At 33.2% G+C, this 72,089-nt stretch overlaps 1 protein-coding gene and 1 long non-coding RNA gene across 3 annotated transcripts; both read right to left on the minus strand.

Annotated features, from left to right (window-relative positions):
- Positions 1–23,872: 23,872 nt before the first annotated feature.
- On the minus strand, positions 23,873–32,265 carry LOC128553290 (uncharacterized). 2 transcript variants are annotated; one of them, XM_053534423.1, is made up of 6 exons: positions 32,135–32,265; positions 31,092–31,757; positions 29,519–29,659; positions 29,034–29,114; positions 28,684–28,859; positions 23,873–27,760 (listed from the first exon to the last, which is right to left on the minus strand). In XM_053534423.1, exons 2-6 carry the CDS (start codon positions 31,726–31,728, stop codon positions 26,807–26,809), a joined length of 1,989 nt encoding a protein of 662 aa, XP_053390398.1. In that variant the 5' UTR covers positions 31,729–31,757; positions 32,135–32,265; the 3' UTR covers positions 23,873–26,806. The 2 variants fall into 2 exon arrangements, with proteins under 2 accessions (XP_053390398.1, XP_053390397.1); XM_053534422.1 differs by having other exon boundaries at positions 28,672–28,859.
- Positions 32,266–53,317: 21,052 nt separating this feature from the next.
- LOC128553291 (uncharacterized) lies at positions 53,318–60,133 on the minus strand. Its single transcript, XR_008369310.1, has 3 exons — positions 58,830–60,133; positions 57,401–57,776; positions 53,318–54,195 (listed from the first exon to the last, which is right to left on the minus strand). It is a non-coding gene; the product is annotated as an uncharacterized LOC128553291 (long non-coding RNA).
- Positions 60,134–72,089: the final 11,956 nt, after the last annotated feature.

Here is a 72,089-nt window from a genome sequence, read left to right on the forward strand (position 1 = left end):
GTCTTTGAGACTACGGTAGAGCTAAACCTTTGGGCAAACATTATCTGTGTATAGACTTGGCACATTACACAAGAAAATGTGCTATGTACTAGTCGTCAGTATTAATGTCATATACATACTGGATTGAAACAAACGAGCAGTTAGGACTAGTGCTCAGTTGCAAATACCTGTCACGTATTTCATTTCCATGGTAATATTAATTCAATTCACGATATTGCAATTTTCTACTGAAATAGAGATATTAACAAAATATGCATTTAAAGCTGTGGCTTCATATATAATCTGTAAGGAGATACACTAGACATACTGCCTGACCTTTTTTTTTTGAAACTCATTTTAGTTCGATAACGCTGCCTACATTTTGGCAGTAAATCTTTCAGAATCGTTGATGTATTATTAGTAAATTCTACCGCAAAGATAGCCTCGATGTGATTGGCATAGGACTATATTAATGTCTATACGGCTAGATGAGATATAGGTTCCTTACTCTCAAATCTAAACTAATTATAATATTTTGGAACATAAAGCTCACATTTAAAGCGATCGCTCAAAATGTTATTAACTTGAGTTTGCCCCATTTCCTTTTTTCCGCTTATGATGTACAGCAAAAGTTTGCCAAAGTTAGCAAGCAATGTAATTAGTTCTAATTAGGCCAAAAAAACAACACGTGTCACCCAAGATTTTCATGCCGTTTTCTTAAAAGCAGGTATTCGATCAAATTTCTTAACTGATGTAAACCTTAATCGACAGAAACTTTGCATGTGAATATAAGATTTCCTCAATACATTGCTTGTATCTGAAGAATTTCCAGCGTAAGGAACCCTTCTGGTAAATAGGATCTTTTGTTTGAAATTATATACCCAAAGCGGATGGTTCCTAGAAAAATCGGAATGTATTAATTATTAGAATACTATTGTCGATAAGTGTATAATTATTCGGATAACATTCTAGTCATACTGTCTGATATTTCTCAGAAAATAATGTGAATTTCGTTATGATCCATATTAATTCTTTATTGCTTAAAAGTCTGACTCCAATGGAATACCAATTTAAGGTTATTTTCTCAAACTGAATATAAATGCTCTAATAAAGGTATGTTGTGTTTGAACAACATTCATGAATATTAGTAGCATTACCACATGTTGTAACTTTCATTTACCAATGATAAAATTTTCACAAAGTTCTCAGATGTGGCACCTTGTATTTTTATTTCAGTACTGTGTTCTCATTCTGTTTCTTGCTTTTTCGAAAAAGTCTATTACATGTCGTCATGTTTGTAAACTTCACAAATAAACACAGATATTACAAAACCATGTATAAAATAATTCTTCAAATGGTATGTAAGTACAAATAATAAAGACATTATATAAAAGATTATATAGATATCAATAAATTCATCAATAAATCGTTTATTTATAACTACAAAACAGTCCTAGTAAATTAATTTATTAGAAATATTAATGAATATTTATTGATATTAATGGTACAATTTATATATATATTTAAAATTTAATACCACAACTAATGTAATTTTCTCGGGCAATTTGTAAAATTGTTCCAGGACATTAAGAATTAAATTTATTTTTCCTCTAGGATTTATGACACTGAAAGCGTTCTTGACTTTCTTAAAAACGTTGATTAGTGCCTAATAAAGATTGACGAGAACGGTAAATAAGATTAACTTTACTGAGAGACATTTTACTGTAAAGTTAATTAATATAACAGTGAAAATGCTTCAGCTGTTCAGTTTTCAATAAATTATTCATCCATCCGAACTCATAAAATTCTAACTTGAAGGCAATGTAGCAAAAAACTAAAAAAATTCAAAATCTCACTTATTTTCAGAAAATTACTAGTAGGTACGTTCTCGCATAATTTGGATCGGGAATGTAAAACAGTGCAACAGACTTTCATGTATACCGAAGAGAAAAATCCACAGAAGCACGCATAGGCCAACTTTTCACAGCGGACGAAATTATTTACTTATAATTCAAGGACGCGTGCAAGGCTTTGTGTTTTCCTTATTTTCATTTGAACACAAAACACAACTACATTTGTTTAGTTTAAGGAAACAGCAGTTATTCAATGTATGTCTTGACTTTCTATACGGGTATTAGTATGATATATGCTTCTGTTTGTATCTGTCAATAAAAAGCTAAACATTAATATGACCACAGATAAACATCACCATCGTGTAATTTTAAAAACATTAAAAATAACTCAGCGTGTTTTGTAATTTTTTTGCAGAAGTACATTTTCAAATACATCATTGTACGCAAAGGAAGCAAAAGAAGCGTCATAAAATATACCAGACATAAATACATTTTTAGTTCTTCTTAATACATATAAAACAAACTTATCCACCAGTGTCATATTTGCACTTTCAAACATTGTATTTTGTATTTTCCCCTAAAATCTAGCTGATATTGTTTCAACAGTCCGTGGGGAACTGGCAGGCTATTATCACATCTCCCAAAACATATTTCTTCCAACAGGTGTTTGCTGTCCTGCAATTGCTCTTACTGATGTTTACAATGTGTTTCAGATAACATCTAGCAGAGTGATTTCTTGCGTACAGTAGAACATAAACTGAACGTCAACGTACTGTCCTGTCAGATAACTCATACAATTCGTGACAAATATGTTAATATGCCAGTATCACTAAAATACAATCAAAACTAAGGAGCAGTTTTCAGTGCCAAAATTAATTAATATCTTGAAATAATTTGTAACTATAGACTTAACCTTTCCCTACTAAAGGGGGGGGGGGGGTCCCAGTTAGGTGTCTGCGCAAAATGTTTTTTTATTTTATTTATACTTTGTGGTAACATACCTACATGTATTAAGTTTCATTAACAAGTATTGTTGTTACTAGTTTTGACTTACTTTTATAGATATTCACATTGAAAGTGGGTGGGGTAATCTGACATGTGACCAGCCAGGAACACAATTTTTGTTATTTTTTTTAAAATGGTTCTAACTTTTTACCTGAAACTTTCATGATAAAATAACTATGCAATGGACATTCACACAACATGTTGCATTTTAAATTGTACTGAATACTTTTTTCTTTACAGAGCCACAAAGTGGTCTTATCAAATTTACTGATTTTCAATGGACGAACTTTCCCAAAAACCTAAAACATTTTTCATTAGTTGAGATATTAAGGTGTTATTTTCAGCAGATATTGTGAACTAAATAAACATTAAAATGACAGTATATCAGTATACTCTGATTAATATTGGAAGAGTGGTACACTCTAAAACTGGGAAAAAGTGGGTGGGGTAAATAAATATTCGAAGCAACACTACAAAAATTGTGTAGTTGTTAAGAAATGGCCTCAGATTGTCTATTACTATCTTAATTTTATTAAATACAGCATTTATTGATAAATTTTAACAAAAAAATCCCATTTTATACATGTGTGTCATGGAAAAAGCATGGACCTTGAACATGACATGTAGACAAACCAAATTAACCCTGAAAGCTCAAAGTATTTAACAAAATGTTTTGCCTGAGGCAGTATATTTTGAGGAAAGCTATTGTTCAAATTAACATTAAATTTTCTGCATTGATTTTTCCATGGCACACATGTATAAAGTCTTATTAAAGTGAAAAAAAATTGTTAAAATTTATCAACCAAGTCTGTATTTAATAAAACTAGAATGTGTCTGTAGGACACAGGGTGTGTCCCCTCCCCACCCCGCTACCCCTCGCATGGTACATTTGTCACAAATAAGGGGAAATAATTCAAATGTTTGCAGTCTTAATGGGGTATAGCCTCAAAAAACTATGAAAAGGATTCATTATTCTATACCATATACTTTATGAGCATCACAAACAAAAAATCCACTATTTTAGCTATTTCAAGGGCCATAACTCTGTAATAAATGCTAAAATTCTCAAGAAGTGCCATGTGTGCAAAGGTCACATTATGATAAAGATTCAAGCAAGGTTTCATGAATTTACATTTAAATACTTCTGAGTAAGGCACCGAGAATACTTCTGAGTAAGGCACATAATTAGGTAAAAATATGCATTTATCAGTTACTATTTCAGGGGCCATAACTCTGGAAATAGGGGGCAAACCCAGATAAAAATAGTATATGCGCAAGTTCATATCATGATAAACACTCATCAATTTATATCAAATACTTTTTGAGCTAGGCATGTCACAAGGTGAAAATGTGCATTTTTGACTATTTCAGGGACCATAACTCTAGAAATAGGGCGCGGACCCAGATTAAAAATAGGAGATGCGCAAGTTCATATCATGATTAAGACTAATGCAAGGTTTCATGAATCTATATCAAATACTTTTTGAGCTAGGCATGTCACTAGGTGAAAATGTGCAATTTTTTCTATTTCAGGGGCCATAACTCTAGAAATAGTGGCGGGCCAGACGAAAAATAGAAAATGTGCAAGTTCATATCATTATAAAGCTCATGCAAGATTTCATCAATTTATATCAAATACTTTTGAAGCCAGGCGTGTCACAAGGTGAAAATGTGCGTTTTTTACTATTCCAGGGGCAGTAACTCTAAAATTAGGGGGCGGAGCCAGATGAAAAATAGAAGGTGTGCAAGATTAAATCATGATAAAGACTCTTGCAAGGTTTCATCAATTTATATCAAATACTTTTTGATTTAAGCGCGTCACGAACTTCGGACGGACGCACAGACGGATTGACGGACGGACGCACGGACAAATGCAAATCTATATGCCCCCACCACTCTTGGTGGCACAATTAAGATAGTAATAGACAATCTGAGGCCATTTCTTAACAACTGCACAATTTTTGTAGTGTTGCTTCGAATATTTATTTAACCCACCCACTTTTTCCCAGTTTGAGAGTGTACCACTCTACCAATATTAATCAGAGTATACTGATATACTGTCATTTTAATGTTTATTTAGTTTGCAATATCTGCTGAAAATAACACCTTAATATCTCAACTAATGAAAAATGTTTTAGCTTTTTGGTAAAGTTCGTCCATTGAAAATCAGTAAATTTGATTAGACCACTTTGTGGCTCTGCGATTAAAAAAGCATTCAGTACAATTTAAAATGCAACATGTTGCGTGAATCTCCATTGCATAGTTATTTTATCATGAAAGTTTCAGGTAAAAAGTTAGAACCATTTTTTAAAGAATAACAGAAATTGTGTTCCTGGCTTGTCACATGTCAGATTACCCCACCCACTTTAAATGTGAATATCTATAGAAGTAAGTAAAAACTGGTAACAATAACACTTGTTAATGAAACTTAATACATGTAGGTATATTACCACAAAATATTAATAAAATCAAAAAACATTTTGCGCAGACACCTAACTGGGACCCCCCCCCCCCCCTTTCTATATTGAACTTGCCCATCTTTCAATTTAGACAGTACCACTGACTGTTAAAAGGGGCGCATACCAAAAAGAAACAGATTGAATGGCGAACAGTAATGGTCACAATCTGACTTTACGGATGGGCAGGCTGACCATGATCTGCACTGGTCGCAAAGGCAGAATCACTCGTGTCCAGCATGATACGGGTAAAGTTGGATTTGCGCCTAGACCACAAAAACGATAGGACAGAAAGGAAAGACAATATAGATAACAGGCCTAAGAAGAATACTGATAAAAGTAAGCTATGGACAACGATTTCAAATGAAGTAACAAATATAGAACTTTGACGATATCCGCCATTCTTGATTTACCCAAAATTAACGGAAGGTAATCTAAGTACAAATTTTTAATCAAAATTAGATCAAGAGTTCAATTAGGCTTTCTAAAATTATACAGTTTGTATAAAACAACATTTGAAACGATTAATACTGCAAGCACTAAAGGGAATTTTTTCTGCAAAGAACTTAAAATTTATTACTAGGGTCTTTTCAAAAACTCAAACATCCAAAAAAAAGTCGCTGAAATACTAGAACAATCAGGAATATTCAAAACCCACATTTACTTGTGACTTTAAAAAACAGGTTTTATATAAAGCGTTACGGTCAGTTTTTACAATTATTTCAAAATTATTTTTTTATACGGGTCATCCAAATGCACGTGACAGTGCGCTTATTTTTTAAAAGAAAAACATTGATTCTTGATGTTCGGGAGTTAGCTTTCCCAAAAGACAAGGTCGTTTTTAAAAGAAAAAACAGGAAATAATTTTAAAAACAAACAAACTGTAAGCAATATTGCAATACACTGCAAATTAAATAAACGTGAAACATAGCAAAATTGCAATTTATTTTCAATAAGGGCTTGTTTAAAAAGAAACACGTACAATTAAGGACCCGCCTTTTATATTTTAAAATAATCACATTTCTATTTTAAACTAAAATTTTTATGCCTGGGGGTTCTTAAAATCGATTAAATTTCCTTTCCCCAAATTAATAGCTAGGAACATTCGTTCTTCAAAATTACAGGCTGCCTGCGAAAAAAGGGGGCAAATACGAGAGGTACGTCCCTATATTTCGAAAAAACGGCGTATCGGGGTTATATTACAAATAACGACCAAAAAAAAAGACCCGATTCGGAACATCTGTATACGGGAAATCCGTATATTTGTCATGTATCGGGATCCCCTTACCCGAAAAACAAAATGATATTTCCCTATTTTGCAATAACCAAATTAAAAAAAAATCCTAAAATTGTGTTTATTTTGTTTCCCGCTTTAAAAAAGTTTATTTTCATGATTCGAAGGGTCTTTAGATTTTTTTCCCGTATACTTTCCCTTTTTTAGCATATACGGAACACACGTATACGAGCCTGTATATTCCAATATACGAGTATACGGAATCCCGTATTATTTGTCATATACGGACAGGTGATTGCATCTAATATACGGGCATAAACGGACTTGTATTTACTAAATACGGGCCTTCGGATTTTTTTCCCGTATACCAAATATACTAAGTATACGGATCCCGTATTTTTGTCATATACCGGACTGTGATTGCTCTAATATACGGGGCATATACGGACTTGCGTACTTGTATTTTCTAATAAACGGGACTTCGGATTTTTTTCCGTATACGCATGAAATATACTAGTATAGTAACCCGTAACTTTTGCATATCGTGCCATATACGAAACTCTGTACTTTTTGATATAGGGCAACGGACTAGTCCCGTATAAGGCATGGTATACGCAATATACTGATCCCGTAACTTGTTTCTATACGGGAAAATAACGAAACTGTAAATTTTTTACTAAAAACTGGCTACGGACTAGACCCGTATATGCATGGTATAGCACAATTATACGGATCCCCGTAACTTGTGTCATATACGGAAATGTAATTGTATCTTGATATACGGGGATATACGAACCTGTAGTTTTTGATATACCGGGCCAGGTTTTTTTCCCCGTTTTATTTTATGCATGATAAGCAGAGTATACAGATTCCATACTTGTGTCACATTTAGACTGAATTTTGGTTTTCGTACTCGGCGAATTCACGGACCAGTATTTCAAAAGAATACTTTACCAGACTTTTCCCGTATAATGCAATGTAAGTATACAAATCCCGTATTTTTCTTTTTATGTGAACTGATTTTGTATATGTGAACACACTGAAGAAGACAAAATGAATGTCGGTGATACCTTACAGCAGAATATGTAAAGTTAAAAAAAGCAGACAAAGACAGGGGTATGAGAAAAAAATCAATATTGTTATTAATTGAGAACATGTCAGATTAAACTAACATTTTTATTCAACTTACTACTTTTTAAATCAGTTTTAATATCAACGGTTATGAATCATTTCATTTCTTGTCTCAAATGAAATAAGCAGAATTAAAAAAATCTGTTAGTAAATCAATATCATCACGCATTTCTTAATATATTATGTTCATTTCTAATTGAAATACTAGCAATTCGCACATTTAATTCTGCGGTTGAACTCAACAAATCTTTGCAAGTATCAAATCTTTTACTATTGTCTGTACATGTTTTTCGTTAATCACATGAATGCTGATTACCGCTATAGGCGTTTTCGATTTGCCGTCTTCTAAAAGAGCAGTACATAAACCCCATCCAAATGTCCGAAAGTGTACTTAAAAATGACGCAATTGGGTCTGTACTGGAACAAACGAAATAGTAAGCAGGTTACAAATGATGACCCACAAGAATTAATCATTTCCTGATCTCAATAAGTATATAGCTTTCACTTTTAGTTAACGATGTCACTGCGTAAACGACTGGCTCATCCGGCAGTCTGTCTGCATCTGTTTATCCAACTATTAACACATTCCTCACCATACGTATATTCTCAATCGTGAAAATAAATAGTCTCCCGTATACTGATTCCATTAAACAACACTAGTGTCAACCTGGAATAAAAAAAAATGCACTGCATAAAAAGTTATAAAAAATGGAAAGACTCAAGCATTCATAGAAACTGAAAATTATATCTATTAAATGATGTGACAAATTTATGACGAATAAAATACATGTGGGAAGACGAACCAACATTAAGTTACAGACCGCCATACCATTTCGTCGCGAAAAAAAAAAAAGATAACAATTAAACGTGCCTGTTGAATTAATACAAGTTATCTAGTAGTGTTTATTTGCATTTTATGGTTATATTACTTAAAAACTATCTCCCAAATAATTAAATATAAAATGCATGTGTTCATAGTGCTCGTCAAACACGTTGTCCAGTCAAAAATCCTCACTCATTTTGATGGATTGTCATCAAACTGACCTACGTAATAACATAAATACGGGAAGAGACTTTTTTCAAAGAGAGATTTTACCTGTCACAAAACTTCAAAAGCACATAAAGAGCGGTAATGGGAACTAAATAACACATCCCCATTTTATTCCAACCAAAATGACAAACTGCGCAGCACTGAATAATTTAAACCAACGCTAGTGTTTAACGTACACTAAGCTAAATTAATTGTTCATTAACCGGTCCGCCCATTATCGCATCCTCCGTGATTAGAACTATTCAAAAATGCAGCAATAAATCTTTTGTACAGTTTGGATTAAATTATCAAGTGACATAACAGCATTCTCGCATACCAGAGGTCTAACCGTGGTTCCCCGGGATTTGCGAACATCTGACTGATGAGAATGCAAAACAGTCGCGTTGTTTAAGCTTTTTTTTTTAATTTAATATGTTCAAACAACTCTTTAAACTTTGTGACTGAACAAGGTTCCTGACGATATATTGCCTCTAAACGTTTTTAAAATGGTTAAAACAATCTGAAGAGATACCTCAGAATATTCCAAACTCGCGGTCAGTAAAATATTCCATAGACAAGTAAAATATTTCATCATAAACGTCCATCTCTTTACATTTCAAAAAAATATAATGCATCTGAAAATCTGATTAAAATTATCCAAATGCTCATAGATTAAACCTACTAAAATATAATAAATAATATCAGGGTATCAAATAAATTTACATTAATTCTATTAGAGTTTGCTCGAATATACGATAATAATTATGTAATAGTGTATACATTGTCTAATCTGTGGTAAAATGAAAGAAATGGTAACTAGTTTGATTGAATGTATTGAAGAACGAATTTACAGACATACTCGATTCAATCCTAATACATGACCCACTGTGTTTTCAGAATGATTTGTTTGCCACCGAGCGCATTCTATTCTTGCACGGGGAACAGGCCTGGCTAGAGTTAACCTAAAAAAGGTAGACATGCAAAGGATAGACCTTCCCGCGAGATGTTTATTGTTCTCTCACAGATTTTTTTTTTTCGAAATCTATAGACCCCAGGCAAACAGGCTTTAATATTCCTTAATCAATATTCCTTCAATGCAAAGGCTATGCTTGACGATAAATAATTCTAAACAAATAACATCAACGGAGAAAAAATGAAAGGAGGGTTCGATTAAAAAGCACAATTATCATTCATCAACGATACCTTTTAAGCTGAAGTTTGTCACATTATGAAATTAAAATAGGAATCATTTTGTTTCTATAAACTATTATAAAATTGTCATATTTAGAAAAAAAGATGGTCGCGCCGGAAACGAAACCCTACCGCAGCGGCAATAAAGAAGTTTATCGCACTGTCGTTACCAATTATAACGCAAGGGAGGGATAAGTGTTAAAGCGCGTTAAAAAAACCAATTTTTATCGTAAAAATTAGTAAAACATCTAATTCTCATGTGTTTTTCCGCAACCATTATAGTCTGTCAGTATAAGTAGCATAATTAACAACCATTAATATCCCATTATCAAAAAAAAAATATAATGCCGTGCCATGAGAAAACTAAACATAGTTTTGGTTTGCGACCAGCCTGCGCATCCGTGCAGTCTGGTCAGTATCCACGCTGTTCGCTTTTCAAAGCAATGGAAATATGAAAAACTGTTATCGAACAGCATAGGATCCTATACAGACTGCGCGGATGCGCAGGTTTGGTCTCGATCCATGCTGGTCGAAAACTAAGACTATGTTGGATTTCCTCATGGCACGGCTCAATTATATTTTTTTTTCTGTTCTTGGTCGGACGACTGGGGGCCAGTGCCTTTTTAGTATTCCGATTAAACATTGGCGTTATTTCTTAAAGTTATTTTAACCCCCAAGATTGCATTCAGATACACGTAAAAGAAGATAATTTAATTGTGTCAAATGTTTACAATCACCTTTAAATTTCATTGTGTATTACAATATTGCCGGGGCTAAGAAATATCCGACCAGTGTTGTTTTCAAAGCAGGGTCATAAAAATAAGTTAACCCACTTACAACAAGGGATAGGTACTTTTAAATTTTATGTGTTTTTAGGTTGAACCCTGTTAAGTACATCATTTTTGCGCTCCAGCTGAAAAAAAAACAGACGTTGGTGTCATATTTGAAGATTTACAGCTGTAAAAAACGGAGTGAAACAGAGACTGAAAAAATTACAGTCAATCGGAAATATCGTCAACTATAATTTGGTTAAAATGTCAAAATGGTCCGTTGAAATCGATTTAAAATAACAGACTAAGCTTAGCAATTACTTATTGTTTTACATGTATGGTCCTTGAAAGTAAATGTTTTTTTTAGATGTATAATATTGTCACATTTTAAATATGTTAGATACCATATTCAAATTAACTAAATATTACTTTTAATAGACAATAAATAAAGTAATTATATACATATTCGACTTGTTCCGCATTACACTTAATATTAAATTAACTTCATTCACCGTTTGCCAAGTCAAGTTAACAAGACAAGTCATATTTTATTAGAGTCTCATCTTTGTGTCATAACAATATACAGATAAACCATTAACAAACACAAAAGCCATCCTGTCATAGGAAAATTATAAGAGACTATAAAACATCCCTATTAAAAAATTCATTATTAAAAATTCTATTTACATAGCTTCCAGATGAAATTATAACCCCGAACAGTTCTGTTTCTTGTTAAATATTATAACCAATATTAGCTCATAATTACGAAGTGTATATATTCTATGTTGTTTGGCTATGATATTATATAGTTATATATATAAACAAAAAAAAAAATTAGCTAAAATTTATGGCTATTCCTATTTAAAACTTTTAAGCTGATGTACAAAATTCATATAAGAAAATTCATTTTTTCCTTTTTTCTTGAGTCTTTAGAAGGTATTGTAAAAAAAAAACAAACTGTACTTATACGCTAAGTCTTTAAAACTTACACCCAAAAATTCTTTATTTTAAAAACTTTCCTTAAACTAAAATTACTCTAAAAGGGTTCAAAAGAAAAAATAAATTTTCCGAACACCAATTTGTAAAAATTATCTCACCTAATTTTGAAAAATAAAAAAACCAAATACTAAATTAAAAAACCCGATTTTTTCAGCTTCCCATCTATTTTAAAAAAACTATTTAAAACAAAATTATTTCTCAAAGGGTTCAAAAAAGAACAAATTTACATTAACACCGGATTTTCAAAATTATCTGCACCTAAGTTGTAAAATATAAAACCAGAATACTATATATTACAAACAGGTCATTCCCACTTCCCATTTTATTTTAAAATTTCTATTAAACAAAAATTATTTCCAAAGGTTCAAAACACAAAGTTCACAGTAAACCCCCAGATTTGTCAAAATTTTCTGAAAATTAAAATTTTGCCTGTAAAGCTCAATAAAAAATTATAATGCAAAAGCTATTATTTATCGATTCACCCCCCCCCCCGTTTTACAACAACAACATTTGTACGAAATCGACAAATTGGTTTATTTTGTTTCTCCCGCTTTATCTTTTTAAAGTTTTTTTACAAAAAATTTGGGAAACAAAAGTTATTATTATTATTTTAGGTCAAAAATTTTCTTATAATTTTAAATTTAAAAAAAAATTTCTAAAAAAAAAATTAAATTTTTTATTTCCCCAACCTTTTTTATTAAACTTTGAAAAAAAAAACCATCAAAACCGCTTACAAAGACTTACAAATCTGTGAGAAAAAAAATCTGAAATAGTTTTAATTTCTTCATACTGACACTGTATTTTCGCAAGAAAAACTTTTCTCTCTAGACGAGGCAAGAGATGTTTTGTAATTTTTGAAAAAAATTTCATCAGAAAAAAAGCTTTATTTTGTCGTTTACCGGCCCCCTTTTCTAAAAAAAAAAGATGAAATTTTTTAACTTTATTAATTTTTTTCCGAATTCCAGTTTTTATCGAATGAATGAACGTGCGTCCCCAAAATTTTTTCTTAAAGTACCTGGGCACCTATTTCTACGAAAAAAACTTTTGTGGTTTTTTTGTCCTTTCAATTTAATCTCTTAAAAACCCCCAAATGGATTCTAAAAATTTTTTTTGCACATATTTTTTTTTTTATTTCAAACATTCAACATCAACATTGGTACGACTTCCTTGAGACTATGGGATGAAAAAGAAAAAAAAATAGTTAAATGTTTTATTTGTGAAGAAATGATCAATCGAATGAAGAATAAATAACTATTAACGGCTATTTAAAATTTTCTTTTTTTTTAAAAACAAAATAAACTGACCTTTTTGACTTTGAATTTGAAAGCAATAAAAAGAAAACCCATTTTCCAAAATTTGAATATAAATTCATGGTTGTTTTAAAAAAAAAAAACGTTTTTTAAAAAAAAAAAAATAAAAAACAAATAATATTACTCGTGATTTTCCTTTCCCTCTGAAATATGCAAAATACAGATTTCGCGTGGGGGAACTTAGCCAGATTTTATCGCTTGGGAGGATGAACGCGCAAGCGTGACGAAGTGTTTTCCCCAAATGATTGTACCTAATATCTATGCAAAAAGACCCCAATTTAATTTGCGCTAATTCTCGATTTCTGATATTGTAAATTTTTGGGGGTAGAAAAATTTAAATTGCAGACTGGATTACCGGGCTTAGGGACATGGCATCATCTGTTTATTTAATTTTGGACAATTTTAAAAATTTAAATTTTTCGTAAAACTTTTCGGCAGAAATTTATGTACTTTTTATTTCGGGGAGATGGGGAAATCTGTAAATCTTATATCTTTTTTGATTTAATGAAAGAATCAAAAATTTTTGCCAATATTTTTCAGCTTTTTTTTAAATTTTTAAAAGCAATTTTTTGAAATTTTTATCATAACCAAACCCTCCACTTTTCCAGGGTTAATTTTGCTTAAAAAAGAAATTTGTGTTAAAAGCTACCCCTGTTTTATCTTTAAATTTATTTTTTATCTTAAAGTATTTATTTTTTAGTACGCTTATGCCCGGGTAATGTGTCTTTTTTTTTGTTAAAATTTTAAAAAATTTTATTTTTTTACAAGGGAAATGACGGGCTTTTTGACAAATAAGTAAAAATTTGCAAAAAATTTGGGGGGAAAAGGTAGGGCCAAAAACCGAACCCACTCCCCTGATAGGCAGCCTCGCTTTGCCGCCCCACCTGCAAGCGATAGTAAAATATAAACAATGAATTTTAAATTAATATTTGTACGTATTTATTTTGGACATTTGAAAATGAATTTATGAAAAATACAAAATTTTCATTTGTCTGGGCAATACTAAGGATCAACCCACAAAATAAAATAGCGCCACAGTGTATACAAAAGGGGAATAGGAAAAAAATTTATTTATCACGTGCAAAAAAAAAGTTTAGACCACATTCGCACTGTTAATACCACTGCAAAATGTGTTGATTAACACTGCCACTAATAATATCAAACCCCCACGTTCGCGGTATTTACTTTCATTGTTAGCTGACACGTGCGAACGTGAAATTTTACCAACGAACAATCGAGATACCCCTTTTTTAAAAAAACAAGAAACTTATTCGTAAATTTCAGTAACTTAAAAAAAATTCCCTTTAGAAGACCCCCATTTAAAAAATTTGAAATCTTTCACGCTTTTTCATTGATCAGCAACACGTGCGACTGTTAGTTACACATGGCACGGGGATATAACGTTGTCATTTTGCGACGTGAAGTTATACCCCGCAGGGAATTACCACAAAGCACGGGGACAAACACTGCGCACGAAAAAATGTATTTCCTATTCCCGCTAGCCCCCGTACCCTAAAAAAGAAAGCAAATTACTTCAAAACAAAGTAAAGGATATAAAAAATATTTTTCGATAAGTTTTATAATTAAAAAACGCTGAAAGTGAACATTGAACAAAAAGGTAAAAAAATACATTATTATGTTTTTTTTAAATTATATTAAACTGAAACTTCGGTAGATTATGGCTTTTTTTATTACAAAAATGCTTGTTATCTACTTTTTTGGTTTAAAGATTCGCCCCACCGGAGGGGGGTTTCCCGGGTCGAGGGTTTAGATCGAGACTTCAAACCATTCCCCCATCCCATGCGGTTCAAGCCCACTCAGAGTTAAAATTCCCATGTGGGAAGACATTAAGCAGGGCCGTCGTCACCCATGAAAAAATGACGAGGGCACCCGGGGGGATTCCCCCCCAAGAAAACAGGAAAATCCTAAAGGACCAATAAGTTTTTTTCACGCAAAGTTAAACCCAACAAAAACCAAAAAAACCACTCGGTCGGGACAAATCTTTATTAAAAAAGAACGAAGGGTTTTTCGAATCTTTTGGGCCAGCCCAAAAAACGATTTTTTCGCTGTAAAAAAAATTAGAATTTATTTCAAAGTAAAGACAATCATTCTTATATCTTTTTCAGACAAAAAAAAAATGGATTAGTTCCCCTTTTTTTTTTATAAAAATTTGCATTTATGCAAAGCGTGGAAATGTGCAGAAAAAGAGTTAATTTAGCTTGAATTTGATTTTTACAAAGGGACGATCCCCGGAGTATTTTCACTACAAAAAATAGGGAGAAATTTATTAAATTTTTTTTTTTCTCAATCGGCTATTTTGATTAAATTTAAAATAAACGGGGAACCGCTAGATGAAAAATGGGTTCATTTAGTTTGATTTTAAATTTATACGTTTGGTCCGTGAATGCTTTTTTAAGTTCATGTCATATTGAAAAACATTTCTTTTTTTCAAATTTTTGGATTCACTCACATACAAGTTAAAAATTTGAAAACATGCAAAACGTTTGACCTTTTAAATGGCCGGGGAAATAAAAAAACACACACATATTGATTGCATCCCGTATTTTTGAAATAAAAATATTTTTAAAACCCCCTATTTTCCGGCATATACGGGAAAAATACGGAGTTGAAACGAAAATTTCGGGAAATTTAAAACCCGAAATTTTTGAAAAAAAAAACTAACAAACCCCCCTATATCCAGAAATAAACGGGAAATTAAAAAGTTTAACAAAGAAATACGGGGAAAAATTTAAATCCCGTATTTTCGAAAATACAAATTATTTAAATCCCCAATTTCCGGCAAAAACGGGGAAATACGGGTTTGTAAAACGAAGAATATACGGAAATTTTTCCCTTTTTTCGAAAATAATACTAACTACCATATCCGAAAATACGGGGAAAAAACGGGGTTTTATTAAACATTCGGGGAAAAAACTCCCCATTCCGAATATAGGATTTTTTAACCCACCCAGAATTAAAAGGGAAAAATACGGTGTTGTAACGTAAAAAAACCCTTTTTTGAAATTTTCCCGTATTTCAAAAATATACGGGGCTAATAAAATTCCTATTTTATATAATACGGGAAATCCCATTTTTTTTAGTATACGGACTTTTTAAATAAAAGCCCCCACACGCCCGTATTTTGTTTTTTCCCCTACCCCCGTTAAAGTAAAAAACGGGATCCCGACACTCCCGTAAAAAACCTTTTTTCAGGGGTTTAAAATAGCAAAATTTCACCCATTCAACCATAATTTTTTAAAAATTTAAAAACAAACTTTTCTTTTGCAAATTTCCCGTTTTCTTCACACTTAACTTTCCTTCTGACCACAGAACAAACAAATTTGTAACCAAGAAAACTAAACACATTTCCATTTTGGTCTTTCCCTTTTTTTTTAACACTTTACAACTTTTAGAAACCCCTTCCGGTGCCCAAAAATGGGCAGCTTTTTTTCCCTTAAAACCTTTTTTTGCCAACGGAATCGAAGAAAATTAAATACAATTTTAAATTCCCAAAACCTTTTAATTTTCACTATTTTAATCCAATTTTTATAGCCTTTTCGACACTTTTACATCCAAAGTACAACTTTTAAATTCCAAAAAAACTTGCACAAAACATTTTATACGAATTTCCCGCCCAAAAAAAAAAAAAAAAAAATACACAAATTGAGAATACTAAAAAACAAATTTTTCCCCCCAAGTGCATCATTCCCGCTAAAAGACAAAATGTTAAGTCTCAGTAAACAACTTTCATAACAATTTTTTGGAGAATACAAAGAATAAAAACAAAAAAAGAAAAGGAAAAACATAAATTTAAAATAATCGTGAATTCACGACAAAGGATCTTTTTTTGAAAAGCCCCTAGGGCTTTTTTTACTTGACACACTTGCATATAAACCATTAACCATATTTGCATTTCCAAGACGTTTTTCGGTCCGGACTTTATTCGACTATTCAGAAAAGGAAAAAAACGTTTTCCTTCCAAAAAAACCCAACAAGCCCCTGCACCCTGCCGGAATTTAAAACCTTTTTTTTTTCGTAGTATAACCCATTGGAAATATTTGCATAACGTAAAGGGACAAAATCGGGGATCATTCCTTTTTGGGAAAGGCCGCTGTAATAGTACGAATTTAAAGGAAACATGGGCCCTGAAGAAGCAAGATGCATTTTTAATTGTCCAAACTTTTTTGGGCATTTGCGAAATTTGCTTCGTACTCCCATACCCTCCAGCCATTTTGCATTTCCCCGGGGGATTTTCGTTACTTTCGGTATATTTTAAAAAAAATCAATCCGTTTAAAAGTCTTTACTGATTGTTAACAAAAATTACCAAACCATTTTTTTTTCATCTCGTCCCCTACTAGGGGAAGCGTATAAAAAGTCTCTTTTTTAAAGAAAAACGGGGGAAAAGCCCGTTCCCTGAAGCAACAGCAAGAAAAACCCTTTCCCTTTAATTTCGATGGGGTGTATAAAAGTCTACTTTCACTCAATAAAATGGGTTTTTCGAAATGTCTCGTATCAAGAACAAAGATGGGATTTGTTTCATAAGAAAACAAAAACGCTTTGAAAAAAGCAAATATCAAAAAGCTTATCACCGAAAAAAAGAATTGGTTAAAGAACCCTGTGCCTTTTTGAAGGGTACTTTGAAAATGGTTGCTAATTGTATTGGGAAAACTGAAAAAGGGATTAAAAAACGGGTTTTTAAATTTCCATTTTCCTTAAAAATTTTAATTTTTAAAAATTCGCGGGGAAAAAATGTTTTTGAAAACGTGGGAACCTTTAGTCTTGACAGAGTAGTGTGCTTTTAAAACAAAGACATTTTAAACGACAAAATTATCACACCGGAAGTTGTATTTAATCGGGGAACTAAAATTCTTTGATATTTAAATGTCTTTCCACGGTCTGTCATATTCATTTTCGATACAGCCATTTACCAAATACATTATCTTTAAAGAACTTTCATTTAAGGCCCTCATCCTTTCTAAGAACCACAGGTTGAATTATAACCACCGGAAAACGACACACGTATAAACGGGTATTAAAACCCATATTACATGGAATGACTAATTGGCAAACCCCACATATTTTTGTTTAGTTTTTATTTTGGATCATTGTTCATTGTTTGGCTACATACAAAAAAAACAAAATCCTTTTATTGATCAAAAAAAATCGGAGACGCGTTTAATCCAAAAAATCCGGTACTCACGAAAATTTGATAAAAGAAGAGGACATAAAGTATGGAATGGGGAAAACAAAATATTCTAATTCAATGATCCATAAAGTGGCTCCCATTTATCGAATGATAAATTTCTTCAAAAGCAAATTATAATACGAGCCTGTCACGCAATGCTGACTGCAAATGTACATATACTTTGTAGTTACCGTACCGAAAGCACGGATCTATTTGCAAATACTACGATATTTGTTGAATATCACGTCTTGCACCTACAGAACGAATGGTTTCTCTCTCCAAAAAGATAACTAAAACATCCTGCATCACAACAAGTTATTGGCATATTTATACTGTAACGCCCAGCAAGTTACTTTAAGCAATTAATAAAGACGAACATTTGTGAAGTATGCAGCGCATTTAATTACATAATGACGATTGATTTCACATCCGCCCGTTGCTACGCAACATGATACGGTGAAGTGATTCGATATCCGACCTGACCAATCCATCTTAAATAAAGGAAAATGCCAGGACATACGAACTGCGTAAACATTTGCAGACAGATGGACTACACTGTACAAATGATACACCCATGAGTACAGTGTTTTTCTTTTCGATATAAGAATCTTTAACTCATTAAGATGCAGATGGAAATATCTGGCTCTTGTGTAACAGTTACTGCTGAGTTACCGCATAACAGTTACCTTAGAACAAGATATTTCCATCCACACCTTCAACTAGTGACATATTAGTTTTCTTGCGTAGAAGAAGAAACAAAATAGAACGAATGCTTTTATTTTAAACAATATTTTATCAAAAATATCCAATGGCTATATTACACTAAAATATTTGTTGATATTTACTTCAAATGTAGAATGATCTTATCAAATATATATTTAGCTTTGTAAAATATATGAGCCGTTTCATGAGAAAACCTGTCTAAGTAAAAGAACAAAATTGAGATAACAAAATGTTTAAAATAAAGAACATTCTTTTATCTTTCAAATTTGAAGTAATTATCTTTATTTTTTCAAGAGCTCAAAGTCAAGCAGGTAAGTCACCGAATCATTTGCCTTACATAACTGAATTACAATATGCTTGTTTCTAAGTTCTGTATGAACATTGGAAAAACAATGATTTTCCAGTATTTTAAACTACTTATTATGCAGTACTGTATCATGTTACTAACACAGTTTTCTCGTTTAACGATGTATAAAATAATTGTCTATATAGAGATAGATTTATAATTAAATATCATGCAGTAACACGTTATTTTTTTAAAAATCCGCAAGATAAAATGTCGTGCGTACGAGATAATTTAATTAAAAAAATAATAATGCATGTCCTAAACATACCACTGTACAAACACCTTAAATAGTTTAATCTTTCACTTTTAAATCTACCTCTACAATGCATACACTAACAGAAATTATTTTAACTATTTGCGGCCAAACAAACAGCAAAGTCGTTCTTATAGCTGTCAGTATCAACATTGTATAATCTGTCCCACCTATTACGTCTACCGTATTTCTAAGTTATCAGTGTCGGTAAAGTCGTCCCTGAAGAAAAAATTATATACCATATATCAATAACTCTACCGCTTTCTTTTTTCATTGTTTTCAATAAGGCCACACCAAACTGATTACCTGCTTGTCGGATTTCCCGCATCAGTTTGATGGCAAATGAAAAATATATATGTTTTTTACGGCCTGGCGTTTTTTTGTTTTTTGTTTTTTTTTTCTGTTCTTTTTTTTTTTGCGCTGGGTCGAAATCAGTAGGAACGAAAACAGGGAAATTCCGAAGTTTAAACGCACCTTGCTTGAAATTTATCGGAACATCGGAAGAACATGTTCTCTGACACAACCACCGATTCGACAACGTAGTCTCCCTACCGCACAAAAGGAGTATCTACCCCGGTAGTATCAGTCTATTCGATTAATATTTTGTACATGTAATATTAAATCGCTTTAAAAATCAGGTATAACAAAATGGCAGCCCCCTATTGCAGCACTTTGGACCTAAAACAAACTTTCTTAAACGTTCGTTTTCTTTTATGGCTGCAGAAATTTAGAAAGATATACCTTACTCAATAAGAAATGCTAGCTCCGTAAATGCATTTAGATATTTACTTAGAAACTTTCTTTTAATCAATACAGTGTACAGTTATGTTAAGTGACTGTTAACATGTGTTTTTCTTCTTTACAAGTCTGCTCTATGGAATGACTGTGACATTTTCATTTGTATGAGTAAATGGTTTTGTGTTTGTTAGAGGGCCTCATTGAAAATAAGATTTGTATGTTATGTATGAAACTTAATGAGTCTTACCCTCTTTAAATAAAGAATTTATTATTATTATTATTATTATTATTATTATTATGTCTTTGCATGACGAACGCAAGTATTTCAAGCAACAGCTGTTGAGATTTCTCCGAGCTGCAGTTTACATAGTTGTTTAATTTAATCGTTCCTAAAATACAGTCGTGTAAAACCCACCGGAGGCATGTGTGTTTCTCAAACGCAAGTTATTGTTGGGTGTTGTAACATCCTTAATGTGGTTTGAAAATGATACATGATGATACATCAGGAATTCTAGACATTTGCTTATATGTCACTCTAAAATGTCAGCATTTGTTGTTGTTTTTTTTATACTTTGTATAGTCAAACCCTCAAAGTGCTGGATTTTCGTTTGACTTCTTACAGTAAAACCCAGCCTGACTTAGCACCGAATAGTATCACCTCACGTCCTCAGATTAGCAGGTTTAGTTGAGTGCTATGTAATCTGTATTTGTAATGGATATATCTTGTTCCAGCACTTCAAGGGTTAAGAGGTCAAATATCACGAGCTATGGATAAGTGAGAAAATCCAGATTGATAATAACGCTGATATATTTCTTACATTTTATTGTATGCATCACATATTTAACAATTAGTATTCCAAAGACAATAACCTAAATGTAAGCACCCGCCTAGTCGTGTCTAAAAGTATTTGTACGGCTTTAATGAATAAGAACGGAAATTAAACTTCGGAGTCCGTCTGAATATTTAGTCACAAGTTCAATCACATCACATTAATCTGAACGAAAAGGGCAATATTTTTTTCTTTATTTTTGACATAAAAATGATAAGATATCTACTACTCGAAATATTTGCGCCGGTGAGACTTTGATGTATGTCAATACTTAAAAAGGCTCTCGTGACTGTTTACAAAATGCTAATCTGCTAGAAACAGAAATATTGAGTTTTCCTAAATAAACTTGTTTTAATAGTTTTGTATTTTTAATGTATATTTAGGATCTAGATCTAATAATGAAATATCAGTTTCAGAAAATGTCCCATTAAAACGACCATTTTTAGTTCCATGCACTAGACCAGTGAGTATTCGGAAAACTTAAACACATTTTCCTTAAGATTGCAGATGTTCCATGTAAATTCCTGCAGTTACTGAAGTTAAAAAGTAGAATGGGCCATGTTCTCTTTTACCAAGAGTTATTTCTATTATTAAATTAACACTCAATAGCAACACTTGTTTATCTTATCCGATTAATGGGCTTGCAAAAGTATAGGTGTACAGTGATATATCAAACATTGATCAGTTGGCAATTATTTTTTGTTCGCCAGAATAAGTGAAAAATATCGTCATTGACAGTCTTTTTGTGATTCAACGTAACCTTGTTTCTTGAAGTTGAACACATAATCAAAATATTAACATCTCTGTACGAAGACTATCATAAACGTAATGAAACGGAATTCATTCACGCTCATAATCGCGCATTTTCATTAACAATTAAACATTACGTTCTATGATAAAATCAGAATTATTTCTGTTGACATGAAACCATTACGACAACATGTAATTTTATGTTAATGAAATAGACGACACGTGCAGTTTCCCCACCAAAATAAGAACCGAACAGCATATTAATGCATGAGATATACAGAATGTACATAATATTATTATAGAGAGACAAATTCCCGAGGAATTGCACGACAAGGATCCTATATAATTATTTGACATACATTTTGCATGAACAAGGAGAATATGACCATTTTTATAATGACCCTTTTAATCATATTCAGTCCGATTAAGGTCCTCCACGTGCATGTTTTTTATCACGATATCCTTTTTTATTCCGGTTTCATTCATTCCAGTAATTCCTAGCATAACGTTCGTTGGTTACATTTTTAATTGTTACCGGTGCACGTATGAATCCTCTTTTAGTCACAAAAATCAAAGTACGCGAAGAATTGTTGTACGGTCTTTACATATGTTTGGTATTAAATAATAAAATCAATATATTGATGAAAGGCATTGCGCGAAATCTAAATTAAAAACAGCGAGCCCTTCAACTGACGTAGACAAAAGTTGATGCAAAGTGCAGCAAAAAGGAAACTCCGCGATAAACAAAGCAGTGTACTGATAGAACAGGAGATGATATAACGATACTGGTGTCTTTGTTGTACACTCCAGGCAAACAGACACCCTGATTTAGGTACATGAATGTTCGGGGAAAACATTGCCTTTATAGTTTGAGCAGGATTTCAGTTTATTTAGTTTTGTTTATATTAATTTGTTTTAGCTCGATTGTGATGAAAGCTTCAAGCTTATTTGAACCACTCTCGAGTCCGTTTCCTGGAAAAACCAGTACTGGTGTCATATAAGAAGTCATGGTCGTGACCCCAGTTGGGCTCGAACACACGGCCCATGGATTGAGCGGCCGACACCTTATCCACTAGACCACCGCTCCAGGACTGTTTGTTTGTTTTGGGTTTAACGTCATTTTCAACAGAATTTCAGTTATGTAACGGCGGGCTGTTAACCAAACCGGTGTTCCTGGAGTCTGTACCTGTACAAACCTGTTCTCCGCAAGTAACTAACAACTGTTCCATATGAATCAGAGATGGAGGACAAATGATTTCAGACACAATGTCTTTTATCAAATCGTCAAGGAAAGCATACGCCTCGCCCAGGGCTCGATCGATGCACAACCTAGAGATCCGTAGATCTGCGCTCTCCCTGGTGGGCTTTGCGGGCGTGCTTAAAATGTACAATGAATGAAACACAACAAACATCATTTTTTCCCGCCTGGGGCGTGAAACTCACAGTTTAAAAGGAACAAGAAAATTATAAACCAAGTGACGAGTACGTGGGTATATTTACTTAGAGGGTATTGTTGTTGTTTTCTTCGCCTCCTCCTCAGGAGGACAGCCTATGAATACGCAGCAATGATTATTGATGAAACAGTTGACTACTTTAAACACCTTTACGACTATATACAGTCACATACTGAGCAACTGGTATTCTGGAAGGACAGTCAATGTTGTGCAATCAGCCACCTCTCAAGAAAGGCCATTGTTCTGATATTACTAAAGGTCAGCCTGTAAGAAAACTACATTGAGAAAATAGAGAAAGGATACTTTTAAATGCAAGTCACCTTGGTTCAAAGGCCATTTTTTTGCCTTATTGTTCGGTGACATTTGTACAAAGTATGACTATAATTATGCATATCAAACTTTAAACACATAAATACTTAACCTATAAAAATCAAAGTATAAAATTAAAAATATAAGACAATGTTTATGGAAGTTTGTTCCAGACTACGTATTGTGTAATAAGTTTGGTGTTGATAACCGTAAGAAGAATGGACATATCCATGCCTATATTAAGATTACGGAGTCTTGAGTTGCAGAAAGGGTTACGAACTTAAGGCATAGAAACAACAGGATATAAACAACACGATACACTTAGTAAGTAAGTATGTTCTGTTTGGCATACAGTGCACATCTTAATCATGGCATAATATATGGTATATAAAATATAAAATGAAAACATAACAAAACAATAGTTAAACACAGAGATTTTTTAACATGATATGCCCACCAATACGAGGGACAACACAAAAAAAAGATAAACACAAAGTTTCCCTTATTTCCATTGTTGTCCATGTTATTGGTGGCATGACACAGCCTCATTCAATTTACAACTAAATTAATTTAGAAAACCGAAGCATAAAAGACTAGATCAAATGAATTACAAGAAATACTAATAAAAACATAGAAACTGCATAGCTAACTGAACATTAAATGGGCGTTCACGGTCTTTTTAAATTTGAAAGGGAAGTAATATCTCTAAGGTCTTGTGGAATATTTTTCAAAAAAGATATACCCGAGAAGGCAAATTACCTTTTCCCCAAAACTTTCAACCTTGGGCAGTACGAAACGATCTGTTTCACTGAAGGTTTGGCCATAATTTGGATCCTGACCGGCATTTGCAAATACTCTTGACCGGATGCACTTGTTATGGATAGAATTTAATGCAATAAAATGATCATTTAGATAAGCTAGGGCCAAACTAAACTTAATTTTTTTAACATGACAAAATGTGTACTGATGTACCCTCTTTTCTACATGCAACCAATTCAGGGTTTTAAACTAATCAGAATCCATATGAGATCTACTGTCCAAACTCAGAATAAAATGAATGAGCTTATTTTGGGTAGCTTGAAGTGTTTTTGACCAATATCTGGTAAAACAAGGATACATAAAAGCACATACATAATCAAAATGACACTGAATTAAAGCTATTACTAGCAATTTTCTAGTGTGCAATGTTAAAAAAATCACTTTTGGAATGGATAAACTTTTGTCGGGCATTTGCTTTTGAAACAATTGATCTTGCAATGTCCTCAGGATAATAATTGATCCAGAAATGCACCAAGATATTTGACAGAACTGGCAGCCTTAATACTTGTCCCATTACAATTTATATTAAGAGATGACTGATTCCTTAATTCCAATAAACCATCCCTACCATATTTCCTTTGTCCATTAGAAATCTAATAAAATCTGATAAATGAATAAGACAGGAATCTTTACTAAAACATCTCCTAAAACCAGACTGAAAACTGTATAATGATTTCTTATCATTTGAATACTTTTCCAATTGCTCAAAATGACACTCTTAAATATTTTTGAGATGATACACAAAATATTGCATAAATATTTCCATCTTTTATCATTTTTCTTCTGGAGAGGAATGAATCTTGCAGTTTCAAGATCATCTGGCACCAAACCTTGGATAAAAGACAATTTTACTATAAGGGCCAGGGGGCGAGCTATAATACATGCACTACCTTTAAAAAACCTACTGGGAATGCCATCCAAGCCGGTAGCCTTATAAGCACTTAATTGATATAGATATTTTTGAGAATATTATTTTCTGAAACAATATCGAATGGAAAAGAATCTTGAAAAAATACCTTTAGCTCTATAAAAAGACTCAACAATTTATTTTTAATTTTAAGGTAGAACTTGGAAGTTTTTCAACAAGCTTGGATGCCACAGCTGTATAAAAATTTTGAATTTCTAAGCTACAATAAAGACATCAAAACAAATTTCATCAACAATTTTCAAACAAATATTACTACTAGATGAAACATTTTTCTCAGATGGTAAGCCCAACCGTTGCAGGATTTTCCACAAAGTTTTACAATCAAATTTGTTGTTTTCTAAAGGCAGTATAATACTCCCTATCAGCTCTGGAAATTATGTGCTGAGCTTTGTTTCTCAATGATTTAAAAGAGTAAAGTAATTCTCAGATTTACTAGCACTATACAAATTAAAAGCTTTATCCCTATCATTTAAACATTGTAGAATACCTGAGTTTATCGAAGGTTCAGTTCTCTGTTTGATTCTAATTTCCTTTACAGGTGCTACATTATTAAGAACAAATACAAAAATATTTTAAAATTGCACCATGCTCCATTGACATTGTCAGAGAGTATCACAAAAGACCAGTCTACAGACAAAAGTGACTGTTGAAACTCTTCACTTTTGTAGTTTTTTATAGATCTTATTTTACAGTATTGTGTTTAGAATTGTAAATCTAGGTTTTTCCTTGTACAGAAAATCAAACTATGATCACTTATAGGAATGAGTAATACACCACTTAAAATCATTTATCTTTGAGCAAGCTCTTGCAAAACGAATAAGCTGTGAAATATAGACACTAACAAACATTAACAAATGCTAATACAGAAGTAGTATGAAATTTACTTATATACATATTAATAAAAGTTACACACAAAACAGTGGGTTTAAAAATAAGCATAAATTTACTTTACATTCATGTACAAAGCAGTATCCGGAATTGCGGTTGGAATGAAAGACTTATTTCACCTCTCACATAAAAAATGTGGCAAACGCGGATGCCTACTATATATATATATATAAAATATTTAAAATTAATTGAAAAATAAAGCTATTACACGCAAAAAAGGTAGCACTCTTTCTGGCGCTTTTTTCAAACTGATAAAAAACGAAGGGAATTTTTCATGTGATGCCCGACACATATTGCTTTCTTTTCTGCTCTTTGATTTCTTTCCTGCTTCTTTTTTTTTTTAGTAAAACTTATTTCTTTCGTTTGAGTTGTTAAACCTGATGTCATCCTTATTGGTAAGATCTAACATTAAAAACAGAAATTTGAAATAATACAAATTGAAAGGAAAAATCGTTATGTACGACATACACTGCACTCACAAAAAGCCATCACAAATATTGAATGAAATATGAATTAGGTAACACTAAGCCAAAACCGTCTTTTCATCCTCATATTCAATTCAAAGATAGAATACCCCTACATAAACCAGACAGCTTATTCATATTTGGGGGCAACGTTAACTTCTCAGTCTAGAAAATATATTTGACTCTCTGTCTGCTCTTCTAATTTGGCAATTGCTTTTGTTAAGCGAAGTGTTGTATACCGTTTTCCGCTTTCTCCCATTACGGTTGAAATTAATTGTACATGATTTCCATCTTCGTCGTCCGCGCACACCATTGCTCCGCTGTCACCTTCGGCACAGAATGGCTTACCACCCTCTCTGTCTTCAACAACGATGTATGTTTTTTTTTGATCTTCGTGTCCATTATTTATATTTGATTCCTCTCTATCTTCACTTTCTGTGTTTAAATTCATTTGCTCTTTAACTTCGTGTTCCCTATTTGGATTTGTTTCTTCGTTTTCTGTGCGTTGATTATATTGTGTCATCGATATTATGCCTTGACCTCTTGGTGTTGATGCGCCATAAATATGCACGTTTTGGCAATTGAGCTGATCATCATCATAGCTGCACATCTTTCCTTTCATAAATGTTCCACTTTCGTTTCTGAATCTTCCTTCACAGTAAATTTTGTCCTCTGTCCTGATTTGTGCTACAGAAATGTCATAAACCATTTGCTGATCGCCTGGGGCTGTTTCTGGAATGACATCTGCCGTGATTCTTATTTCGTCATTAGTAAGTTCTACAGATCTTTGTCCGTCAAGGATATGTTTTGATGCAATTGCGCACAAATCCTCGCTCTGCTCTCTTTGCATTGAAACAAATCCAGCAAGACTGCCATAGAGTGTGTCTCTTTCTACTCTCGCTCCGGAGTGTATTTTGTTGTAATGAGACACATCATCAATTGGTGGAACTATGTCAAAATCTCCTTGTTTTATACCATGCTTTTCAAGTGTTTGGACAATTTCCGGTTTCAATCTATCAATGCTGTCTTTTGAAACAAAGATCTGGAGTCTGGTATGGAATCGGTATGAGTATCCTTGTATCGAACTACTTATGGTGTACAAGTCGTTCATTACCTAGAAAAACATTTACATGGTGAAAAAGTCTATAAATCATATAGGACAGGTTAACGATTTTTCTAAGTACTTTTGGAATATTAATGTTTCCCGATATCCTATTGAACCTGAATAACCGAAAAGAAATAAAAAACAAACAGTATAAACCAGTACAGTGGCAATGATTTTTGTATACTTGTTTTCATCATAGTTTGCCTTTTAACTCGTTCAACCTGCACTTTAAGCACTTCTGTTGGGAAGTTGCTCATAAGTTGAGGAGAGAAAATGCAACACAAGGTTATCACTAAGAAAAGATGAATTCCTGACTGAAAGGTAAATAGCTATATGTATGTAACATTAATAAACTTCTACCGTGAGACAGAATTTTTTTAAATTCTATTGGATCTTGTTCAACATTTTATACAAAGACATGTGTTGTCAATTTGGTTTAGGAATTTAATCGATGGCTACCTATAACGGACTTGGAAAATATAAACTGCAGTCACAAATGCATTTAGTTTACTAAAATAATCCTAGGTGTATATTCAAAAAATATGTTAAAATTAATGTGTTAGGTTAACCAGTCATTTTTCTTTTCTATTATAAAAACAGTGCCTGCTAATTTAATGCATATATTTCGGAAACAGACTGGATTTCTCAAACGATAGCTTCACATATACTGAGCAACCGAGGAGCAAAGTTCAATGAATTTGACTTTTATTTGGAATATTGACGATGTGGCATAATTTGTAAATACATGTACTTATTTTACAACATTTAGTAAATAGGTCAGACTTCTTATAATGAATGAAACTGAAGATTTTTCGACATTTCTTCTTTCTCTTCCACAAAGTAAACTATATGGTGAATATCTGCGAACAAAGCTAATGAGCACTGGCATTTTTAAAGAAATAAATTCATATCGCCCATACCTTTCTACTTACTGTTTCCTTCGGAATATCGTCAAGAGGTGGCTTTAAATCGTCAGGTATCTTACTTCGTTTATACATACCAATCATTTCCCCCAAAAAACGCTGAAACTTAGGTTTGTTTTCTACAAACTTATTTTTCCCGTTGTCAGTGATGTGTTTAATACTACTGGATACAAACCCTAAGTTTCCTGAAGTGAAATATATACCCTTATAATAATTCCTTAACAACGACACAATATATTAGTTGTGGACAAAACTGTAGATAAAGTGAAGATTCAATTCAATTAACTAAAAGCATAACAATACGTTTGTTGTTATAAAATTTTAGAAAGCTTTAATAAGTAACTATTTAATAAATTTACCATCTGGTAGGATTCCTGTCTCTGCTTTGCTTTGCATATCCTTACTTCTTGTCTGACGGACATTGTTTTCAAGAGGGCGACCTGCACAACAGTAATTTCACATGTTACTTACTTAATAGGATGGTATAAAGTGAGGCAAATTTGTAAAAAAAACATTTACATTCAGAGCAGAAATGTGATTCTTGAATATGACATAAACGTTTTTATCTATATGGTTATTGTTCGAGACATTAAAGCAATATCAGTTGATATCAGTTATATATCATGACAAAGTATAAATGCCCTTCAAATATATAGGAGTATAGATTTCGTAAGTGACAGATGCACGAGTTATAAATTTAGAACTAAATTTGGCAAAAATAAGTGTATAGATCTACTGCTTTGTGATCAAATGGCCAGTTCTTATAGTACGGACGCTTTCCGAACCAAAAGAAACATTTCTGCCATTTCAACTTGTCTTTGTCCTAAACGTTTTTCGAAAATACCTCTGACATCACGCAATGAATGTATTTTATCGCCATGTAATGTCCCAGTCCAATTGTCTTTAATGTCACCGTATTTCCTTTTAGTTCCCGTTCTGGTTGGAGTAAATTGTAAGCCGCTTGCATGTCCAGTTGTTTGAGGATCTAAATTAAATATTATGCAAAGAGTAAGGGATTTATTTGTTTAGAATACATTATTAATCTTTATAGGCCAGTTCATCTTTTCAAAGAAAAAATGAAAAAAAATAAAATTGAATGGTTCCCTTAATGCCTGCTATCCCTACAAGTTCATTGTATGCCTGAGATCCATTTAACTGTAAGAGAGGAAAAAGAAAAAAAAAGAAATTTGATCAGTTAAAAGTCTAAAAGATGTCATGTAGCTAAACTTTGTAAGTGACCATATTTTGACTTTATATGAACTCATTGCATAAAAACTTTACACTTATTATAACAATATATCTACTCTTTGATATCACACCAAATGATGGCAAACAAGATTTATCACCTACTGACTACCACAAATCAACATGTCAGGCGCAAATGTCTACCCCGTATTGACCATTAACCGTACCAATTTTAATGGAAACTGTTTTACATTTCGGGGTCTGTGAAATCTTGATATTTGACCTTCTGGCTAATAAAACTAATTTACAGATAGCAATCATCCTAATATCTCTGAATAGCCGTATGTTCAGGTGTTCTCAAGACGACAGCCTCAAGATCACTGTTACATTGACTTTGAAATAATGATTCAAAAGACAATACAGGTCATATAATGTCTAGCAGGTAAGAATCCTATGAAAACAGATACCGACAGACCTAAACATTTTCCAATTATTGCTCTTAACATGAACAATTAACTACGCCATTTCGTTAAGTGTGAACATATTTTCAATCTTGCTTTCAATTTAAATTTAATTGAATTTGAAATCCGATTTAAGTGTTTAACTTTAGGTAGACTACTTTTGATCCTCACAAATACGTAATATGTCCTGTTATTTGCATCAGATATAGGGAACCTCAAAGATTATTTTCTGTAGGTGTGGGTATTTAAATCTTCCAGGGATAGAATAATTTACTCATGTTTATGAAAAAATGCCAAAATGAAGAAGCAAATCCAAACAATGTTTTTAAAATCTTCTTTGAACTTGCCGATAAAAAGATAGCATGACCTACCGATTTCAAACAGCATTTTGAAATATTTAGTCTCTTTACACATGCTTATAATCTTTAAATTGTAGCGTGCATAACTTTAAATCTGTTGTAAAAGTTGTCTTGATTACTAACTTTTACAAACTGTTTCCGAAGGCTGATCACTTGTTTTCGATTTTGTATTTTTGTATATGTTGTATCCGACGGATACAGGTAAATTCGAAAACAAATGAGTTCATAATGCTCAAGACTTCTGAATTACAAAGCTTATCTTTTCGATATTATGTATCTTAATAAACAGTAAGAAAGATTTGAAATGCATGGCATACTTCAAGATCATTTGTTGTTCAATAGTCGTTCCTGAGCTGCTTTGATTTGTATCAATTAATCGAAAAATTATCTTAAAAAAAAAACATAAAAATACCAGATAATGAGCCATTGGCTTTTTCTTTGGGTGGAGCGAAGACCTGTATTTCATCTGTGACGCTTTTGATGATATCGAACGTATGCCTTAATGGTTTAAATGCTGTAATTTCAAGCAATAAACCGATGTCAGCTGCAATTTTGTCGTCTGTAGAAACCTTCAGATTTGGATGTTGTGCATGTGTTTTCTCAAGTGTGCGCCATTTTTGTTTGCTCGATAAAATGACAACATTTTGTTTAGATGAGACATTCTTTATTTCATTCCTAAGACATCTGTGGTCTCGAAAGATAAGTACCGATGTAGACTTCAATAAATGTTGTTTTTCATTTAAGAAGGTATCCACATTATCGTATTTGTAGGATTCCTGGAGGCTTATACCTTCATTATGCAATAACATGTTAGTGCCATTAGTATAGGATATTTTCCTTTCTCCGTTTCTATCAAATAGAAATAAATCTACATGATAACTTTGTGTGTCGTTTTCAATCTCCTCATCAAGTGCCTGTGTTGGAAACGATACTCCGAAAGTAGAGTTCCAAAGGGAATGCGCTCGTCTTGAAATGTCAGATAATCGCCCAGTTGCAGATTTGTAACGAGGATAACACTTCGCGTCAGTCTTGTATCTTGTTACTTCCATTGCTGTTTAGATACAATGATGTATGTTCACTACAATGTAGAAATTGTGTGAAGCCATCAGGATATACTAAGAATTTCGATCATTATAAATGATAGGGTCGTGCGTTTGATTGTTTACATGATGTATTTGAAAAATACGAACCTATATCAAGTTTTTATAGCGGAAATCTATGGAGAAAAGTAAACTTCTTATACAGTAACATTTCTACAAAATAGTGTTTATGAAACTTCCCACACACAAAATTTGTAGTTACTGTATTAGATAAATACTTTCATTTTTATAAGACTAATTATAATAATGTCGTTTGTTGGGTATCATTTTATCTTGGATTTTTATCATTAAACACATATATTTTCATGTAATTGTCAACAAGAAAAGTGATTAATAAGTTAATATTCATAATTACCCGCTTAATCCATTAAAAATTTAATTACTCTATCCACAATTGGTATGTTTGAAATTTTGAACAAAACTGTTAGTTTGATTTGTTACCCACAATGCGGCGCATTTAAGCATAGCGTTTTGTACCAGTTTATCTATTGAAATATTTCATTGAATGAAGACCAAACAAAGAATAAACAGACGGATCGTCTTTCTTTTAATAAAAGTCGTATAAACGCTTTGTATAATGTTAATCAAAACGGTCCAAAAGATTAGATCATTTCTATTGTAAAAAAATATTCATAAACTGTACACATGACTGCGTCATAATGGTTAATGAATATCAATTGATTAAATGATCAAGCCATTTTGATTTTGGTTTGCACTTATTTTTGGCCACATCAATCATTATTTACAGTTTATGTTTTTTCTGCATTTATACATAACATAAGCATGAACAAGGCGTAGGCGGCCTCCTTGGCCGAGAGGGTGACTTCGAATCACTTGCCCCTCGTGGACTGGGTTCGAGACTCACTGCGGTCGTTGAATTATTCATGTGAGGAAGCCATCCAGCTTTTTTACGGAAGGCCGCTGGTTATACCCGGGCGTCTGTCCGTGATGAAATATTACACAGGGTGGATCCTTGGGTCTTTTTCCACCTTTCACTATATGACCTATACAGTAATTGTGTCGGTGCGACGTTTAACCCAATTTAACCAATGAACACGGCGCGAAAGGGTAACTTATATGGCCAGAGATTTTGGATAGGTTACACGAGTCGGGGATCTTAACAACTACGTTACCCTTTCATTAAGTGACTTTAAAATAGTGAATATTTAGTTAGTATTTAACAGTTGTTGCATAAAATATTGACAACGCCGGAACATAGTGGCAAAGATTAATAAGTGTGCAATCGGCCGCTGAACCCGGGGGTCGTGGGTTCGAGCCCCACTGGGGTCATAACCATGACTTCTCATATGACACCAGTACCGGTTATTACAGGAAGCGGACTCGAGAGTGGTTCAAGTAAGCTTTCAGCTTTCATCACAATCGAGCTAAAATAAATTAGTATAAACAAATAAGACTAAATATATGACAAAATTTAATATTTATTAGTTTATTTATTTTTCATCCAGAAGGCCTTTGACTCATGTAGTTTAGATACAATATAGAATTATTATGGCAGGAATATACTGAAAGTAAATGTTCTAATGCATTTAATTAACTATATATTTCAAATGTCTTAGTTTAGTACTTCTTTACCTCATAGACTGATTTGACTGTGCAGTTTAAATCAAAATTTAATATATAATGGTCTTTAAGGATTTTCAGTTACTATTCAGAACAGATGGATAAAATCCCATTTATATTTCTACAAAAACTGTTTACGCGTTGAGTAAAAAAAACACACACACACACAAAACCGATATAATTATAGATATGACTAGCCGTCTATCCCAAGATCATAAAAAGTCAAACAATTAACAAATAACTGTTATTGATATACAGTAATATTACACTATTATTGATTTACAGATAAAAAAAAAAGTTAAATATATGAGGTAAGGTATTTATGAATAATAGTTTTAATTAGATTTTTTTTTTTTTTTTTTTTTTTTTAAAAAAAATGATAATGCTATAAGCGGAACATTGTGGATTTTTTTAATTTTAGGTTGCCATCACGCAATTTAGAAAAGCTTGGAATATTTAAACGAAACATGACCAGATCTCATCATTATTACAAAGTATATAAGTTACTTAAACATAAGTATTCAGTTTTGTTCTGTTGCATTTCTACACAGTCCGCTGCATAGATGCTACTGCATTCTGAAACCCAGTGTACAACCCCTTAAAAAGTTTTAATTATGATTTATTATAGGGCATCTAAAGTCAATAGTGCTGCGCATGGCATAAAAGAAGACTTTGACATTTCGTCATGTTACTTTCTAGTTTTATACACTGCTAAAAATTTCATAATCATAAATGTGGAAGTGTAATCATGTATGTTATAGAAATGAAAATAGATTGTATATATATTTTTTTATCCTAAATCTGTAGTTTTAGTTGAAAGTAGCATAATAAACTGTGAAAACATAGATGTTATAAAGAATATTTTTGGACATTTGAAGTCAAAATTTCTAGCGTATTGTTTTTGAAAAAAAAAGATATATATATATATATACCAGAAAGACTTCAAAAATAACCAACACTATAGCGAAATTTTGTTGCTATTAATGTTAGGGTAGTATGTCTAAAAAAAATTTAAAAAATTCAAATAGTAAAAGACTAATGCCATGCATGTAAATGTGCATGATCCTTTCTTTTCATCAAAGCTAAATTGAGACATGATGATTCAGGTTTTTTTCTTTTTTTCCTTTTTAATTTTTTTCGAATTTTATATGAGACATAACATTATGTATATGTACATGGTATAAAACCTGTATGAATCGATGTATTACAGATGAATATACCGATACAGGTATAATATGCATTAACTGAGAAAGATGGGATTATATTTTGTAATTTATGTATAATTATAAACATAGATTTTATTAGATAGGAAAGCTGTGAAATCATTTTGGCGTGTAAATGTCAAATTTTTTTACAATCTGTAGGATGGAGTGAAGTGTGATCTTTAAAAAGCGTGATGTTGTTTATCAATTTAGTACATAACAAAGAAAACAGCTATTTTTCGGAAATATTTGAATGTTTTGTACTTTGAAATATTCGGTATGATAAGTGATTATTTGTGCCGGCTGCTGTTTCGTTTTGTATACACTATTTGGTTTAAAACATCTTAGTAAAAGACATCATTCTGCTGTCATTTTTTAAACTGATCCGTTGGTAATTTGTCACACAAAAATGCATAGCCATATCTGTCAACGAACAAAAAAGCTTTTAGTTAGAGTTCCACCCCCACGGGGTTATAAAACAGGCGGTACAAACTGACTGAAGCAAAATATATTGATATAGATGTGGGACCAACAACAGCAAAATAGTTGTCAGAAATTCTCTTTTTATGAAATTGAAATTATACAAATGTAAATCTGGACGAATTTGTCGTTTTTGACTATTAGAATGATGCCACCAAACCCAAATGATTTCACAGTATTACACAATTTTTTATAAAAAGTATTACATGTATTATAAGTGTTACAACGTACATGCATAGATCTACATTTATACATAATTATAGGAAGTGTTGGAAGATACAATTTAATTTTTTGAAATGATAGTGTGGAATGTAAATGATAAGTTTTTATGTAGCGGTTTATGTTTTTCTTTCATATATAAGTCTTAAATGTCTTATATAAATGCTGACTGTATTTTTGAGGATATAGTAATTTAAAGAAAAAAGCCAAATTACATGATAATTGAGATAGTGAAGCCCAACTAAAATCTCTTTTACTTTAAACATACTAAGAATGAAAGACAACAGTGAAGATTTTGTCGTCTCCAGTTTCACAATTACAGAATGTCTAATCATATGGAATTATGTAATATATCATGGATAGTATATCAATATGCTCTCTCAATGTTAGAGGTATAGGCAACTTTAAAAAAAGGAGACAAGTTTTTCAGTGGTTAATAGAGAAAAAGTATGCAATATGTTTGTTACAAGAAACCCATTCTACACCTGATTTGGCAAATGTATGGAAAACAGAATGGAATGGGAAAGCATTCTTTAGTGGAAATAAAAGCAATAGGGCAGAGTTTCAATTCTTGTAAACTCTGAACTGACAAACGTCAATATGGCCTTTAAAGAATTAATTACAGGAAGATTAGTTTCCATTGAATTTTCAATTAATGAAAAAGATTTTACTGTATTAAATATCTATGGACCCAATGAAAATAATTCTTCTATATTTTGTTGTTTGGAAACAGAAGTATTAAAAAAGTATGACACAAATATCATTGTAGGTGGAGATTTTAACACAGTAATAAACATAAAACTAGACAAAAAAAATGGAAGGGATGATACACACTCAATATATAGGAAAAAAATTAATGAAATCATAGAAGCCGGAAACCTTGTAGACATTTGGAGATACAAAAACCCTGAACTTTTACAATACACTTGGCACTCGAATACTAAACCAAGTATTTTCAGTAGGCTAGATTATTTTTTAATATCGGATTGCTTAACGGATTTCACCCAAAATTGTAGAATAAAACCAGGGTATAAAACTGACCATTCAATTATTGAACTGAACATAGATCTTATTAATGCAAAAAGGGGACCAGGGTACTTTAAAATGAATAATAGTTTATTGATTGAGGAAGAATATAAACAGCAAATTATATTGTGTATAAATGAAACAGTAGAAATAAACAAAGAAGCCAATCCAAATACGTTGTGGGAGGTCATCAAAGGTGCCATAAGAAATACTACGATTAAATATGCTTCTCAAAGAAAAAAAGAAATGTTTCAAAAAGAGGAAAACTAAATAAATGAAATAGAAAAACTAGAAATTAAGGTAACATTGTCCGACTATGAGCAAGATGCACAAAATTTGCTGGAGATAAAAAAGCAAGAATTAGATAGAATATATGATCTAAAAATGAATGGAATATTAATTAGATGTAAAGCAGAAAGCATAGAGGGTAATGAAAAAATAGTAAGTTCTTTGCAAATCTAGAAAAAAGAAATGCTGAAAAGAAAAATATATTTAAATTAAGAGTAAATGAAAATGAGATCACAAATCAAGATGAAATCCTAAAGGAAGAAAAAAAAAATTCTATGAAAAATTATACTCTAAAAAGATTGAAAGAGAATAAGAATATGATTTCTTCGACCAAAATATGAACAAATTGGGAAATGATCAAAAGAATTTATGTGAAGGGCTGTTAACAGAATATGAATGTCTGCAATCATTAAATGAAATGAAAAATCAAAAAAGTCCTGGCTCAGACGGCATTACCTGTGAGTTCTATAAAACTTTCTGGGAAAACATTAAAGACTATTATATAAAATCTATAAATTTTTTTCATACAGTACAAAAACTTAACTATTCTTCAGAAACAGGAGATAATCTCACTTCTCCCAAAAACTGGAAAAGATCTAATGATACTATCAAATTGGCGTCCCATCAGTTTGCTAAATGTAGACTATAAAATAGCAACAAAAGTCATATCAAATCGCCTGAAAAAAGTTATTAACTCTGTAATAAGTCAGTCACAATCAGATTTTTTGAAAAACAGATATATAGGAGAAAATGTTCGATTATTATTTGAAACGATAGAATATTTAAACACACGCAATGAACCTGGTATTTTAATGTTTGCAGATTTCGAAAAAGGATTTGATAGTTTAAACCATGATTTTGTTTTTCGTTATCTAAAACACTTAAACTTTGGGGACTCATTTATTGATTGGGTAAGGCTCTTTTACAATGATATATGCAGTGTAGTAATTAACAATGGCCATTTATCTGAAAATTTCCCAATACAACGTGGTTTGCGGCAAGGATGCCCCCTGTCCTCTCTGCTCTTCATAATATGTATTGAATTTTTATAAAATTATATTAAAAAGATGAACATATAAAAGGAATAAAGATAAATGAAAAGCAACTAAAACAAACATTATTCGCTGATGATGCAACTTTTTTAAATAATGGAGAACCAGGATCTTTCGAAAAACTAGTTCATGTAATTTCGGATTTTGAAAACACGTCTGGATTGAAACTAAACAATAAAAAAACAACAATTCTGAGGGTAGGTTCTTTAGCTAATACAAACATTAGACTGTGTCAGGAGAAAAGTTTTTCCTGGACATCAGAGTCAGCTAGTACACGTGGTATGACATTTACAAATAATGCAGAAGTGAACCTTAATATTAATCTAAAGCCGAAGCTCAACAGCTTTAAAAACTGTCTTAAACAGTGGGAACACAGGAAACTAACACTCCTTGGAAAAGTTACAGTAATTAAGACTTTTGCATTGCCAAAACTTATTTACCCTTTTACAGTTCTCCAAAGTCCAAAAATAGAAACAATTAAAGAAGTTATAAAAGCCATGTATAATTTTATATGGGATAGAAAACCAGAAAAAATAAAAAGGGAAATATTGCAACTGGACTATGACAAAGGAGGGATCAAAATGGTTGATTTAAACAGTTTTCTTAATGCCATCAAATCTTGCTGGGTGAGAAGATTTAATGAAAATCAAACAAGCAAATTATGGGAAGTTTTTATAAAAAATATCTGGAAAAAGTAGGAGGAAAACTAGTTTTTGAAAGTAATATAAATGAAAATGACATACAGCAAATTGGTAAAACACATGATTTCCTATCTGATATCATTATTGCATGGCATAGAGTAAAGGGAACAAAATGGTCAAAAGGAATTAGCAAACAAGTTTTGTGGAACAATTCAAAGATAAAAAATGGAAACAAAACTTTATTTTTCAAAAACTGGTATGATAAAGGTATCAAATATGTGAAAGATTTATTTGATTACAGAACCAATAACTTTTATTCTTTTGAAAACTTTAAATATATATATGATGTAGAAAATAAAGATTCTTTAAGGTATCATCAACTTATAAACAGTATTCCTTCACATTTCAAAGAACAACTTAAAACCGAAGATATGAACCCTCCTGGGGAAAACCTTATAGAAAAACTTTGTACATCAAAAACGCCAAATAAATTCCTGTATGAGAGGCAATTAAAGATAAACCAAAACCGAGAATAAAGTCTGAAGAAAAGTGGGAAAAACATTTTGAACAGAAGCAATATTGAGTGGAAAAAAGTATATACTCAACCATTCAAAGCTACAATAGATACAAAAGTCAGAAATTTTCAATATAAATACATCAAGAGAATCTTGCCAACAAATACAAGATTATTTAAAATGGATATATCCCCTACAAACCTTTGTGATTTTTGTAATATGCAGCCTGAAAACTTAGAGCATTTATTCTGGGAATGTTGCCATGTACAAGTTTTGTGGAACAACTTAACTCAATTTCTTAAACAAAAAAATGTTGAAGTAAAGTTTGATATAGAAAGTGTACGGTTTGGTTTTTTGCAAAATAATGTGAAAAATAGTGTATTAAACTTTATCATTTATTTGGTGAAGTATTATATATTTCAAATGAAAAATAGAAAAAGAGTTCCATATTTTGAGTCATTTATGCATTATTTGAAAAGAAAAGAATCAGTATAGAAAGAGAAATAGCCTTCATGTGTGATAAAATGAACTATCATGAAAGAAAATGGTCCATGTTTAAGATAACAGCAGATGAAAATCATATTTAAAGGCAAAAAATAAAATAAAATAAAATAGGTATATGCATGTTTTATAAATATATACATATTCCTTTGACTATTTATTTATAATTTAGAACAGTGTAAGTAAATAGAAACTGGAGACGACAAAACAAAACAAGAAAAAACGACTAAACAAAACAGACAAAAATTTGACGACAAAACAAAACAAAACAAAACAAAAAAAATCCCCCTTTTTTTTAATCTATTCTAAGTTTTTTTGTTTTTTTTTTTAATATTATTAGTATTATTATTATTATTATTATTATTACAGAAAATTATCTCTCTTTTTCTTGTGTTGCAAACTAAAAAAAAAAAAATTCATCACATATAGAAAATGATATTTTTGAGAACTTAAAACAGAAACTTGTTATTATTCTTCTGTAGTATTTAGCTAGATATGTATTAATATGTATCATGTCATGATTATATTAAAAATAAATTATATTAAAACAAAAAAAAAAGTTTTAATCACAATATGATCTTTTAAAAACATGGATCGCATTCAAGAAAAAACAGCTAAAATGTGACTCGGTTTGATAAAGCGTTGTTTAACTAATTTTACCTCTTTGTCAATTTTCTCATTTGTAATTGTTGGGTTTACGCCAGCAAATTTTAGTACCCTTGGGCAGTGATGTCGGTATAATTTGAGCAGTAAAATATATATGAATAGTGAAATAAACTATTTCAAAGTCAATCATGACCGAAAGTATGTAATTTAATCTCCGAAAAGGTGCACTGTTTTGGAAACTGATTCTCTCAATCTCCGGTACAATGTTATTTCCCTTTATCGGTACGCATATGAGACGGACTGTAAGTAAGCCGGGAATTATCATTTCATTTTTTCATCATCATTCTGATGTTTAGCGATGAGCTATCAACAGATAGATATAAGATAGCTTAAACTGAAAATTAATAAAGAAATATTGAATTTTACTTCTCTTCCTGGCGCAGCGACGCGTACTAGTTAAAAGCAGTCAAACAATTTGACAAATTGATTTCAGTAAAACCTTAAAAGATTGAATTCTTCAGTATTTTCTTAAAGTTTGCGGAATACATGTCAATGTGCGTAAATGGTTCTGACTGTGACTATAAATACACGTAATACAAACAAAGACGCCATTTTATAATCATATGATTTCCAGATCGACATGTGATTTACTCGCTGACAGGCATCATTGTTTGACAATATGCCTGCGCAGAAATTACGTTCAATTTAGAGTTCGAGACCTCAGATTATAAAACGGCAACAATATGTCGAAACTGCGAGTTGTGCGTAACTCGTACAGTTTACCATCTTGGTTGATGCTGAGAGGGTATACATTAACATGTAGTTCGAAAATAAGACTGGACTTCGGCAGCATGGAGCATGTTTTGTGGTTGTTATCGCTAGTCCTAAATATAAGCAAATAACGATTTTTTTACTCGCATGAGCACATAACAATAGAAACTTCAATTTTTTATCATGAACATGGTTTTTATTTTTAATTTTATCTCGTGGTATGTTATTCGTGTTTTGTGGTTGTTATCGCTAGTCCTAGATAAAAGCAAATAACGATGTTTTTACTCGCATGAGCACATAACAATAGAAAGTTTAACTTTTTATCATGAACATGGTTTTTATTTTTATTTTTATCTCGTGGTATGTTATTCGCGGAAAAACACTAAACAATTCAATATTTATTACAAAACTTCCTTAGGCTATATGAAATGAATGCATGTATAAAGTAGAATGTTTTGAAAAATGATACACAGTTTACAGTCACTTTTGTAAATAACCACCCGACAAGATTCAACTTAGAGGTTGGCTCGAAATCAAAGTTAACTAGGTGTGACATGTAGGGTTTTATTTTACTTATTGTCAGCGCTCCGACAATATATCCGAAATAAAACGTACAAGCCTACACTTTCAATCTACGAAGTAGAAAATCTAAGAAAGTTTAACTGTCTTTTATCTGGTAGTTTTGGCATAAAACATTTCGTCACTGCTGGTCATAATATGTGATTACTTAATACGATTTTCGGGGAAAAGAATTAGCTTCATTGATTTTAAACAAGTTGTGAATATCTATTAACCTACCAATTAGTACAGTTAGTATCTGGTTATTCAAGCGAAATGAAACGTACAAGCATACACTTTCAAAGCTGGTAACATTTACTAACACGTTTACAATTTTGAATTAGATAAGAAATCTAGCATGCCTATAAAATTTCACATTACAATAGAAACCAGCAATTGAATGATTACTTACAGGTGATCAATCAAATTTTGGCAACATTTAATGACATTTTTCATGTTAGTCCTGTAAGAAACCTATTTAAGAACACAAAGATCCTTTTAACGGACGAATTTAAAACGCTGTTGGTAACCCTATTGTTTAACCAGATTTGATTTTAATGCGCATGCGCTTTTCGCGTGTGGTTAAAAGACCGCTCAACAGTAAGTAAATCTTCATAAATTCATCAATATATTACGAATTGTATTGCCATAATAATAAAGATTTTGTTTTTAATGATAGATATGTTATCAATTATATCTAACCTGAGGTTCCTTATTTTCGTTTTATTTTGGTCCATCCGCAAACATTCTCAGGTCTAGATCCGCAAGCATTCTCAGGTCTAGATCCACTCACAAAACAAACATATAACTTGTTCCTTACATTTGAATATGTAATATTTTCTTTCAAAAGAGGTTTGTCTGTCTTCAGATAGCTGTTTCACACAGTAGTATATATTTTTCTCCGATTTGAATGATATTTATTATAAATTCTTAACGGACGCGGTGTTTTTATTTTGAGTAATACTAGGGAAATTATTTCAGAATAGTTATGCGTCTAACATGATAATGCATTTGTCACCTTGGTGATCAAGACAACAAAATTAGACTTGTTCGTGGTTTCAATGATGTTACCTTATCCGACCAGGTCATAAAAGTTACTAAAGCATAAGATGTCTTTATTGTGACTTACTGGCTTGTCCTTTAGGCATCAATGCCATAATTAGTACGCACTCGGGCGGTGGATCAGAAATCAACATATCAAATGATACCTAAAATTGTAAACAAGAGGCCCAAATGGGCATAAGGCGCTCACCTGAAGAGGACCTAATTAAAATCTGGAAATTAGATCCCTCGGAAGCATCGAGAACAAGGCAAACAGTGAAAATTGCAGACTCGGTTTGATTGAGTCTGTTCATGGGCAGTAATGAAAAATTAATACTCATTTGCTTGTTACTTTCATGTTGCTCAAAATACTTGGGGACTGTAAAGAATTTATAAAATTGAAAACAAAAACATTATAGGGTCCACTGTTTGCACAGTAAAAAACTTAACATGATAACAGATCTAGTTCCTGCTGCCTAAGTCAGTCAGGAATATCTGAAAAATCAGTAATTGGAAATATGTACAAAATATACATTCATGTAAAGTATGTTCTTAAAACTCCTGGTGTCTGCCAAAACATAATGTCTATTCTCTGCTGCCTAAGCCAGTCAGAGTTATAAAAATAGTTAAAAACATATGTACTTATTTAGTAATGTTGGCACTATACTTAACATTCTAAACATTTGCGTAAACTCATACAAGTATGTTGTTCCAATTCCTGGTGTCTGACCCAACTTAGGGTTTATTCCCTGCTGCCTAAACCAGTCAGGGAGTTATAAAAACAATTACAAAAACACATGTATAGTGGCACTATATTTAACATTTCAAACAGTTTAACATTCTTGCGAATTCAGTGGACGGACGAAACCTTTGAAAGCGTCCGACTTCCAGCGACCTAATTGTTGAAACTGTACCGGAGAATAATGACAATTAAAAGCGTGGGTTGCCCCTCCAATCCTAAAGGAAAGTGGTGTGTATTTTGTTTGGTCTAAACTTAAATGAGCCACGCATTTCCTTAAAACGGAGCGTAATGTTGAGCTATACAGTGGACGTCCATATTTGTGATTGAATAGTTGACCAGGTTTGGGTGTTCTTTTACGTAGGAATCTGAGTAATGCCCGTACTGGGCATATTCTGAGATCTGGATTTCTTTTCAGAACTACTGTAGAAGGGTTTCTATCGAAGTGTTTAAACTTCGACATACGTGTAGTGGCTTCCTTGTAAATACTGTCAGATTTGTTAAAAGTAATGTTGTCCCTTTGTATGACATTGATTCTACCTGGTCTAGTTAACGCAATCTCACCGATTCTCAACACGCCAAAGGAGGATACAATGAATATGGCACAGAAAATGTGTTTTTCATACGCAGAGTTTACCACCTTTTTCAGTGTTTCTGTAAGATATTTCAAGACTGGAAGGGTAACTGGAAGACACGTATCAGTTGAGACAGAATTTGTTCTTATCGCATGCATTAACTTTGAAACAACAAACGCATCTGTTCGGTTTATGTACTGATTGATTTTGTGGAAATATGCCAAGCCAGACAATTGTGTACGGATAGTAGAATGACGGAAACCTTGTCTGTGACAAAAAGCAATATACTGCGCAATTTTATACTCAGAAATAGGAAAATTAGATTTTCCAGGGTAGGCATGGACTGAGAATTCGCAGTAATGTTTAAACGTATTCTTATACGACTGTTTTGTGGCCAATGATAAAGAATCATTTAATAGATTAGAACTGTTTGGTCAAGGACAGAACTGAGACTATTGACTCTACGTCTGTGGGGTCTTGGTCCATGTTTAGTGCAGTTGCCTTGAACTGGTCGATCTGTAATCGTGATAGAAAATCAGAAAGAATATCTAATTTGCCACAAATATGTCTAGCTTTTACAAGGATGTTATATTTCATGCAAAGTATCACAAAGCGCCTAACCAAATACAATAAATGAGGGTTTTTGAAGTTTGTTTGTTTAGAATATGTACAACAGCCTCATTATCCGAGTGTAAGACAAGGCGTTTATCATGGAGTTCGATTCCAAACCCCAGGATTCTAAAGCCACTACTATAGGAAAGAGTTCCTTAAAAGTAATTGCCATATTGCCAAAAACTTCTGGCCATGATCCATAAAACCAATGTTTCCTAAAATGGTCCCAAAACCGAAGGTACCAGAGGCATCTGTAAAGTGATGTACCAGTTCATCCGTGATCCATTTGCCATCTAGGAGAAGACTTCTCCCATTGAAATAGTCGGCAAATATTGACCAAGCTCGGATGTCTTCTCTGCTCTCCGCATTAAGAGTAATTCTATGTTTTGGGTTAGAAACCATTTTTGTCAGATCAATTAAACGCCTTAAAAAACATCTGCCAGGTGTGTACACAAGGCAACAGAAATTTAGTAAGCCAAGTAGGCTTTGCATTTCTTTTAGTGTTATTTTTCTACGTTTGATCTGAGCTGATAGTGTAGGCTTACTTATTTTAGCGATGTACTAATAACAGCGCTTTTAGCGCTATCGCACGTGCGCTAATTCATGTCCGCGCATTAATTTGTCCAAGCATTTTCATGGTGATTTTCAGTTGATGATGTTTTCTTCGAACTTTTGCAAATAAATACTCTTGAGAGTTAGCACTAGTTACACTGCTTGCTAATATTTTAAGGTTCGTATGATATTCCTGTTTATTGTTCTTATTATTATTTTAAAAATATGATCATGCAAAATAAAATATTTAAGCTTGTAGTTTGTGTTTTTTCTCATTTGATCAGGTTGTTATCGATTTCCGTATCACCTTCGGACATGTTCGTTGTTGCAGTCGCTCGTTTACGGAAAGGTGTGAACAATTGTATTAAGACACAATGCAAGTAGGACAAAGGGGATTCAATGATTAAAATGTGTGACAATCTCGTTTTATTTCAGCAATTATAACTAGCTTACAGAATATAAAACACGAAGATTATTATAATAAATACAAGAAGACAATACAGTTACGTAGGCAATACAGGGAGCGCGACAAAATATCGACAGACAAAACATTGACACGACAAAACGCGGACGTGACAAAAGCTCGACAAACACATCGACACAAACATCGACAAACATCGACAAAACATCGACACATAACTTATTTACACTTTTTTTCATTTTCAGGGTTAAATTACTTTGAAAATTTACACATATCTGAAAGGTTCTGTCTAAATCTTCAGACAGTAAAGATTAAGACTCGAACATTTACGGTTAATGTTCAGTTAATGGGTGGTGGTATTAAAATGTGCAGTTGTGAAAATTGTTGTCAAGTACTGACCAAACTTACACAGCTGACACAAAATTTAATACCAGTTCGATTAAGTTTAACACTGATATCTTTTATGTGACAACAACTCAATTTTGATGACAAAGAGCTTAGTTTGGACAAACAGTCAAACCTGTGTTAAAGACCACCTCTGAACAGAGACCACCTGGCTCTAAAGACCACATGTTTTGTTTCCCATTTTAACATTTACAGTGTATTTTAACCTGTGAATAAAGACCACCTCCCAATAAAGACCACATTTTGGCTCTCCCAATGGTGGTCTTTATAGACAGGTTTGACTGTACTAGACAAGTCAAATAATATCATTCTATGTCACAGATAACAGATCATTTCTGTATGTTCATATTCGTAAGATAATATCTGTTATTTAGACAATAATGAAAAAAGCTATCAATATGGTCTAAATTCATTCAAATTAATTGAAGTATGACAAAAAATGATATACGTTCCCTTGCAAAATTAAAGACATTATTTCGGTAAGGTTTAAGATATTGGCAAAACAACAAAACGTCTGTTTAGTGGATTATATATGTCAGTATCGACTCAAGTTATGCGTTTCCTTTGATCATAGCAAACTTTATATAAATAGATTGGTTTTCATTGTACCGTAAAAACCGATGTCATTCATAAGTTGTTGAACTGTATACATTTAGTAATAATGAACAAAAACATAAAACAATAAAACAGAGATAATTTGACAACCCTGTATACAATACTATCGCGTTTAACTATTTGATTATTTAGAAGGAAAACACTAGCCTAAGAGTTATTGTTATAAAGCAACGCCATAACCGTTTTTAACGAGTTGTCAAAAAATAACCACTGAATACTTACTGTAGTTAAACTATAGAATTTCACTAACGCCGCGCCACATTGTCTCAAACGTCGTTAACTTTGATCATACCATGATGGATTGACAGCCTTCAAGTAATTTTGGACCTTGTCATGGCGTAATAACACCTGTTTTTATCTCCTAGGAAGGTATACATTTCATAATATCATAATAATCAACGTAGTCTTTTTTCAAGTGCAGAAATATATATATTACCTTTATAGTTTTTTTTTTTTTTTTGCCTTCACTTATTGTTCTTTGAGTTAAGTTTGCAATGTTTTTATTTCAGTCCACGAACACGAATCTCTCAGGTACAAACTTTCAGCAGATGAAATTCAGTTAGTATACTTATTAAAATATTATGTATTCATAAAAGATCGTCCATGTATTTTGATGTTTATGATCAATTTAATCCAAAAATATATAATACACATTTAAAAAAAACTAATATTCACTCATGTTCGGTTATTTTTGGTGGTACAGGCCTGAAACAGATCGCGTTTAAAAAATTACAATAATAACGTGCTTATTGCCACTATGATTTACTTCCAGAGTAAGTTCTTGCTTTCTTTTTCAGTTTGTTTGCTAGATATTGGTAATTCTAAGGGCCTCTACGATGGTGTAGCGTTTTGTTCCTCGGGCATCTTCGGTATTCGGTGGTTCCCCGATGGTTACAGCTCGACCTGAACATTCTTGTCTGACAAATCCCCGATACGTTTTTACTACTTTATCCTTACGACTTCTGTCCTTATTAAAGATATATCCATCAAATACAAGTTGTAACTTTCCTTTTTGTGAAGTAACGAACTCCATCACTATGAACGAAGATGAAAGTGTTTTCACTCTTTTTGTACATGTATTCAATTATATTCATTCTATTGTGATAAAGAAAGTCAATACTTGGAGCATTTCATCGTTCGATTATACATGCTCTTAGACTAATACTACAAGACCGTTAATACTTATTAATTATAATCGTATGATCGAAATAACAGGTCTCTAAGTTTAGTAAGCTTTTCCTGTGGTAACCGGGCAACCATATTGATAGAATCTAGTTCTAGATCCATAAAGGTTATAACTTTGCAAGGCTGTTGTGTTTTTTTCGTTTTTGATTGGGACGCCAGCAGAATTGCACATGGATAGAAATTTATCCAGATTACTTTTGCATGCATTGGAATCAGATGGACCCATAATGAGGAAATCATCTAGTATGTGTATAATGTTTGGTATACCCAGTTTTACCTTTGCAATCCATTCAAGGCCAGAGCTGAAACGCTCAAAAATAGCACAACTGCTGGATGCCTCCATAGGTAGACATTTGTCAAAGTAAACTTGGTTTTTAAAGGCGTACGTAGGATTTATATAGGCAGATGGCCCCCGATTTTTGAAAAATAAAAAGATCGATGACAGTGTTAAAAATCGACAGTTTTCATTAATAGAGATGTATCTTTTCTTAAAATTTTAACATTTAACATTTTTTACACAGAAAGCAAACTATTTTAAATACTTTGAAAATTATTTTTATTTCTTTTATTCTAGGTATACTATCTAGGTTGAAATTAGCCATGGACAATGAATTTGGAGGTGCATGCTGGAGCATCAGAAATTACAGACTTGGAATAGATATTTGCATAATATACAAGTAACATTTACTGAAAAATGACTAATGTTTATGTTAATAAAGTGCAATATCCATGCTTGTAACATTTACATGGGGGTAATAGTTACAGTGTTGAAAGGGACTGCCAGTGTTACATTTCAGTCTAAGTTACAGTGTGGATGCTAATTCTAAATTCTTGATAGTCAAGTGTTTTTAGTAACTTATGGATACTAATTATTTATCAAACTGTTTAATTTATCACATTCCTACATCATTATTTTACATAAAATGTTTGTGGTTATATAATATATGTTTATATGGTAATAAATTTTGTTTCTGTGTAAATATCTTTGTTTTTGAAAAATGAAAATGAAACATTCAGTGACCATCTTCTGTCTACAAGTTATTATAAATGCAACAAAACTGATGAAAAGTTATCCAATTACTTTTCACAGGTTAATATTGAATAGCAGAATACACATAACATTGTGTAGTTTTCCTAACTTGTATCTGAGGCCATTATAAATTAATTGCTAGATTAAATTTTCTTCACAAGGGTAAGAATTTTTTTTTATTTCAGATATATTTTATTTTTGTTTAATGAAGAGTTAAATAGAAACAAGAGCTCGTCGAACACGAAATGCCCCCCTTGATGCATTTAGTAATTGCACAAGGTCAGAAATTATATGCTCACTGTAAACAAAAGTTCTACCATTCTGGTTTAATCTGACACGAAACTATGCATGTGGTCCAAATTTGAAGCCTGTACCTTCAAAAACGTGGAAGTAGGTCACTAGGTCAATGTCCAGGTCAAAATTTTTTTCGGTGCACAAAACTATGCATGTGGTCCAAATTTGAAGGCTGTAGCTACAGAAATGTGAAAGTAGGTCACTAGGTGAAGGTCAAGGTCAACTCGTGTCAAGGTTCATCTTGCAACTCAAAACCATACATGTGGTCAAAATTTAAATGTTGTAGGTTATTGACAAGAAGACTTTAAAAACTTTTCCCTATATAAGTCTATATGAACCATGTGACCCCCAGGGCGGGGCCATATTTGACCCTAGGGGAATAATTTGAACAAACTTGGTAGAGAATCACTAGATAATGCTACATTACAAATATCAAAGCCCTAGTCTTTGTGGTTTGAACAAGAAGATTTCCAAAGTTTATCCCTATATAAGTCTACGTAAACCATGTGACCCCCGGGGCGGGGCCGTATTTGACCCTAGGGGGATAATTTGAACAATCTTAGTAGAAGCCCACTAGATGATATCACAAACAAATATCAAAGCCCTAGGCCCTGTGGTTTTGGACAAGAGGTTTTTCAAAGTTTTTCCCTATATAAGTCTATATAAACCATGTGACCCCCGGGGCGGGGCCATATTAGACCCCAGGGCAATAATTTGAATCATCTTGGTAGAGGACTACTAGATGATGCTTCACACTAAATATCAAAGCCCTAGGCTCTGTGGTTTTAGACAAGAAGATCAGAAACCGTTTTAACTGTTCCTGGCCAATGTGACTTTGACCTTTGACCTAATGACCTCAAAATCAATAGGGGTCATCTGCTGATCATGACCAACCTAATTATCAATTTTCCTGACACTAGGCCCAAGCGTTCTTGAGTTAGTGCCCGGAAACTATTTTACTGTTCCTGGTCAATGTGACCTTGACCTTTGACATACTGACCTCAAAATCAATAGGGGTCATCTGCTGGTCATGATCAACCTCCCTATCAATTTTCGTGACTCTAGGCCTACGCGTTCTTGAGTTATCATCCGGAAACCGTTTAACTGTTCAGGGTCACTGTGACCTTGGCCTTTAACATATTGACCTCAAATTCAATAGGGGTCATCTGCTGGTCATGACCAACCTCTCTATCAACTTTCATGATCCTAGGCCCAAGCGTTCTTGCGTTATCATCCGGAAATCGTTTTACTATTCAGGGTCAATGTGACCTTGACCTTTGACATACAGACCTCAAAATCAATAGGGGTCATCTGCTGGTGATGACCAACCTCCCTATCAACTTTCATGATCCTAGGCCCAAGCGTTCTTGCGTTATCATCCGGAAATCGTTTTACTATTCAGGGTCACTGTGACCTTGACCTTTGACATACAGACCTCAAAATCAATAGGGGTCATCTGCTGGTGATGACCAACCTCCCTATCAACTTTCATGATCCTAGGCCCAAGCATTCTTGAGTTATCATCCGGAAACGGATTGGTCTACATTCCGACCGACCGACCGACCGACCGACATCTGCAAAACAATATACCCCACTTCTTCGAAGGGGGCATAATAATGACATGTAATAGTTATTTTTGTCAAATAGATTTGATTATAAGGAATAACAACTGAAAGAAAATAATTTATTACATTCTTTATAGAAGTTTTCCATACTAAAAATGGTAAGGGGAGGCATAAAAATAGTGGGAGTGGATGATAGTCTATCAATTAATATAGTATGGCCTTACATATATAAATCAATAAATATTTACTGGCAATAATATTGATTAGGTATGATGCAGCTATATGTTAAATACATTTTTTTTAAAATGGTGATTTGTTATGAGAAAATAAGCTGATATATACAGTCTAGAGTCTTCTAGTAAGCTGCATAATCATGCTTGGAACTAGCTCCATATGTCCTTTCTTTTAAAATCATAAACTTTACTTCATATAAAATAGCCAAGTATCACAATTATATGAATGTGTACACAACTGAAAAAGCATTGCATTCATTTTCTTAAGTAATAGTTAGCATTTGGTTATTACTCATATTTGGCTTTCAATAACTGGAAAGGGAAATCAATAAAAGGAATTTATGATTATACACAAAATATGGAGAAGACTGAAAGCAGTAACTGATCATTGCAATAATAGCAGAATACTTTAGCTTATGATTGTCAAAATTCATTGTAGACTAATAGATGAACTCTTTCTTTAAGGTGCCAGTAGGTTAAATGTCAATATCACAGTGACCCTATATAAGACTGAAATATTTTATTATCGAAAGCTGAATGATACTTAATTTTGCCTATTGTCATCAGGCTTTAAATGTAACAGATGAATAATTTGGGGTCAGTATATCAAAGATAAAGGTCACAGTGACAATTAGATAAACAGTGATTCAGGTTATATAAGCTTGAGAACACTTTGATATACTATGTGCAGTAGATGACCACTATAATAATTTGGCACATAGCGTCGCGTGAGTGGAACGATGCTCTATCTACCATTTTTTAAACGTGGCGAAAATCGCTTCCAAAGTTTAACCCCCATCTAGTTTCTTTATGTCTGGGCGAAAATGATGATAAATATATCTACTTGTTCCTTGCGCTTAGTTCTGTTAGACTGTAAATGCTTTTAAATACATTTCGTTTTTACTTTTCTGCATTTATACATTTTTCACTTTGGAGATAGAGCAAATTTGACAAAAATAGAAAAAAATGTTAAAGGTGCATTGCTCTATCGGGAGATAGAACACTGTGAATTTACTAAATTGGACATAGAACAAGATAATATTTATTACAATTGTATATTGAAAATAGTGCGAGAGCTCTTAAACAGTAATGACAGTCACTGTACTTATTTTGAAATTAAAGAAGGATTGGATTTGGTTTTAGTATCATCAAACTGACACAATATCATAGGCCATATTGCAACTTTCAAGATTTTCTTTGAGGAGGAGGACTCCAGTTGCATTATTTTTGGCATGCGCGGATACCTGGGTATATGACTTTCTTCGTGTCAACTGGATGGCTTCCTCACATGAAAAAGCGAGGTTTCAAACAGTGGTGAGGGGCAGGTGTTCAAAGTCAGGAGATTTGGACTGATTTGCCAATGGTTTTACCATGCTGTCCGTATTGTTCAGGGTTAACTGAACTGCTACGCTATAGACAAAATTGGCTATTAAACTAGGCACATTGGTCCTACTTATTTGCAGATGGATATTCGTAAACCATATCGTAGTATTGTGTTAAACAACAACAAAAAGATTTTGAAATTTAATTACTCAGTAACCACAATAATTATTGTCAGCAACGAACAAAGATCTAAAATATTTTTTAGTCGTAACTATTCTATTTGCCAAATACAACTAGCTTTTCTTTACGCTGAGTAAGATTTTCTGTTTTGTTATCAGTTGGCATTAAGTTTGACATAATACTAAGCATTATAACAATACCTAATGACATTATCTTTGCAACTAAATATTCTCAGTAATAACTGTACACAAAACGACAGTTTTTATATTATGTTTAATTTTTGCATGTAACTGTACTTGTCAGTCATACCAGTTCTCTTTTACACAACACAATCAATGTTATATTCATGGCTCTTTTTAGCTATTAATATAGGTGGATTGTACGGCGTCCATCGTCCGTCTTCCTGCGTCAACATTGTACTTAAAATTTTTCTCCTCTGAAACTAGTGGTTACATTTATACCAAAACTTGGGTCAGTAGAATTTTGGGATAGATCTCTATCAAGTTTGATCAAATGGTTAATATTGGCCCCTTTAAGGGCAGCTACTGCCAACTAGAGCAAAATAATATATAGGAAAAACATTTAAGGAACTTCTCATGAACCGCTTGATGGATCTTTATCAAACATAGTCTGTAGCATCATTATAACATCCTCTCCCAAACTGGTTCAGATGGGGACGATTGGCCCCTCTGAGGGTTTACCAGAGCTATAATAAGGAATTCCCTTAAATGATTTTATCTCATGAACCACTCAATGGATCTTCTTCAAACTTGATTTGTAGCATCATTATAAGAATCTTCACCAAAATTGTTGTCAGGGGCACTTGGTCCTTTTCAGGGGCTGTTAGAGTTCAAAATAGAAATACCTTTAAACGACTACTCATGAACCATTTGATGGATATTCACTGGTCTAGAGACCAGTATAAGGTCCTTTCTCAAATTTGTTTGATTAAGGGCACTTTGACCCTCTTAGAGGCAACTAGAGCTACAAATAGAAATACTTTCTGGTCATGATTCGCTGGACGGATCTTCATCAGAAATGGCCGGTGGCATCATTATAGGGCTGTCTCTCAATTTTATTCAAACGGAGACTGTTTGCTCATTCTAGGGCTAAAATCAAAAATACCTTTAATGCCTACTTCTAATGAACCACTCAATTGACTGTCATCATTCTCGGTCCATAACATCATTATATTGCCTCCTCCATTTTTAACTAATTTATTCAATTAGTGTGGCCTCTTTTAGGGGCTGTTAGAGTTGCAAAATAGAGATACCTTTTACTAAATTCCTCTCTAACTCCTGAATGGGTCGTCGTAAAACCTTGTCCAGAGCATCATTATAAGGTCTTTTACCATGTTATGTCTTATATCAAATCTATTCAAATAGGGATACTTTGGCTCTTTTAGGGGCCACTAGAGTTGAAAAAGAAATAACTTTAGATGATTTCTTTCGATGGTTATGTGCTTTGGTGCGTGACAGCAAAATGATAATAAAAAATAATGAACAGGTTAAAGGATTTTCACCAAACCTAGTTAGAAGCAAAGTCAGATGGTTAAGGCTTTCTCCAGTTTAAGGACTTAGGCCCATTTAGGCCTCTTGTTAACTTTTCACATAATTCTGACAATTAAATTAAGGCTCAAAGATATTACATCGCAAATAATATGTCCCGGTCATACCTTTCATACTAATCTTATTGTATATATTCCATTTAGTGCCTGCATGTCGTTCTCAAATCTGGTGGCATACATTTCAACTTAATACTGAGTATCATAACAAGAATTCATAGCATTTATTTTGCAACTAAACATTTGCAGTCACAGCACACATGTTTCATATTTGGTACAGTTACATCATGTGATACTTTAATAGTTTTGTGGCATTGATTTTGATTCACATTAACCATTTGTAATAAGTATTGACTACTTAAAATTCTAAGAAACATATATATCTATTCTCTCTCACAAACACAATCGTTTTTTTATATTCCTCACAGTTTCTTCATGTTCGTACTTTCATTTAGTGAGTTGAATTTCAGCATTGCATTCCTTGTTTGATATCTGTCCTTGTTTTTAAGTATTTAATTTTCAATTTTCTCTGTTGTCAAGGGTTGCAAGTTTAACGATAGGATTTTTGCGTCTGGAAGTAGGGATATTGTACTGCCAGTTCTTGTAGTCTTACGAATACTGCATTCAGCAAAATATGCATAGCTAAAAAAAGTGATCAACAAGAAAATTAGTTGGCGCCTTACTGTAACTTTGTAAAGTAAAATATGTTCTGTGTTTTGGTTTCATTTCTACTGCTCTTAATAGACAATAACTTACTATCACAAATTTGCTTCTCGGAAACATGTCTGCAAATACCGTTGTTGTATTCAGTGGTATTTCTTAAGATACAGCTTCAGAATGACGAAAATAGTTTCTATCCGAAATACACATCAATACAGGTCTGTTGCAAATCTTGCATGTATTTTCTTGCCTATAGCTTAATTGACAATGCTATGTGTTTGTATACGTAATAAAATGATAAAATAACCTGTATAAACAATCTCACCTATGCATGTCGTGTAGAAAAGCATTCTAAGTATATTTCAAACATGCTACAACTATGCCTATCCGCCATATTTTGTTGTGATCACATGCGTGTAACTGTGCATTCTATTGGTTAAAATGGAGTTAGAGCAATTCTGGATTAAGTTAAATGGAGATAGAGCATTCCTTTACAAAGTCTAATGATGATCACATGATGTTAGTTTATGTGTATGATTGGTCAGAATAATTTTAAACATTACAGTGCTTTAAGTCCTGGAGATAGAGTACTTTAATCGTTACTGTTACATTCAAACAGAGGACATGGAGCAAAGTATTACGCAGGATCCTTCTCTATGACGTCAAATGTTACGTTTTCTTGCTCCAGAACGATAGAGCTCGGCGAGACAAACAAAATGATGTAAAAATCTCATTTTTTCAAAAAATGGAGATAGAGCACTATAAGAATCAGGCGACGATAGGTCAAAGTTCAAATTCAAACCATACTGAAAATAAATGTAAGTTACATGCCCAGTCACCACTGACAGGCCATCATGGGAGACATATAATTTTGTCTTTTTTTCTGTTGCCATTATGAGACCAGCTCTTCAATTGGCTCTCTTCGAAATTGTGCAGTTTCTACTTATTTTTCCCCAGTAATAGTACCTTAACCTTTGAAACCTACATTTTCTCTTCTGTTGCCATGGCAATGAAAAATTTTAATACCTTTTTCGCATGCAAAACAAAGTGAGTGGATTTAAATCCATTTTATCACTGCTAACAGTTTTATCTTTATAATTAAGTTGTGACAACAAATGATGAAAACTTACCTTATCCTACGGAAACATTATTAAACAGATTACCACATGACCTGTTACCATGGCAACTGAAAGGCTATTTTCTGTTTTCTTTACAGGAGCATTGTGAATTGTCAATTGTAACAGTGATCAGCCCATAAATGTCCAAAAATCAAAATATTGAAGCCATAACATGCAAAAAGGTTAAAAAATGCTAAACTTTAGCCCCGTTGCCATGGCAACTGAATGGCTATTTTCTGTTTTCTTTACAGGAGCATTGTGAATTATCAATTGTAACAGTGATCAGCCCATAAATGTCCAAAAATCAAAATATTGAAGCCATAACATGCAAAAAAGTTAAAAAATGCTAAATTTTAGCCATGTTGCCATGGCAACCAACAGTAAAAGTACACCTTTTTTATTCACAAATATACCAGACCAAGAATTCTTCCTCTGAACATGATTTTAAATCATACTTTGAAACGTTAACAAAAATAAAACAATAAAATATTGCTTTTTAAGAAATTTTTAGTTTCAGGATTCCAAAGAGTTATTTCCCTTAGTTAGAACCATTTCTATGACAATTCTGTTATCGGGTTATACATGTTTGAATAGCCTGATGGGTTTACATTAATATTTTAATTAAACATTTGTAACAGTAATCATTTATTATTTTGTTTTTCCAATTTATCAAAGTATACCCCCAAGACACGCTAATGCTTTCTTTCACAACAGCACATAATGCAAACATCAAATTTTCCATAAACAATTGTCCTTGCAGATTTTAATGTTTATTTTTGGAAAATACATGCACTTAGGTAAAAAAAGGCATGTACTTTATCATCATTTTGGTGGGGGCCAAAATCGGCCCAAATCCTACGTACCCCTTTGAGACCTAACAGGCTGTAATCATCTTGGTGTATGGGTATGAGTCTATATGCATCAGCAATATCTGTTTTCCTGAAAAAGCTCCTGACCTAATTTAAGTAGGAGATTAACCGCATATGAAACTGTTGCTAGATTTGGATCTTTTAAATCATTTACAGTAGAACCTTTTGGCAAACTTAAATGGTGAATAAGAATATACTGGCCCGAGTTTATGTATTGGGCACACTTGAAATTTTCCGGCAATCCGACCACAAGACAGTTCTTTTTTTTTCAACTACTTCAGAGAGTTCATGGCATGATTTTAGGTTTGTGCTGTAACAGTTTGACCGGTCTCCTAGAAAACCTAAACGAAAACCATTCTGAAAACCATCTATTATAAACATCTGATCAAAATAACCATGTAGCAAATTCTTCAGGGGCTTAAGCTTAATCGGTGTTGGAAGGAGACTGTTTATGCATGTATTTAGTAGACTGTTGTTTGGAGGGCAAATTGGGTTGCCTCCCTTGACTTTGAGTAAGTACGGATTGGGCTGCATGTTCTGTGCTCCGAAATGAGCACTGACCTGCGTGGTGTGAGCCTTTACAGAAACCAGAAATGTGTGATAATGTGCAATTGTGTGAACGGCATTCCCCTTGTCTGTTATATGGCCAACACGTATTTGGCCAAACTTTTGTGTCGGATTTAGACTGTTTAGGCTTATTCCAGCGCCTGTGACTGTACATTTGTAGTTGGATTTGTGCATGACGTAACATAATTCGTAATGCATTGCATCCCAGGGCATATCTGTTTGGGCTTTTAATATGCGGAACTGAATATCGTAATTCTGCCAAGCAGGCCCTGGACGACGGGTTGCAATGTCCTGAACTATTTCAGCATACTTCATTAAGCTGCTGTTTTGTCTGGATATTTTTCTAAGTAGATTGCCACAAACCTTAAAAAGGCGAAAGTCAATGATTCAATATTTTAGAAATTTTTTTGGACTTGGCTGTAGGGGTTATATTTATGTGACTATTGGAACCATGGCCAAACTGAAGCGTTACCTGGTTCGAACCCTGACTAGATGTGAAAGAACTGGCTGGAAGAGGTTCAGCCATATCTATGTAAGCATTATTCCAAATTTTCTTTTTCAGTTTTTTTTTCTCGATTTGAGAAGTAATTGGGGTTGAGATTGGGTTGCTAAACTGAGTGCCACCATACCCACCATTAATGATATTTTTGGAATGACTTGAAGTGATCTGTAACATATTGCCATTGCTGGAAGAATCACTGGTATCCGACTCCAAGGAATACGAGTCATCCTCTGAGTCTTCATCTCTGTCTGTGTGTTCATCTGAAGACTCTTCAAGTACTTCTGCAAAGCGTTTGTTTTGTTTTAATTGTTTTTTTCTGAGCTTGTCTTCTTGGAGGAGGAGACCTAGTATGAGCTGTTTTTCGCGACATTAGTTCTGTCTTTTTGACTTCTTACTGTGTTTACGCGAGGTAATTGTTCCTCCACAATGTTAGAGAATGGCCCCGTTCATTTTTTCTACGCTTTCTGTTCTACCATCAGGTAGTGCACTGGCTCTCTTTCGTTTCATCTGCAACATATATAGATTTCTTAATAAATATCAGTATGTAAATTTTTTCCAAGGAAATGAAATAGGTACTGGAATACTAGATTGAAATATGTTACAATCTGTAATATTCTCACGTAATTTGCACAGACTTTATCATTTAATGATATGCTTGGTAGGTATGTAACCGTTGTGTACAAAGGTAAAAGGATGCATGGCCGTAATTGTAGAATTTTTACACATACATTTGTATTTAAGCCCTCTTGCTCGGGTTCAAGAAAAAAAGTTTCACAATAATATGTGTATGTTTCGGTCTACGGGATAACAAGCAAAATCTACTGACAATAGAGTCAGCCATGTTGAATAACAAGTAGTGGTAACCCGGAAATAGCATGAAGTGCACCGGTCCTCGGGCAAGAATGATTTATGTCAATAAAAGAAAGCTGTCGGCAAAACAAGAATAAACGTATGTATTTAGGAACACCTTTATATACTTGTACACAGAGTGTATGTCAAATAAGTATTTTATTAAAGCTGAATTAACCAGTTAAATGCTAACAGTTTCTTCAATTGCAATAGACTTTGAAACCGAACAGCATGGATCCTGACCAGACTGCGCGGATGCGCAGGCTGGTCTGGATCCATGCTTGTCGCAAACCCACTATGTTGGTTTTCTCATGGCGCGGGTCATATAATACAGTTAATAAAAAAGAATAAGTAATTTTGATGCCAAAATCGCTCTGACAGCCGCATTATATGTTTTTAAAAAGGGTAGCCGACACAACCTGTTAAAACTATGAACAGGGCTCTATTACCTTACATTGTCATAATGGCCTTCTTGAAGGAGTCCACTGTACTAATGGAGACAGTTGACTCAGACAGACCATTCCAGACTGGTATTAACCTAGGAAAAAAGGAATACTTAAAGCAATCTGTATGTGGGGAAAATCTATAGTACTGGAAGGGATGACTGAGTCTGGTTCTAAGTGACCTATTTGTAATAGGGGTCAAGTATCTATCCTTTTCGATACAGACTAGATTGTTATGAATTTTGTAAAAGAAGGTTAAACTTGGGACCTCTCTTCTATGCTCTAGACTATCCAAGTCTAGTTCTGTCGGCATGTCACCCACATGACTGATCCTACGCCACCTCCTACATGCCCATCTTCCCGCAGTGCGTTACACCTTTTCAATCCTCTGTACATTCTGTTGGGTTAGTAGAATTTAGTTTTGTTTCCCCTGAATTTAGTTTTGTTTATCTGAAAATTGTCGTATACACATCACTCAAGTTTAAATACAAGAAGTTCCAAATGTGCATCCGTAAATTATGAAATAAACAGCCTTATGGGCTGTCAAATATATCAGAGCACAATGAATATTCGGAAGATAAATTATGATTAATACATGTAATCGTGAAATTTGTAAAAAACAGAAAAAGAAATGAATGCCGGAACCCGAAATGAATTAGGAGGACCACGAAGGTGCAAACAATTACATAAGTTTGATTAAATATCGTTGAACAGAATAATGAAGGAATTAATTTGCACTTTTAATATATATATATTGAATAATTTGCTGTATACATTTATATTACAAAAATAAATGTAAGAACTTAATACGTATCTGAATTCAAAGATCATTGCTCCATATATGATGGCTGCTCTGATATTGTTGCACAGTTTTCTGTTTCCCAGGGGAGATAGATGTGTACCATCCGCAGCGAAAACTGTCTGCTGACTCGATTCAGACCAAAATCCTTTCGATCTCCAAAGTTTTGCAGAAATTTTGGGAAGCTGAGTGTATAGAAGTCGATTGCATATGTCCACTCGGTCGTTGAACCAGGGAAAATGTACTGGATATTGGATTGGAATTGATGGTTGTGTCCAGTGTAAAGCTTGAATGACTATGACAAGTTTGACACCGTATTTGTTACACAGCTGCTCTGACAGACTGCAGATTTCGTCTACCATATTTTCTGGTGATTCTGTAGAGTCATACAGGTCACAAGTTTCCACCATTAGCAATACAATGTCTGGTTTAAAATCGTTAACAATTTCTAATGAGCGGTCTGACGCCACACTTTGTTTAAAAGATTTCAAATTTGCGACGAAATAATGTCCATACAGCAATATTTTCGTTGTAGCCATCTTTAATTTAGCGTGTAGACAAAGAACTTGCCCACGCGTCCTGTCCGTGTTGACCTTATTCCTTTGTTGACTAGACATAAAACCTTTTATCACAGTAAATATATGTCCATGTATAATAAGATTGGTAGTATCCGAACGATAATCACCTTTAATATCCTCTTGTTATAAATATATTTCCAAAAAGCAATGGTTAACGGTATAAATTAGATAAAATTCAAAAGCATTTTTCGTGTGTATTTTTTTCTGAAGCAAAAATTTATCTGAAAGTTGATTGGCTGATTCTGACATAGCTTAATTACATATGCATAGATTATCTATCGGCGAAGAGTCACAGTATGCGGGTCTGTATTAAATAACAAATGTTAGCGATACCGGCCCTAGGGTAGTCTTGCACATAAATATTTTCATGGGACATAAAATACATATATCATTATTAGCTACATTGTATCTGCTTGTGATGGGTCAGAGGTAGTAAGACGTAGTTTAGCTCTGAGCTTCTTTATGTTCAAAATATCGACTGCAAGTTAAGAATGCTATTAGAAATTAAATATGACCACGTATAGCTGTAGTACAATGAAAACTATGTATCCCCTACATAGTTTTCATGTCGTGCAAAGTTTTGCAATTGGTGCTTATTGTGGATGCGTACATTTAAGGGTCAAGTACATATGTTCTGTGACTGAGAACGAGATTGTCTATGACATGTTCGAATTCTGCGAAATGACCCAGAATCAACCAGCGTATAAAACGTTCAAAGAAAAACTTCACAAAATAAACTTCACAAGAAGATCTTGGTAATCAGCAGTAGCCGTCACTAATCCTGTAAGAGCTGATTATCATTTTTGCCAAAAGAAAAAAGCAGAACAGAATAAAATTATATTATTTGCATCGGCATGTTTTGTGCTTATTGCCGAGTTTAGACATATTTGGAATATTAAGATATAAGACTTTTTGATTGCCGTTTGTAATTTTTACCCAAAGAGCAGTGTTGGCCTCTTTAAATAACTAATATAAACGATTGCTTGTGTTAACAGAAAACTTACCTAAAAGGATCAACAATACTCTATTGCTTTAGCTACAATAATTGTTGCGTATTTGATTTTACCGCAATCCCATATGTCCTCACTTGCCACAGCTCCATTATAATTTCTTAACAAAGATGCAAAGTCTGTCCATGTCAGAGAAATCACGAACATGACATTAAATGCGTTCTCAGTTATTTGTTGTATAAGCGCTAAGAAACATTTAGCCATCGTGCGCTTAACATATCCACTACATAGTTTTCATGTTGTGCAAAGTTTTGCAATTGGTGCTTATTATTGGTGCGATTAGACATATTGAGGTATAGATATAAAACAAAAATATTTTTAACAGCAACAATGAGACGTTTTCTACAAGAGATGTTTAAAAAATTTCAATAAACTTTAATAATCAAATTTACGGACGTATTTTATACATAGGCTAAAACGTTTCGGAAATGCTCCACATACATCATGTTTTTCAAAATCCGGTTGGATATTTGGTAAATAATTTTGAAAAAATACAAAACTCAGTCATTTAGTGCCACATGGTCCCAAACTACCATTTAGGCCAAAAAAAGAAGCTCATAAGTCACTTTAAAAAAGTAGTGAAGTTTGCCAAAATCCTTGTTTTGCAAAAATATCCCGACTATACAGCATAGATTTAACTTCTTCAAGACATTTATCAAGTTCCTTTAAAGATATACTATGCTCAACTTTCACGTAAATATTTCATTATTTCATACTGATTTCAGTCTAGAAAATCCTCATCAAACATCTTTATGTTTATGTTCATTTGTTTTAAAAAGCAAGACAAGAGTTCACTCGAAAGAAAATAATTCACAAATTCAGAAATATTCGTGAAATATTTCACATTTGGAATGATATATATATATTTAATATATTATTTTTTGAACATTTGTTAGTTCAAGTCCCTTTTACATAGATATTTCATCATCATTGTAATATTGATTTAAATCTAGAAGGTACTCACCAAACATTCTTAACTTGGCGAAATATGTAAACTTACTCTGCATACTGCAATCACAATAACATGCCTATAACAACCATTTGTTCAAAACAAACTTTCAATTGTTTAGTGGCGTAATGTATTCATATGCTTTCACTTACAAATTTATGAGCATGTAGTATTTAAACCTTACACACTTCCCGCCATACTCACACACATGTCTATTTTATTTTTTAACAGATAATATGCGGTAATTGTTCATATATTCAAATATGAAATTTTGGCATTATGTATCTTTTATATTGTACAAATGACGTTTCATTTATTCAAAATATTATTTTGCGAGATAATTATGTATGTTTACAATATAAACTATAAAAATGATCACTTTTAGAATCAAAAGCAAGCAACTCATCACTCATTTGAAGGTATTGATAGCTTTATACTCTTTAAAATATTGTAACTATAAGAATTTTTTATTGAAAAATGTTCAGAAAAGTGAGTATGAAACAAGATTTATTTTTAATTTGTACCCATTATTACGGAAGGGCATTAGTGCCAGGTGTATGTTATTTCCTAACTCGAAATTTCGACTTACTAATCCCGAAATTTCGAGTTACTATGCGTAATTTCGAGTTACTACGTCAGTATTTTACTTATACAAAGAATATACTAATTGTGTGATATCTAACGCGTCCAGTAGACACTTATCCTCCGTATCTACTAGCTATAATGTGGCGGCAGCTGGTCATTTACCTTTACATGCAGATAATTCTAGGAGAACTATTAAAAACACTGCTCTTTACAACAGTAATTTAAAAGTACTGATTTCACCAATTAAATCACCAATTCTTAGAAAATACAACATAAAAACATCTTCTACTGAGAACGTTAGGTTTCACTCAGTCTGTAAGTGTCATTCTAATAGGTGCATGTGCTGTCCTCATCATAATTGTAACTCGACAATACGTTCTACTGTTAATAACAGAAATTTCAGTGTAAATATTCATTCAGACATTTCTTGAAATCCCTCTGATTTTATTTATGTTTTTACATTAAATGTCCATAATTGTGGTATACAGTATGTTGCACAAGCGATATGACCACTTAAAACCAGATTTCGGGAACATTGTTACAAAATTTGTAATAATAATAAATTTCGAAACTTCTCATACAATCATTTTCGTAAAACTGGACATTCGGATAAAGATGTTTTGGTTAAAGCTCTTAATCAATTGAAGTATGAGGTTAACATGACTTCTGGCTTCAAGGAAAAACTCAGACATGTCCCTGAGCTTAAATGGATTAAATTTCTACAAACCGCCTTTCCATTAGGTTTAAATGATAACTTTTATCAAAAGGGTTTATTTCAAAAGATGTCTGAATTGATATATTCTCTATCTTTTCCCCAAGAAGAAGCAAAACTCGTTCTCATGGTGATCGACGAAATGTGAATATCAAACGTAAACTTCGCAAAAGAATGACTGTAGCTGATTGCCATATTGTACTAAAACGTTCTTGTATACATGCTATGTTATCGTGTTTAACCTCTTTACCTGCTTCTTCGTTGAGGCAAGAAGTTGATAATATTTATTTGCGTACACATCCATTTTACGACACTGCTTCATTGATACAAAGTTATACACAATATTTTCATAGACATCATATTGATTCTGAAACGGATCATAAATGAAACTTTCTAAAAAAATCTTTTATAAATAAAGCAAATCGAATTTATTGATTTACCTAGTGTTTTTAGAGACCAATCTGTACTTAACTCTGTTCCTAAATATTTCAAGAATTCAGAAACACCTATTATCTGTTATAAACATAACAAACCGGTTAGAAACGATATATCTAATCACAATTAACTTGTCTCGAATTAAGACATAGAACTTAATCTTCCAGATAGTTGTAACTGTAAAGAATCTAGATACTGTTACAAATCAGCTGACCATATCATAACGAGTAATTTTAAGATTTTTAATGATAAAATAATCAGAAAGAATTTCTCCAAAAGTCAAAAATATAGAATTCCCTCATTTGTTAACTTTGAAAAATGTCTCTCTGAAATAACTCAGTCTATTGATGACTATATTAACAAGGCAGTCTGAAAGACAGCTAAATCCCCCGCCACTGCTATGGATAGTGAAAGGGTAAACCTTTGATTTTAGCTGTGACCTTGACCTTGAACTGACATGGCTGACTCATGAATTCTGCACAACGTCTTGATGAGGTGATCATTTGACCCAAGTTTCATGAAAATCCTTCAAGGGGTTTAGGAGATACAGAGCTGAAACCTTTGACCTTCAGTTGTGACCTTGACCTTGAGTTGACATGGCTGACTCATGAGTTCTTGATGAGGTGATCATTTGACCCAAGTTTGATGAAAATCCTTCAAGGGGCTTAGGAGATACAGAGTGGACACAAAATGGAAGGCTCAAACCTTCGACCCTTAGTTGTGACCTTGACCTTGAGCTGGCATGGTTGACTCATAATTTCTGCACATCGTTTTGATGAGGTAATCATTTTACCCAAGTTTTATAAAATTCCTTCAAGGGGTTTAGGAGATATAGAGCGGACACGAAATGGAAGACTCAAACCTTTGACCTGCAGTTGTGACCTTGACCTTGAGCCGACATGGCTGACTCATAAGTTCTGCACATTGCCTTGATGAGGTGATCGTTTGACCCAAGTTTCATGAAAATCCTTCAAGGGGTTTAGGAGATATAGAGTGGACGCAAAATGGAAGGCTCAAACCTTTGACCTTGAGTTGTGACCTTGACCTTGAGCTGACAAGGCTGACCTATGGGTTCTGCACATCGTCTTGATGGGGTGATCATTTGACCCATGTTTCATGAAAATCCTTTAAGGAGTTTAGAAGATATAGAGCGGACACAAAATGGAAGGCTCATAACCTTTGACCCTAAGTTGTGACCTTGACCTTGAGCCGGCATGGCTGACTTATGGGTTCTGCACATCGTTTTGATGAGGTGATCATTTGACCCAAGTTTTATAAAATTCCTTCAAGAGGTTTATGAGATATAGAGCGGACACAAAATGACAGGCTCAAACCTTTGACCTTGAGTTGTGACCTTGACCTTGAACCGACAAGGCTGACTCATGGGTTCTGCACATCGTCTTGATGAGGTGATCATTTGACCCAAGTTTCATGAAAATCCTTCAAGGGGTTTAGTAGATATGGACCGAACACGATTTTGTTACGGACGGAAGGACGGACAGACGGAAGGACGGACGCATACCATTCCTATAATCCCTTCGCCACGGCGGGGGATTAAAAAGTGGTTTCGGAAAGAAAATGCAGATCAGAACACTCACTGAATGGAAAATGAATATATTTAAAATCATTAAACTCGAGTTAAATTTTATGAATCAAACCCTTCCTTATTACCTCCTAAACCCAAGTTTTTACTTCGAAGTTTAAAGAAAGTTTTATTCAAGGTACACACACGGATTTTGTTGTCACTCCTGCAGACGGGGCTTCTAGCGATATTATTATTATATGACGCATTTACTACACAAAAATATTACAAAATGAACTGAAACATACAAAAACTTACCAGTTATCACAACTAGAGAAACCTCCAGGTATCTTGATGATATTTTAAATATGGACAACCAATATTTTTTCGGAAACGGTGATATATATTTTACCCAAAAGAGTTACAGCTTAACAAAGCTAATGCTTCAGATTTAGAAGCGTCATTTTTGGATTTAAATTTAACAATTGTCAATAATAATCTAGAAACGAAAATATATGAAAGAATGGACAATTTTAATTTTGAAATTGCCAACTTCCCCCATGTTGATGGAGATGTCCCTCGAGCAACATCATACGGTGTCTACATTTCACAAGTTTTTCTATTTTCAACAGATCAAAGATAGATTATTTTAATGATAGAAATCTTTATATCACCAAGAAATTGTTACAACAGGGTTACCGTTATCTTAAGCTACGGAAAGCTTTCAGTAAATTTTACTACAGATCGTCGGAACTGTTAGAAAAATACAATACCAACCTAAAAACACTTTTAAAGCTTGGACTTACACACCCGGAATACTATGGAGATGTAGTTTATAAAATTCTGAAATTCAATATAGCCCTTATTTTAATCAAATATTTGTAAAATGGTTTAAATCTAGAGAGGGTACGACGCGAAAATCGTGAAGCACAATGCATGTTTAGCGATTGACCCCTCTACAGTTAATTGCTACGCTTTCCTGTTTGATGGTGCGATGACTAATAAAGTGTAAGAATCCATGTTGCTTTTCTCCTAAATCCTACATACAACGGACGGAGTGAGTCGAGTTTTGTCTGACAGTTTTCGTAGTCGTGTGGGTGCGTTTGTACGCTTGTGAGTCTAAAACGGTGCCGCACTGTTCTCTTTTATCTTACGTTTTCGTTTTTCTATGTTATGTAGTTAGGTGTGGTTGTGTGTTTATCTTTGGTACATGAGTGTTTGTGCTTTTGTGGTTTGCGTTGTAGTGTGACTGATTTTAAGGAACGTAGCATTCCCTCTGTATATTCATCCCTGTTCTACTTTACCCTTCAAATTTCCCCCAATACCCCCTTTTACCCCTTACCATTTCCTTCCCCTCTATATTTGGCATAAATTAACATGTACTTATTAGATGTTTGAAGCAACGCGTCTGTAACATTTTTCCATTACAGTTTCTTTTTGTTGTTGGCCTACTTTGTAAATTTGTAACTCTGGGTCTGTGGTTTTGATGTTCAGTGCTTCCGAGAAATCTACCCTTACCTATTATCTTTTGTGTTACTACTCGAAATTTCGAATTAATATCTCGAAAATTCGAGTTACGTTTCTTGAAATTTCGAGTTACTAAGTAAGGTCATGTACTGGAGGGATATTGTAATTACGTGGTCAAAACATTTACCACACAATAAAACATGTCGTGTACAATACACATACTTTTAGCTCAAAAGTAAATAGAACCAGTAGGAAGTGACAAAAAAGCAGTAGTAGCTTGGGTTTGAATAAACATTTGCTAAAACTTGTAGTCATATTGAAAATTTAATGGCGTAATCAAGCAAACTCTTTAGCAGGGCTACCGCTATCATAAAAGGCGTATAATATTATGAAACGGTGTTTTAAAATATGGTTTTTAACATATGAATTTGAAAACTCTCCTGAGCTTTAACAAAGCCTAACGTTTTGGAAATATTCTGGCTAATGGCAATTTTCTCATTGTATTTGAAACAATAATTTAAAAGATTTATTAAAAGATGTTTATCCCGAGTACTAAGAGACACATCGCATGTCTGGTGTTCAGCCCGACTACGGTTGGACGCTAATCTTTCATCTATGGTTGTGTCTGATGGAACGGTTTGCAACCTTTACTCGGTTATGTTAAGATTTACTTCTTACAAGATCATTTCCATTTTACAATGTATATACTGTGGCCTTATTGCGCGTGATAAGGATTAACTTTTAACACAATGACAGCTCGCAGATCAGATTTTAGTTCATTAATCACTGCTTTTATTTCTATTTGTTTTGGGTATAACATTCTGATAATTCTTACAAATACTACTTATTTGTTTACATGTTTAGATTGTTGTTGGTGTTTACTGCTCTAGCTAATATCGTTACGTCCGATTGTTTTAAGTTTTGGCATAAATGCCCACGTGGAAAGATACTGCAATAAAGTATACGAAAACTCTGGTAAACACTTATTTTGGTCGATTAAAAATTCTGGTGAAATCCTGGATAAGTTGAAAATTAATAATTACAAGGTATCTACAGTCAGTACATACGATTTTTCTACTTTGTATACCACTTTACCACATAACTTAATAAATGACAAATTAACTGCCCTAATTCAAAAGACTTTTGCCAGAGAGAATGCTATATTTATTGCTTGCAATTTTGATAAAGCTTTTTTTACTAACAATATTATTAAACATTATACAATGTGGACCTGTGACGAAGTTTGTAAAGCCCTTTCCTTTTTATTGAACAACATTTACATCAGGTTTGGGAATGCAGTTTTTAGACAAGTTGTTGGTATTCCCATGGGAACAAATTGTGCACCCCTTGTCGCAGATTTGTTTTTATATTGTTATGAAAGAGACTTTATGTTGAGCCTCTCTCCAGATACGCAGGCAGATATTATAACGGCATTTAATAATACATCACGCTATCTAGATGATATTCTTAATATGGATAATCCGTTTTTTGGTCAATTGGTGGGTACTATTTATCCTAGGGAGCTTCAGTTAATTAAAACTAACAATTCGGATACTGATGCTTCGTTTTTAGATTTACATCTCTCTATTTATGACAATTTTATACATACCAAAATTAATGACAAGAGGGATGATTTTAATTTTAGTATTGTAAATTTTCCCCATTTGGATGGGGATGTACCTCAGGCTACATCTTATGGGGTATATATTTCTCAATTAATTCGGTTTGCCAGAGCGTGTAGTCATGTCAAGCATTTCAATGAACGTAATCAATATATTACAGGTAAACTTCTTCAGCAAGGCTACCGTTATTACAAATTGCGTAAATATTTTGCTAAATTTTATTATCGTAATTCTGATTTAGTTTTAAAATTCAATAGTAATTTAAAGACACTTCTGCGAGAAGGTATTTCTAAACCCGTTTTTTATGGGGATGTGGTTTACAAACTTCGTAAGATCTTGGGTCACGGTAATTTTCCAAATGTATTTGGAAAGATTATCAAACGTTTTATTAAAAGAGGTTACGACCCAACTGTTTTGAGACATACCGCATGTTTAGTGTTCAACCCGTTTACAGTTGGACACTACGCTTCCCTCTTTGATTGCGTCTGACGGAAGAGGGGGAGGACTCTATGATAAGCAGTTTTTAAATCCTACCAGGACTGAACTGTTTTGATATTTGTCTTCTGGCCTGTTTCGTCGGGCCCTTAAGGGTGTTTCTCTTGTTGCTCTGTCTTCTGAAAAGGCATTGAGTACATACGTTTTTGGTTCTTAAGGTTTGTTTTTTATATATTTATACACGAGCATTTTTGTGTTTTACATGCCATGCCTTTTTGTTTCCATTACGTGTGTAAGAGATTCACCTGGAGGGGATTACTTTTATTTACACTGTCCCATGTCTTTGGCACATGGTGGGGGTAAGAGTGAGGTTAGGTGCACCATAAACCGGTTTAAGCTCCCCAGTGGTGTTTTTGCCACTGACCGTTCCAAGGCGGTGCCCCACTGTGTTCCTTTGTTTGTTTGTTTCGTCTTATGTGTTGGCTTTGTGTGCATGTGTGTGTTGTTCGTTTTGTCCTTATGTGTTGGCTTTGGGAGTGTGTCTGTGTGTGTGTGTGTGTGTGTGTGTGTGTGTATGTGTGTGTGGTGCACGCTTCTGCGTGCTGGGGGTTTCGTTTTGAGGAGGCTACGTTTTTGGTGCGTGGCATTCCCTGTTTGATAATTTTCTTTGTTTTTTTGTTTACTATAATTACCTGTAAGGTATTGTGAAGTTCTCAACAGAAATTTATCTGGCTGACCTTAATTATATTGGTATTGTTTTCGATGGACTTTTCATTAGTTGGTCAAAACTTTAAAAACTTTGTTTACATAGTCAGCAGATTGTTGTTACTTAGAACTTTAGCAAAATGAATCACAGTCTAATGTTCTGTCTATTAGATTTGACCGTAACTTTTTTGTTTGTTTCATTAAAAAAAATACCCGATGGTGAAAGAGTCTACATTTGTTGTGTACGGTTATATAAACACGTAAAGGAGGTTGACACATTGAAATGGTTTTAAAATTGCTATGAATTCTTTGAAATACTTGTAAACATGTTATGGCAATTCACTTTCGTAAAACGGGTATAAATACTCAAGAAAAATGCTATGAAAGAAGCTCTGCAACATAGAGATCAAAAAGGAGGACTATATTAGGAAGAGGATGGATCCGGGAGGATAAGATTGGACACTTATAAATGTTTTACAAAAATGTAATAGGGTAACCGAACAATATCAGGTCGGGTAAAAGAAATATGGTAGATTTTGAAAAAAGTTGTAACGTTAATGCAATAAAGAACGTTTTGGCTTAGAAGTCAAAATTAAAGTTTGGCGTGTGACAAAAACTGTGTAAGAGACTAATGTATATACATCTGAATCAATTCTAAGCATAAAGTTAGTTTATATAAAGCCGTGTGTGTTAAATACTGCTGACATTTTTAATGCATGCAGAGAAGCATATGGTGTTAAACAGTTGGTGGGGTCAACTTTTAATTAAACTGTCCTGTGAATTATGATGTAATAGGTTTCTCAGTTAGGCCAGGTGCTCATCATGAAACGGTTTAAATTCCTCATGGGTGGTTTTCCACTGTCTCTGTTCATATGTGACCGGTGCCACACTGTTTCCAATTATTTATCTGTATTGTTGTAGTTGTTTACAAGATTTACTTCATCTATGTATGTATATTAATATATTTTCCTTTTGGGTATTTGTTCTGTTTACATATGATATTTTCAGGTGGTGAGTTGTAGAAACAGATTAGCACATTCGCCAACTAACTGCGTAAAAACACAGGACGCTGAAAAGAATTTCGAAGTACTAGAAGACCTTCTGAAAACATTTGATCATGTACCAGCTTGCGTGCAGGCAATAAAGAAAATTAACAAGGTAAGTTTAAATTTTGATAATTTGTGTTTTTCTTATTCAAGAGATATGGCATATTTATTACATATTATCAAAAAGAAACAAACGTTTCTGAAAAAAGACACAAAGTGTTATTTAGCATTATGTTTCTTTCATTAATCAGTGGCTTATTTCAGAGGTTACATCCTGACCGCGATCAGCAAAGTATCAATTACAATGTCTGCGTACATCATATAAAGAATGTTTCGTTGCTAAGTTTCAATTTACATGCTAAATCTCCATAGTGTTCCACATGTACAAGGTTAAATTCAAAAACCCGTTAACCGAGACTAGCGAAGTCGCTTGTATAATTTATTTGACATTGTGATAGAAAGCTGTAAACCAACATTAGGCAAAACTGTTGTTTAATTTAGATAGAAAACCGTAAACCGCATTCAGATAAACCAGTTTTTGATAAATTTTAGTGACAGGGGCCAATTTCCTATTGCGGCACGTTTACGTTTTCAGAATAAAAGAGGTAGATATGTTTAAAGACATTGATATTCAACTGCTTTTTATCATGTTTGTAAAACTAGCAATTCCTGTGAATAACTATAGAAAATTTAAGTGGAATCCAGTGGGAATTTCAGCGGGAAAATTTTTCGGGATTCCCAGTGCCTTCCGGTAGGATTCTCAGTGGGAAATGTTGGTTTTCCCAGCGGGATCCCACTTGATTTCTCATCGGGAATCCCGGATTTCAAGTGGGCTTTCCACCGGGAATTCATATGGGAATTCCGGTTGGATATACCGGGATCTCAGCGGGATATACCGGGATCCCGAAAAATTTTCCCACTGAGATCCCGGTAAGATTCCACCGAAATCCCGCAGGGATCCCAACTGATTTCAGTGGGATCCAGGTATATATAGACTGTGGGAATAACCGGGATCATAGAGCGTTTTTGGTTGTAATCCCGCTGAATTATAGCGGGATCCAAACAAAAATAACGCAACAAAAATCTGGTGAAATCAGCTATTATATAGAGAAATAAATGTTTTTGTACAGGTTTTAAAGTTAAAAGGTTGCAAATTAACACCAAAGGGGGGGGGGGGGGTGGGGGTCCCAGTTAGGTGTCTGCGCAAAATGTTTTTTGATTTTATTTATACTTTGTGGTAATATACCTACATGTATTAAGCTTCATTAACAAGTATTGTTGTTACTAGTTTTGACTTACTTTTATAGATATTCACATTTAAAGTGGGTGGGGTAATCTGACATGTGACCAGCCAGGAACACAATTTTGTTATTTTTTTAAAAATGGTTCTAACATTTTTTACCTGAAACTTTCATGATAAAATAACTATGCAATGGACATTCACACAACATGTTGCATTTTAAATTGTACTGAATACTTTTTTCATTACAGAGCCACGAAGTGGTCTAATCAAATTTACTGATTTTCAATGGACGAACTTTACCAAAAAGCTAAAACATTTTTCATTAGTTGAGATATTAAGGTGTTATTTTCAGCAGATATTGTAAACTAAATAAACATTAAAATGACAGTATATCAGTATACTCTGATTAATATTGGAAGA

The sequence above is a fragment of the Mercenaria mercenaria genome, unplaced genomic scaffold, assembly GCF_021730395.1.
Source record: "Mercenaria mercenaria strain notata unplaced genomic scaffold, MADL_Memer_1 contig_3677, whole genome shotgun sequence".
Classification (NCBI taxonomy): domain Eukaryota; kingdom Metazoa; phylum Mollusca; class Bivalvia; order Venerida; family Veneridae; genus Mercenaria; species Mercenaria mercenaria.

What these genes read in the sequence shown, in the direction of transcription:
- LOC128553290 (XM_053534422.1), bottom strand. Translation starts at nt 31,728, where the DNA reads ATGGAAGTAACAAGATACAAGACTGACGCGAAGTGTTATCCTCGTTAC. An exon ending in AGCCAATGGCTCATTATCTG is followed by an intron (nt 29,660 to 31,091) that starts GTATTTTTATGT and finishes TATTTAATTTAG; the next exon opens with ATCCTCAAACAACTGGACAT. An exon ending in TTCATTGCGTGATGTCAGAG is followed by an intron (nt 29,115 to 29,518) that starts GTATTTTCGAAA and finishes ACTGTTGTGCAG; the next exon opens with GTCGCCCTCTTGAAAACAAT.